The 72,089-nt window shown below is 35.8% G+C and overlaps 1 protein-coding gene across 1 annotated transcript; it reads right to left on the reverse strand.

The window, feature by feature from the left end:
* Positions 1 to 8,632: 8,632 nt before the first annotated feature.
* LOC133678848 (uncharacterized) lies at positions 8,633 to 46,344 on the reverse strand (the record flags this gene model as incomplete). The annotated part of the gene is made up of 5 exons (XM_062101361.1): positions 46,204 to 46,344; positions 45,708 to 46,141; positions 45,038 to 45,614; positions 9,992 to 10,285; positions 8,633 to 9,901 (listed from the first exon to the last, which is right to left on the reverse strand). Coding segments are annotated over exons 1-5 (2,715 nt in total), but the record flags the coding sequence as incomplete, so codon positions are not given.
* Positions 46,345 to 72,089: the final 25,745 nt, after the last annotated feature.

The following is a 72,089-nucleotide window of genomic DNA, read 5'->3' on the forward strand; positions in this document are numbered from 1 at the left end:
AATGCTAATTCGCTGCGGCTGACACAGTTTCGGCAGCGGATCAGAGTTTCGCTGCACAACACACAATTCGGCAGCGAATCACAATTTCGCTGCAGCCATCATGGTTTCGGCAGCGAATCAGAGTTTCGCTGCACAACACACAATTTGGCATCGAATGCTAGTTCGCTGTAGAAGACTCAGTTTCGACAGCGAATGCTAACTCGCTGCAGCTGACACAGTGTCGGTAGCGGATCAGAGTTTCGCTGCACAACACACAATTCGGCAGCGTTGCTAGTTCGCTGCAGAATACTCAGTTTCGGCAGCGAATCACAAATTCGCTGTAGCTGACACAGTTTCGGCAGCGAATCAGAGTTTCGCTACACAACACACAATTCGGTAGCGAATGCTAGTTCGCTGCAGAAGAGTCAGTTTCGGCAGCGAATGCTAACTCGCTGCAGCTGACACAGTTTCGGCAGCATGAACACACACACCACACATGCTTTAACAACCCAACATATACACTGTCACTAAGTTCCAGCAGAATACACACATTGAAACCATCAATTTCTGCACCTAATCTTTCAACAAAATCCCAGCAAAACACACACATTGAAAACCATCAATTTCAGCATATAATCTTTCAATAAATTCCAGCAGAACACACACATTAAAAACCATCAATTACACAATATAATCTTTCAATAAATTCCAGCAGAACACACACATCAAAAACCATCAATTTCAGCACATAATCCTTCAACAAATCCCACCAGAACACACACATGTATGTTGGCCAACCCCCTAGTTAAAGTCAGCCCTCTACCATGATTTGTTATTTCCATTTTATTCATATTTCTTTGTTAGATGTTCTGAAATTGGCTTCATTTCATTTCAGTTTCCTTGTTCTCCTAGTTAATTTCAGTTTCCTTCACAGTTAGCTTAGGTCTTAGGTCAATTTCTTTAGGGTTTTTCTTCTTCATTTCCGTTTTTTGGTCTTAAGGGGAAGAGGAAGGGAGTTTCATGACCCATACCTTTCGAATCTAACTAAGTTTGAGGAAGGTTTGGCACTATTCTTTCTCTTCTCCTGCTAGTTCTCCTCCTTCTTCTTCCTCTCACGTTTTCCAGCCCTCTTCTTCCTTTCCTCTAGGCAGCTGTCCAGTCTTCTCTCAAGGTCTCATCTTACCCTCACACGTTCACAAAGCACTCTATACTGGTTTGGTTTAGGTTTCTGTTGTGAAAGAGGAAGGGAAGAATGACATGCAGCTGCTATTCTGGGAAGAGGATGGATCATCCTCTCTCTCTCCTCCTTGTATTTATACTCCCCATGAAATGAGGTGGGTTGTTTGGGGGTTGGTTTAGATGTGTTCTTATCCTTGTTTTGGTTTATCTAAAACCGGTTTTACCCCTCCCTCCCAGCTCTTTAAGTTAATTAATTTAATTTTAATTTTTTTTTGAACAGTAACTGCGTCACTGCCGATGCAGGAATCGGCAGCGAAAACTGCGTCGCTGCCGATCATGAAATCGGCAGCAAAAACTAAGATCGGCAGCGAAAACTGCGTCGTCGCCGATCATGAAATCGGCAGCGAAAACTGAGATCGGCAGCGAAAACTGCATCGCTGCCGATCATGAAATCGGCAGCCAAAACTAAGATCGGCAGTGAAAACTGCGTCGCTGCCAAACATGAAATCGGCAGCGAAAACTGCATCATCAATTTATATATATATACCTATATTTTCTCTTGGGTGTTTACATAAAACCTTGATAAAAATGCACTTTTAAGTACTAATCAATGCATAATGAACATTCTAAGTAGAAACTTAAAAGACATAATAGAAAAGGAAGGGGTGTGCTCATTAAGCTACACCCTCTCATCAAAGTTATAATAAAGCTGCCTATTTTGATTGAAATATTTGCTCCTTTTTCTAGCTTTAGATCTATAGTTTTTCTCCTTCCAATCATGGACTCACAAGCTTTTCCCTCTGCCTCCTTCTTTCCACTTCTTATCAATACTTTATGGCATTTCTAGCAAAAGACTTTAGTGGTTTAATTTTCTCTAAGCTTTTTCCCTCCTTTTTTTTTTCATCAGCAACACCTTTCTTTTATAGGTAAGCCTTAAAACTAAGAGTTTACAAAACCATCATCGGTAAATGGTTTATGGGAGATTCTTCCTCAACCTTACCCCTAACCTCCCTAGAAAGGTGTATTATGTTTTTTCTGTTTTTTTTTTGTGAGGTTAAACCTATCATAACAAGGAACCCATGAAGTTTAAATAATCATGGTGGTTTTCTTCTTCAACCCTAACTAATTGAGTGAGCTATTTTGGCGAGATTATCATGATGAATGGGACATAAACGTTTCATAAATAGTCTTGAATCATGTAGAAGGGATGCATATAAGCCATTAGGAACAAACCTCATCTGATTACAAGGTCTAGAACTCCATATTATTCATTTATTGGAAGATTGGTCCCCAATCAACCTACATCTATCAACGTAGGAGAGGTTGACTAAGGATAAGATGTTGTCCACATCATTGAAGCAAATGGGATGTAAACGTTTGATGGGAGTAACTGATCCTTATAGAGGAAATGTTTCTCAATTAAGTGGTTGATGTTAGAGCCCTTAAGATGGTTAGAGATGCCACAATTATTCCCCTAAAGATGGCATCATGGTAAGCCTTTTCGACTAAAGTAAAAGACACAATGATCAAACTCCATGTCACTCATTTCTTCAATAAAGTATGAGTGGCACGTTGTTCATTTAAACCCTAAACATTAGGGTTTTTAAATAGGATTTTTGGGAAATCTCAGCGTATGCATCCTTAATTGACCCTGAAACTTCTAAATTTTAACAATGGCACCCTTGGGAATTATAGTTTAAATTCTTTAATTTGAGCGTCTTTTATAACTTAGTCCTTGATTTTCAAATCTAATTTTCTTCAATCAATTCCTTAAATAAGTCAATGAAACCTATTAGAAATTTAATTAACTCTTTAGACTTAATTAATTCTTACAATTTTGGTCATGTTTGGATTTTAACCTTAATTTTCTTTCTTTCTTCATCGCATCTTGTCAAATTATCTCAAATTTGGCTATTCTTTCGACGTTTTAGTCTATTGTAGCTTGAGGGCTTATCTCTTCATGTCCTGAAAGTTTTTTTGGATTTTAAATTTTTAAATTTTTTGAATTTTGGAATAAAAAAAATATGTATTATTTATATAAAAAGAATTTAGGGACCCAAAATTGGGTTATGAAAGTTGCCCCACTCATAACAATACTTATGATATAAAGTATTTTAAAGGACTTTAGAAAGTAAGTTTGTAAAGAAAAGGAAAATGGTGTTGGGTATTTGACTGTTAGCCCTTGGTTTGAGATCTGATACCTTACCCTTAGTCTTTCTTCGGGTGACATACCTTTGGTTTGTGATCAGATAACCTACCCGTGGCCTTTGTTCGGGCAACCCACTTGTGGTTCGTGTTGGGTAACTTACCTGTGTGTGAAAAACATTTAGGATTTTTCATGAATGGTTTGTGTTCGGGCAACCTACCCATGGTTTGTGATCGTGTAACCTACCCATGATCTCTATTCGAGCAACCTGCCTGTGGTTCGTGATGAGCAGCCTGCTTATTGTGTGAAAAATATCTAGGATTTTTCATAAATGATCTCTGTTTGGGTGACCTAACTATGGTTTGTGATCGGGTAACTTGTTCGTTGTGTGAAAAATATTTATAATTTTTCACGAATGGTCTTTGTTTGGGAGATTGCTTATGGTTCATGATCAGGTAACCTACCTATGGTTCATGATCCCGTAACCTGCCCATGGTCTATGTTTGGGCAATTTGCCCATGGTAAGTGATCGAGTAACCTACTTGTGGTCTCTATTTGGGAAACATGTACATGGTTTGTGATTCAGTAACCTATTTGTAGTTCATGATCAGGTAACCTGCCCATGGTCTTTGTTCGGGCAATTTGCCTGTGGTAAGTGATCGGGTAACTTACATGTTGTGTGAAAAATATCTAGTATTTTACACAAATAATCTTTGTTCAGGCGACCTACTCGTAGTTCGTGATCGGGTAACCTGTCAGTTGTGTGAAAAATATCTATGATTTTTCATAAATGGTCTTTGTTTGAGAGTCCTGTCTATGGTTCGTGATTGAGTAACCTGTAAGCTGTCTCTGTTCGGGCGACTTGCATGTGGTTCGTGAATGGGTAACCTCCTTCTTACTTGAAAAATTCTAGGATTTTTCACGAATAATGGCGTGTTAATTGTTGCGATGTCGCGGTCGCACAAATTAATTACCCTAGCTTCAAACACAACACACAAGATAGTATAGAGCAAGCAAGGGGTCGATCCCACGAGGAAGATTCAAGTCAGATTTTTATGCTAGATGATATGCAATTTGGGGGGGGGGGTTGGACGTTATCTAGGCTAAAGCAAAAGAAAACAGAAAACTATCAAACTAAATTTAATAAAATCAGAAAATTATCAAGAGAACAAACCTTGGTCACAAGCACACATCCACCTACAGAAATCAGAACTGATCATGGAAACGAAACATCAATTTATATTCTGAATATTTATCTCTTCTTAACATTGGTTAGTTAACGGATCCGCCGTATAACTAGCCCTAACCATCAAACAACCACAGTGTCCGCACTAGTAATTTAATTCAATGGCAGCCTTAAGAACTAGATAAGTTGATTAATCAAGAAAACATAACTGTCCGCAGTCTATGTTTGATTTGATTGAATGTTCTCCCTAAGATTAATAACGTAGATCCGCCACAATTATTAAACTCAGTTGCTTCACAAGTTCATATACCACAACTCCGGTTTTGATATCAAACTTAACAATAGATTGTCTACAATAATAACTTAGAGTCCGCTCTAGCAATTAAAATAAACAATCATAGGAAAAATAAGCATAGGAGAACAAACATATTCATCATATAAACTGAAAAGAAAAGGTAAAATAAATCTCACAGTTCTTGAAATCCGAAGGTTTCCGTGTCCTTGCAACCAAGAAAAAGTGTTTAGCCTTGCATGTTTGTTGAACAACTAATCAAAAAGAAGAAAGAATGCATAATTTAGGGTTTCTTAGAGGAAGGGGGCGTTTTTCTCTCCTTGGCTGGCTGCCCCCCTTCTCTTCTCTCATTCTTTTTATATCCTAGGAAACCCTAGGTCTCTATTTTACAAAATAGTCCTCCATTAAGTAGACTGTTTACATTTAAGTACTTCAATAACTATTTTCCTAAAAAGGAGAAATAGCCTTGCATGAAATATTCAAGCTTTGATTTAGAGGAGCTAAATTGCTGAAATAAAAACTTGGATATCGGTTTAAATGCTTCGGAATGTCATTTGGACTCGTTTCTTCACGAAACCTGTTTGCTGGCAGAATTCAGATGTCATCTTTGAAAAATCATATCTCCCTCATATGACATCGTTTTTGGCTGAAATTTTGAGCGTTTATATCAATTTGAGTCATGAATCCAACAAAATTGAGTTTGCATCAATTGGACTTCTGTAGCTCCAGATATTCAAGTTGGAATGGCCAAAGGTCAACACTGGCAGATTGCAAGATTTGACTTTGAAGGCTGCGATTTCCATGCTCTTCCTTATTTTATTTTCTTGCCTTAGATGTCCAGAAAGGTATGGATGTTACCTTTTTAATTCCACTAGAATCACTTCATTTCAACCTCTAGAGCTCACGCTCTGCACAAAACATCGACTGAAGGTCAAATCTGCCAATTATCTCCAATTTACTCCTTTTTGCATCTTTCATCCAAAAGTGCCTTCAAAACATAAAACAAAGAATATCAAGGCATTTTATATATAAAACATAGGCAAAACACTAGTTAAATGTGGGTGAAACTATTGAATAATATGGTTGCATCAAATACCCCCACACTTACCTCTTGCTCGTCCTCGAGAAAGGATAGGTAAAACCAAATTGAAGTTAAATTAAATGAAATCACTATGACTAATCTTCTAATCTCCCATCAATATCCAAGAATATATGCATTATAAACAAGAACACAATTAAGAAGGATAAAGAGTATAAATTTTCATGAATTTATTTACATGCAAACTTCAAAACTTAATTAATCGTCGGGATTTAAATGAAATCTATGCCATGCCAAAGTGATAGGTCCTCTCATTGATATACACTCCAACACTCACGTGTTTAGGGCTTATGTGTTTAAATCTCTCAAATTCAATCAATGAATATGTTCTACTATAAGCTTGCTCTTCAATCTCATCTCCATTAATAACATATTACAAACAATGCATGAATCAAAAGGTCTTATTTTCTGGTTGTAATGGGGCTAAGGTAAAGGTGAGGTAAAAGAGAGTAAAAGAAAAAGGTTCAAACCAAAGAAAGTAGAGCATTCTGAAAAATGATATTTCAAACAAGATATTCCATCGAAGCACATAAATTTTCCATCTTTAATCACCAATGCTTAACTTCTTTTGATTTCAAGCTTTTTCAATATAAATTCTTAAGAACATAAAGGAAAAATTTTTTCTTTTTCTTTTTCTTTTTTCTGTTTTTTTTTTTTTTTACCTTTGGCAACTTTGCCCATCTTTTCATCAAACATCACTTCTTCTTTCTTTTCACATAATTTCCAACCATAATTCCATGAAATATCACTAGTATATGCTCTACTAATCCTTGGCCAAGGGAAAAGGAAAACATATATAAAGTTAAGGCTTATACATGGATAAAGCAAAGAAAAGATAAACAAGCTCAAAAGGGGTTTACTAAGGATAATATGGCTTTTTGGCTCAAATGGATAAAATTCCTAATGCCTTTATCATCTTCATGTATGTATGTAATATGAATGTAATCTAAACAAGATATGAAGCAAGTTCTAAAGATACATATCATTGAAAGAAGGCACAATCAAAGAATATAATGTTGAAGGCTCAAAAGCTTGCATTGGTATAACACTATAAAGTTAAATGGCATATTCTCAAAGTCAATCCCTAAACCAATTAAACCTTAAAACTTGCATGCACACTCCTTCATTCGATTTATATCTTCATCTATCTCAACTAATTCTCATACATAATACTCATATTCTCAAAAACCAATGGGAGTTCAAAAGATCAAACATAATTTTTTTTTTATTTTGAAAAATAACAAAGAAAACCAAAATTAGAAAACCAACATTCTCCCAATACCCCCACACTTAAAACATAACATTGTCCTCAATGTTCAAATAAAAGAAAAGGAATATTGGAGTATGATAAAAATAAAGTAAAATGCGAAAAATAAAAGACAAGGGAAAAAGAAAGCAAATCTGTTTTTTTTTTTTTGTGCTGGATTGCCTCCCAGTAAGCGCTTTTGTTTTATGTCATTGGCTCGACATGTTGCATGCTTATTCTTCATAGATTGGTTCAGCTAACTCCGCAGAAGCGGTGAGTTCTGTCGTCCAACCTTCATAGAAAGGTTTCAAGCGATGCCCATTGACCTTGAGTACTTTGTTGGTTTCTAAACTTGTAATTTCAACTGCACCATAAGAAAAAACATTAGAAACAACAAATGGTCCAATCCAACGAGAGCGTAACTTTCCAGGAAAAAGTTTCAAACGCGAATGATAAAGAAGGACTTTGTCTCCAACATTAAACTCTTTTCTTGTAATCATTCGGTCATGGAGACTCTTAGTCTTTTCTTTATAAATCCTTGCATTCTCGTAAGCATCATTTCGAATCTCTTCCAACTCTTGCAATTGCAACTTTCTTGCAATCCCAGCAGCATCATAATCCATGTTACATTTTTTATTGGCCCAAAAAGCTTTGTGTTCAAGCTCCACCGGTAGATGACATGCTTTTCCATAAATCATCCTATAAGGTGACATTCCTATAGGTGATTTGTAAGCAGTCCGATAAGCCCAAAGTGCATCACCAAGTCGTAGACTCCAATCTCGCCGGTTAGGTTGCACTGTCTTCTCCAAAATGGACTTGATTTCTCGATTTGAAATTTCAGCTTGGCCATTCGTTTGAGGATGGTATGCTGTGGAAGTTCGATGAGTCACATGATATTTGCGTAACAATGCTTCCATTGAACGATTGCAAAAATGAGTGCCACGATCACTGATGATAGCTTTAGGGATTCCAAACCTGTCAACTATGTGAGTCCTGACAAAATCTAAAACAACCTTAGCATCGTTAGTTCGTGTGGCTTTCGCCTCAATCCATTTGGACACATAATCAACAGCAAGAAGGATATAAAGATTGCCAAAAGAAGAAGGAAATGGACCCATAAAATCAATACCCCAAACATCAAAAATTTCACTCACAAGAATATTTGTTAAAGGCATTTGATTCTTGTGAGTGATATTACCTGTTTTTTGGCATTTTTCACATGATTTGCAAAAATGATATGTATCCTTAAAAATAGAAGGCCAATAAAAACCACTTTCAAGTACCTTGTGGGCCGTTCTTTTTGCTCCAAAATGCCCACCACAAGAATGAGAATGACAAAAGGTAAGAATGGAATGAAATTCATCTTGTGGTACACATCTCCTAACTACTTGATCCACACAAAATTTCCACAGATAAGGAGTATCCCAAAAATAATATTTAGCATCAGCTCGTAACTTGTCTTTTTGGGATGTAGACAAACCTGGAGGGAATTCTTTGGTGACTAAATAGTTCACCAAATCAGCATACCATGGTCTTGTAGAGGAATGTAACACATACAACTGCTCATCGGGGAATGTCTCTCTTATTGTTTCGGTTTGTATATCCTCAGTCCTTAGTCGGCTCAAGTGATCAGCCACATGATTTTCGGCACCTTTTTTGTCTTTGATCTCAAGATCAAATTCTTGTAAAAGCAAGATCCACCTAATCAATCTTGGTTTGGACTCCTTTTTCTTCAAAAGATACCTTAAAGCTGCATGATCAGTAAAAACAATGACTTTTGTACCAAATAGATATGACCTAAATTTTTCAAGAGCAAACACCACTGCAAAAAGTTCCTTCTCAGTTGTATGGTAATTGCATTGTGCACCGTCCAACATGCGGGAAGCATAGGCGATAACATGCAAATTCTTCCCAATTCTTTGCCCAAGGATAGCCCCTACCGCATAGTCACTTGCATCACACATTATCTCAAAAGGCTCATCCCAATTTGGTGGTTGGATGATAGGGGCAGATGTGACACGCCTCTTAAGCTCATCATGGGCATCTTTACATGCTTGATCAAACACAAAATCCACTTCTTTGGCTAATAGTTTGCACAAGGGTGCTGTAATCTTTGAGAAATCTTTAATAAAGCGTCGATAGAAACCTGCATGGCCAAGAAAAGAACGAATTTCCCTCACGCAGGAGGGGTAAGGCAATGATGAAATAACGTCTATTTTAGCTTTATCAACCTCTAATCCACGTGAAGACACAACATGCCCAAGAACTATTCCTTGTTCTACCATAAAATAACACTTCTCATAGTTTAAGACAAGGTTAGTTTCAATGCACCTTTTCAAGATCAAAGATAAATTTTCTAGACATTTATCAAAAGAATCACCATACACTGTGAAATCATCCATGAAAACCTTAATTATTCTTTCAACATAGTCAGAAAAAATACTCATCATGCATCTTTGAAAAGTTGCAGGTGCATTACAGAGACCAAAGGGCATTCTCCTATATGCATATGTACCAAATGGACATGTAAATGTAGTCTTTTCTTGATCCTCAGGATTAATAACAATCTGATTGTATCCACTATATCCATCAAGAAAGCAATAAAAAGACTTACCTGCTAGGCGTTCAAGCATTTGATCCATGAATGGTAATGGAAAATGATCTTTGCGTGTAGCAAGATTTAGCTTTCTGTAATCAACACACATTCTCCATCCACTCGAGATGCGAGTAGGAATGAGCTCATCATTTTTGTTTTTCACCAACGTGATTCCGGTCTTTTTAGGCACCACATGGATTGGCGCAACCCATTTACTGTCCGTGATGGGATAAATGACTCCTGCATCTAACAGTTTTAAAATTTCAGCTTTCACTACCTCCATCATAGGCGGGTTCAACCTCCTTTGCATTTCCCTTGTTGGTTTCACATTGTCCTCCAATAGTATGTGATGCATACACATTGAGGGACTAATGCCCTTGATGTCAGCTAAAGTCCATCCAATGGCCGTCTTGTGATCACATAACAATTTCACAAGTTTTTCCTCTTGCGTATTTGTCAAACCTGATGCTATAATAACGGGAAGTGTATTGTTGTCGCCAATGAATACATACTTCAAATTATCGGGCAAAGGTTTCAATTCTAACTCGGGTGCCTGTAAAATAGATGGCAAAAGCTTTTTATGTGAGAGTACTAAATCAACAAAGACATTACCATGGGGAACAGTTTGCAATGATTGCAAAGCCAATGCTGATTCGTGCACGTTTTGGGGAACACATATGTGCCTCTCCATCTCTTCTATCTCGGTAAAATCATAGCCATAGCTCAAAGCTACGCTTAATCCATCCTCACAATCAAAATCAAAAACTTGCTGCACACACTTATCAACTTGGTCATAGCATGTGATAGAATAAACATTGCTATAAGGATATTTCATTGCATCATGAAAATTAAATTCAATCTTTTCATCTCCTACTTCCATAGACAAAGTATCCTTACCACAATCTATCCTTGTATTGGCAGTTTTCAAGAATGGTCTCCCAAACAATATAGGAGTGCTGTTTGATGAATCACAAGAATCATGTTCCATATCAAGAATATAAAAGTCGCATGGAATGACCAAACTATCAATCTTAACTAGGACATCTTCTATCACACCAAGTGGGTAAACAAAACTACGATCCGCAAGTTGTATTACAATGCTAGTTTTATTCAAAGGCTCAAGACTAAGAGAATCATAAACATGTTTGGGCATAACACTAATGGATGCACCTAAATCGCATAAAGCTCTTTTAAAACTAGCATTACCAATAACACATGGGATAGTAAACGCACCTGGGTCTTTTTGTTTCAAAGGCAGATTCTTTTGAACAACGGCAGATACAACTTCACCCATACTTACCGTTTCATGACCTTTCAGTTTGAAAGCTCTCTTAGTAGTACACAACTCCTTCAAGAATTTTGCATACTTGGGGCTATCAAGCAAAGGAATGTTGAGTTCTACTTTCTTGAAAACCTCTAAAATTTCTTTTTCTTTGTCCTCTTTCTTTGACCTAGAAGAACTCACAGGAAAGGGTGGAATTGTTTTAAAACTGGAAGTCATTGATTGAGGACTTACCTTTAGAGTGTTGGTCGTGGTTTCAATTTGTGAAGGAGAAGGATGTTTCTTTTTTGTACTCAATTCAGTTTCTATCTCTTCTTCTTCCTCCATCTCAATTTGTTTCGACCTTTCTCTTCAAGTTCTTTCCCACTTCGCAGCATGATCGCACTAACATTCTCTTTTGGATTCAATGCTTGGGAGGGCAATTTTCCATTCATTTGTGCTTCCAATTTCCCCACACTTGAAGCTACTTGCCCCATTTGCTTCTCCAAGTTGTGAATACTTGACCTTGTTTCCTGTTGAAAAGACATGACATTTTGTTGCAAGGTCACAGTGTTAGAAGCCAAAGTTTTCATCATCTCACGAAGATCATCACTGGATGACGACCCCATAACATTGGAGTTTGTGAATGAAGGGGGTTGTCTTGCTTGATAATTCTGTTGGGGCTGAAATCCATGGGGATGGAATTGTCGGCCTTGATTGCCTTGTTGAGGCTGGTTCCCATACCGTAGGTTGGGATGATCTCTCCATCCAGGATTGTATGTGTGGGAAAAAGGATCATACTTACGCTGAGGTTGTCCATTGAATGCTCCATCAACTGCATTAGCTTGTTCAATGTAATCTTCTTGCATTGTTGGGCACATATCTGAAGCATGTCCTTGTAAGGAGCATATGCTACAAACTTTCACCTGCTGTACATTGCCACAAGCCAAAGAACGCACAAGAGAAGTAAGATCATTAACTTTATTCTCAAGGTTAGAAATACTTATCTCATTTACTCGTTTATTTGCAAAGTCTCCACGAGTGCCAAACTGTTTCGAGTTGGCTGCCATGTTTGAGATCAATTGGCGTGCAGCCTCGGGTGTCTTATCTACCAATGCCCCTCCACTTGCAGCATCAATGATACTACGGTCAGTAGGCATCAATCCTTCATAGAAATATTGAATGAGCAGCTGATCGGGTATTTGATGATGAGGGCATTGAATTCACAGTTGCTCAAATCTTTCCCAATACTCGGAAAGTGTCTCTCCATGAGATTGTCGAATCCCACATATTTCTTTCCTTATGTTGGCAACTCGAGATGCTGGGAAATACTTCTCAAGGAAGATCTTCTTCATGCCATTCCACGTTCCAATTGAAGCTGGGAGAATGGAGAAAAGCCATACCTTTGCTGCCCCTTTTAAAGAGAAAGGGAAAGCTTTCAACTTAACCTGTTCTTCATCAACTCCATTCGGTTTCATGCCAACGCAAACCATATGGAATTCCTTGAGATGAGTATGAGGATCTTCTCCTGCAAGACCATTGAAAGTTGGTAGCAAATGTATAAAACCAGATTTGAGCTCAAAGTTTACATTATTGTCGATATTTATGCATAATGGCTGATTTTCCACGTTAGGAGCAGCAAGCTCCTTGAGTGTTTGTTGTCGTGCAACAGCCATGGTGTTAAGGCGAGCTTCCTTTCGTAACCTGCGTAAAGTTTTTTCTATTTCGAGATCCAAATGCACTTGAATTTGATTAGTAGAACGGGTTACTGGCATAAATCATCAAGAAAATTCAAAATAAACCAACCACACAAGAGATCGAAAACAATGCAAATTGTACGAAAATCCTACGGTAGAAAACAAAAACTGCCTAAAAACCCTAGAAAACAGCGGAATTTGGCCTCGATAGGGTGGGGCTAGTGCTTTACCACTAGTCCTATTTAGAACGTCGTTTCCCTTCAGGAAACAAATGGCCGATACCTAATTCCACCAAACAATCTGTTTTGAACAGTACCGCTGCCGTAATGAACAGTACCGCAGCAAACAAAAATTCTGTTTTTTTTTTTTTTTTTTCAGAAAAAGAAATAACAATCACAGCAAATAAAAATAATAGCACAAGAATCAACTAAAATTACTTCCCCGGCAACGGCGCCAAAATTTGTTGCGATGTCGCGGTCGCACAAATTAATTACCCTAGCTTCAAACACAACACACAAGATAGTATAGAGCAAGCAAGGGGTCGATCCCACGAGGAAGATTCAAGTCAGATTTTTATGCTAGATGATATGCAATTTGGGGGGGGGGGTTGGACGTTATCTAGGCTAAAGCAAAAGAAAACAGAAAACTATCAAACTAAATTTAATAAAATCAGAAAATTATCAAGAGAACAAACCTTGGTCACAAGCACACATCCACCTACAGAAATCAGAACTGATCATGGAAACGAAATATCAATTTATATTCTGAATATTTATCTCTTCTTAACATTGGTTAGTTAACGGATCCGCCGTATAACTAGCCCTAACCATCAAACAACCACAGTGTCCGCACTAGTAATTTAATTCAATGGCAGCCTTAAGAACTAGATAAGTTGATTAATCAAGAAAACATAACTGTCCGCAGTCTATGTTTGATTTGATTGAATGTTCTCCCTAAGATTAATAATGTAGATCCGCCACAATTATTAAACTCAGTTGCTTCACAAGTTCATATACCACAACTCCGGTTTTGATATCAAACTTAACAATAGATTGTCTACAATAATAACTTAGAGTCCGCTCTAGCAATTAAAATAAACAATCATAGGAAAAATAAGCATAGGAGAACAAACATATTCATCATATAAACTGAAAAGAAAAGGTAAAATAAATCTCACAGTTCTTGAAATCCGAAGGTTTCCGTGTCCTTGCAACCAAGAAAAAGTGTTTAGCCTTGCATGTTTGTTGAACAACTAATCAAAAAGAAGAAAGAATGCATAATTTAGGGTTTCTTAGAGGAAGGGGGCGTTTTTCTCTCCTTGGCTGGCTGCCCCCCTTCTCTTCTCTCATTCTTTTTATATCCTAGGAAACCCTAGGTCTCTATTTTACAAAATAGTCCTCCATTAAGTAGACTGTTTACATTTAAGTACTTCAATAACTATTTTCCTAAAAAGGAGAAATAGCCTTGCATGAAATCTTCAAGCTTTGATTTAGAGGAGCTAAATTGCTGAAATAAAAACTTGGATATCGGTTTAAATGCTTCGGAATGTTATTTGGACTCGTTTCTTCACGAAACCTGTTTGCTGGCAGAATTCAGATGTCATCTTTGAAAAATCATATCTCCCTTATATGACATCGTTTTTGGCTGAAATTTTGAGCGTTTATATAAATTTGAGTCATGAATCCAAAAAAATTGAGTTTGCATCAATTGGACTTCTGTAGCTCCAGATATTCAAGTTGGAATGGCCAAAGGTCAACACTGGCAGATTGCGAGATTTGACTTTGAAGGCTGCGATTTCCATGCTCTTCCTTATTTTATTTTCTTGCCTTAGATGTCCAGAAAGGTATGGATGTTACCTTTTTAATTCCACTGGAATCACTTCATTTCAACCTCTAGAGCTCACGCTCTGCACAAAACATCGACTGAAGGTCAAATCTGCCAATTATCTCCAATTTACTCCTTTTTGCATCTTTCATCCAAAAGTGCCTTCAAAACATAAAACAAAGAATATCAAGGCATTTTATATATAAAACATAGGCAAAACACTAGTTAAATGTGGGTGAAACTATTGAATAATATGGTTGCATCATTAATCTTCATATAATGAGCTTTAGCCTCCCTTCTTCTAAGATGATCCAACGTTTTATTTTCTTTGTCCGTGCACTTTTAGTTATATTTTATGGTTCACAATTTTTTTTTTGGTAAGTTGACGTATATATTAAAAGAAGAAGATATAAACATTATAAGGGGCAACAGAAACATACCCCATAAAACATACCCCATATTTACAATGATAACAGAAACATAAAACACTAGATGGCTACAGGCTAGCCACCGAACATAAAACTGAAACTTCACTAGATTCGTTAGGGAAACCAATACAACCAGCTAACTATCAAATTAAGAATCTATGTATTCACCCTCCAAGCTCTTTGGATTCTTTTGTTTTCATTTGTTGATAGGGCATTCCTCATCAAATCAAGCTTATCGCGAATGATACATTCGATTTGATTAAAGACCAAATTCGAAGTTCTAGACATTCCAGCAAAGATTCTTGCATTCTGTTCTTGCCATACATGATACACTGTAGCTGCGAAACTCAGTTTACGAGAAAAATTGGAGAAACTCTTGCCATGCCAAGTGACAGTGGCCCATCGAATCCATTCATCCTAGCCTTTTGTCATTCTTGGAATGTCGCATCTGTCACAAACATCCCACAAGATCGCTTTAGTATAGGAGTATTCAAAGAACAAGTGGTTGTGATCCTTATTGTTGCGGAGACAGAGTGAGCATCTATTGGGACCATGTATACCAAACCGATGAAGTTTATCTTGAGTTGTGAGTTTCTGTTGGACAGCCATCCATAGAAGAAACGAATGTCTTGGAACAACATTCTTGAACGACACAATGTCATGCCATTCAACCATATAACGATGAAGTCTTAGTTGCTCTCAAGCTACTTTGACCAAGAATCTGTGATTTGGTGAATCCAACCAAACTATCTCATCCTTTTGCCCTATCTTAGGATTAGAATTGGAAGGAATAGCTTCTATAATTTTATGGTTCACATTTGTTGAACCTTTCTGGCAACTTTTGAGGAAAATTCTTGAAAATATCTTCATGATGTTTATGTATGCATTTTACCTGATTTGAAAGATATGCCCCTTTTTTGTTAGTTTCTTTATTCCTATTGATTATTTTGGCTTCTAACTTATTTAAGCCAGCATGTAGGTCTTTGCATGATTTTCACTATGCCTTATTGATTTTCTTAGAGCTTACGACCTTATAGATTTGAGTAAATCATTCCATACTTCAAAACCAGTTGTCTAGAAGAGTTCAAAACAAAGTTGCCCTTGCCTTCTTAATTGTCGTGAGAAGAACTTTAGATTTTTTTGAAACTGTTCGTTGTTGTATCCTTTCAAATATGTTTTTGTCAGTGACTTAAGTAAATAATACTTTTCAAAAGCCCTTTTTATCTTATTGGTTTATTTTGAAATAAACCTTATCTATAATGGTCATCAAACTTTTGATCTTTTTCTAATTTTGAAAAATCAAATGATTTTGATGCGAGCTTAAAAAACATCTTTAAATTACACAATTCCTCAAGTTTTGAGGATGCCATTTGTAGATCCAAGTTGCTTGTTCGCTTGATTTGAAAAAAACTTCTTAAAGCACGTAATGGATTCATGGGCTTAAAAAGTGTGTCAAGGTTTTGTAGACTTACAATCACTACTTTTTTCTCAACTTATTGTGTCTTTGTTTCTTTTATATTGCTTTTTTTATTCACCCTTTTTTTATTGCTTTGGTGAGGAATCCTTATTTTATTTTGACATTTAATTGGTCATTATTTTTTTTCAATTGGATATGCGCCTCCAACATTTGGATTTCTCAGGCTCTTTGGAATTTTCAAAGCACACCTTATTTTTGAACTTTTTTGTGCCCCCTAGTGTGGTGTTGATCCTATTTAAGATTGAACTTACACTTTTGGAATTTTTATGCCCCTCCCAGTATAGGATGTGATTCTAGTCATGATTTTTTTATGAAGAAAAACTAATTTAAGCCAAATAAGGACTACAAGGGATATATTTTAGAATGTGAGTGGGTAACAAAGATGACATTTCTTTATTTCAAGCAGGAACAATTATAATCAATAAATTTTGTCATCCTTCAATTCTAATGGTTTGGAATTTTTGCAAAAAACTTCAAATTGATGACTAGTGAATCTTACTATACTATATGTGATTATACATACAACTAAAATGTAACTTAAGATATATGTTGTAGGTGATTTTTGTTGTCACCTCAAGGAACAAATGCCAAAATATTATTTTAAACAGACCATTTCTTTTTTAAAACAAAAGGCCATTTAAGAAAGAGGATTGTTTTCCAAAACATTTTGAGCCGGTGAGATCATGCAAGGTTGTAAGGAATGTTTATTTGAGAGAAGAGTACACACAAGGAGAATTCTTGGCCAAACCTTATTTTATTGATGAGATCAAATTACACAAAGTATTTGTTTATATAATCTGAATTCACGAGCCTAATTACATCTTCACCATCTATATTAGTTAAATCAATGCCCCTCTCGAGAATGCCTTTTTTTTTATCATCATACAAAGGCCTTTCTTAATTTGGCACCTATTTGTTATGATCCTCATTACGCAATGATAAAATCTTTGTTAACACTAGATCACCTAATCTGAATTCTCTTGGTTGAACTTTTCTATCATGGGTTTTCGCTATTCATTTTTTATACAGTTGGTGATGATAGATCGCTACTAGCCTATTTTCACTAATCATGTTTAACTGCTCGTATTTTATCTTTGCCCCTTCAGCTTCTTCTAAACCAAAACTCCATTAGTATTCTTAATGATAGGATTTCCACTTCTAGGGGCATAACCACTTTCAATCTGTATACCAACGAGTAGAGTGTAACACCAATTAATGTTCTTACTGCTATTTAGGAAGCCATTCATGTTAATCTTTATAAGTGACTACCATCTTTCGGGCAATCATCTTAATGTTTTTGTTGGCAGCCTCTATAAGTACATTCTTCTTTGGCCTATATAAAAATGGATTCGAGTGCTTGATCTTCTATTTAGCATATAATTTAGCAATTATTTTTCCATTAAAGTTATGAGCATTATCTATTACTATTCTTTCAGGCAGCCCATATCAGCAGATCAACTCTCTCTTAATAATTTTTTTGACAACCTTTTGAGTCACATATGTGTATGAACAAGCTTTGATCCATTTAGTAAAGTAATCAATTGTTACTAAGATGAATCTATGTTGTTGGCTTTTCGATTAATAAGCCCAATAACACCTATCGCCCATATTACAAATTTCCAAGGTGACATCATGTTGAATAGAGGAACCAGTGGTGCATTGATTTTATCTCCATATACCTGGCACTTATGACACTTCCACATATAATATATGCAATCTCTCTCCATAATGATAAAAACATACCCAGCTTTTTGTATATGTTTGGTCATCATGTGTTTGTTTGCGCGTGTAACACAAACTCTCTCTCACGTATTTCGTGCAATGCTATTTTTGTTTCCTTATGTATAAAACTTCCCCATCCATATTGATGCAAACCAAGTAGCTGGACATGCTGATTATACATGTGGGAATCGAGCTGAATTTGCACAAGACCCTTTGTCACTTCCTAGTGGCCTAATTACAAGACTTAGAGCGAAACATTTCAAGGAAGCAATAAATGGGCTAATCCAAGAGAATTGGGCTGATTCTAGAAAGATCGATGTACAATTTAAAGAAAAACGCTAGGATAAAAAATAAATCCAAACATGGCCTACCCTCGTTTAAGAGAGAGTATAAATACATTGGGAGAGAGAAAAATTAATTTTTCTTCTCCCTCATGGTTGGCTGAAACAACCATACCAGCTCTTACAAGTTCCACCAAAGAAATTCCTTGCTTGTCACCCATACAAGATACTTGAATGAGAGAAGAATAGAGGTAAGATGAAAATTCAAAAACATTAAACTAGTAAGAGAGAGGAAATCGGTTGGAACAGCAGCGAAGGAGGAAGGAAAAACAAGAAAAAAGGTGAAGAAAATCACAAAAACACTCCTCACATTCTATTTAATTTTGTGTGTTAAGTATAACCTTTACTCTTGCATTTGTTGTTTTGAATTTATTAGATGATATGGCAGGAAAAACCCAAATAAGGTAACCTTTACTCTTATATGTCATGATTGTGAAAGACTAAAAAAAGAGATTAGAAGGTTGAGATAAGAAGAGGATATTTTCGTATTCTATAACAAAAAAAAATTGATATGTATTGATATATGATGCGGATCAGCCCAACACCAAGCATAATCACGCCAACAACCCATTGGAGGTGCCAATTGGGCCAATCACAAGAGTTTTTTTTTTTTGGTAAGTTGATGTATGTATTAAAAGAAGAAGATACAAACATTATAAGGGGCATACCCCAGATTTACAATGAGAATAGAAACATCAAACAACAGATGGCTACATAGCCACCGAACAGAAAACTGAAACCTCACTAGATTCGTTAGGAAAACCAATACAACCAGCTAACTATCAAATTAACAATCTATGTTATTAACCCTCCAAGCTCTTTGGATCCTTTTGTTTTCATTTGTTGGTAGGATGTTCCTCATCAAATCAAGCTTATCGCAAGAGTTAAGGCAAAGAAGCTTAAAAAAGCATTGAATGAGCTTGTTCAAAATATATGGAGCAAAATGGACCTAGAGGGACTTGGGAAATTTAACGAGCATGAAGGACAACTTTTAATTCATTTATGATACGATCCAGGAAAGGTCAAATTCGGATTTTAATGTAAAATGTGCAATTATCCAGTTTTACAACAATAGTCATAATTCTCAATCCGACTGTTTTTTTTTTTAGTAAGTTGACGTATGTATTAAAAGAAGAAGATACAAACATTATAAGGGGCATACCCTAGATTTACAATGATAACAGAAACATAAAACAACAGATGGCTACAGGCTAGCCACCGACCATAAAACTGGAACCTCACTAGATTCGTTAGGGAAACCAATACAACCAGCTAACTAACAAATTAAGAATCTATGTTATTCACCCTCCAAGCTCGTTGGATCCTTTTGTTTTCATTTGTTGATACGACATTCCTCATCAAATCAAACTTATCACGAAGGATACATTCGATTTGATTAAAGACCAAATTCGAAGTTCTAGACATTCCAGCAAAGATCCTTGCATTCCGTTCTTGCCATACATGATACACTGTAGCTGTGAAACTCAGTTTACGAGAAAAATTGACGAAACTCTTGCCATGCCAAGAGACAGTGGCCCATCGAATCCATTCAACCCAGCCTTTTGTCATTCTTGGAATATCGTATCTGTCACAAACATCCCACCAGATCGCTTTAGTATAGGAGCATTCAAAGAACAAGTAGTTGTGATCCTCCTTGTGGCGGAGACAGAATAAGACTTAAAAAGTTAGCTTTTTATCTTTTAATTTATAAATTCTTATTAAAGAGTTTTTAATGTCATTTTCTCTCTAGTAGACTTCCAATCTAACTTTATCGCAATTTATTTATAAAAATTAACTTTTGAATCATGATTCAAATTAAAAGTTATTTTTCATAGGCCTATGAAATTTTAATCTCCTTTATTTAACGAATTCAACTTTATTAAAAGATGATTGAAAGTTCTTGTAGTTTGGTTGTTGACATACAAATTGCTTATGTTTATGTTGTATAATGCTGTGATAAAAAAATGAGTCATTTAATTTTGTTATTGTAAAATTAGATTAAGGAACTAGGTCATTAATATGTACATATACATATATACCAACATATATTTGATATCTCCTACCTATCATATGTATTTCGGAAATGATTTTTTATAGACAGCTCATTTATTTCTATCATAAAAGACTTTTCACTAGTCAAATAAGTTAGTTGTTCAAAATGACATTATCCAATGTAACAAAAAAGAAAAAAAAAACTTTAATTAGTTCCAAGTTTCAACGAACATGAGACATGGAAATCACACAGAGTGACTTCCGGAACCAGATTATTTTGATGCGGTACAATATTTTTTATAGACGCCAATGCATGCAGCTAGCAACGACACAATAATATTTATTCTGAACTGTAAATTGTCTAATTGCTTCGAGGCAACCGCTCATTATAAGTATAAAATAAGAACTTGTTTGTGTGCACGATCAATACATATTGTATCGTTTGTTTGTGTTTGACTGTTTGTATAGAAAGAGATCAAGGAATATACAAAAAAAAAAAAAAAACTAGACGCTGAAATGATTCTGACGAGTTCATTCATGCATCAACCTGTCGGCTGCATTTCAGTCCCCAAATGATAATAACAAGACTTATTGATTTATTTTTTTCTTTTAAAATAACATAATTTAAAAAAAAATAGTACATTTCATGATTATATTTAAAGTTATCACAATTTGATATTTCAAAAATAATTATTGAATGAATGATACAAATTATAATGAAAAGAGAAAAAAAAATCTTGTAAATATATTGAAATTCTGATTATAATATCACTAATATTATAAAAAAATTAACAAAATAAATACAATAATATAAAAAAAGATTATCAACAATGATTAGAATATATTATACTTTTTATACAAAGATATACAAAAAAAATATATCAAAAATACATTGAAACTCCGAATACTATAACTTACCAAAAAAAAAGAAACTCCGAATACTATACTAATATTATTAACAAGAAGAATTCAATAACAAGAAAAAGTAACCAACGCTGACCCCTGGAGTTATATTATGTCGTTTGTTTGTGTTTGTGTATACGTATGTGTAAGAAACAGAGGCAGATAGAGGAAAATACAAAAAAAAACTAGACGCTGAAATGATTCTGATTTTAGTCCCACTTGGCCACATGAAAACAGGTGATGGGGTCGTCGTTTTGCTCTTGTTCATACAAGCCCAGTACTTACGTTATTGGAAGATGGAAGCCCCTCAAAATATCTCGTGGTCTCATCTAGCCGATTTTATATAACTATGAACAGATACGTCCCCAATTACCCCTTTCTAGCTAGCACACCAAAGTCATGTCACTCTTATCCACCACTAATCTATTTCTTAACTTAAAAATCCCAAATTTCAACCGATCACAACACCAATAATTTATTAGTTAGTCAATCGTTGATTTTCTGTAATTATGTAATCATATACGATCATGGGTTTGTCCATTTTCTCTTAGGCCCCACCAAGAATGGGATTGGCCCTATCCTAGCTGTCTATGAACACCGTATCTATAATCATAGTTTTAAAACTTGACCTAGTCCAGCAGGTCAATCGAGATCCAGCTGACCTGTGGTTGGAACCGGACCGAGTTTATAAAAAAATAAAGTTTGTTAAAAACTTGGCTAACCTGACGAGTTGATCCCGAAAAAGCCGGTAAAAAACTCGGTTGCAACCTGTTGACTATTTTTTATTTTTTCCAAAACGATATCGTTTTGATTTATAAAAAAAATTGAGGTTGACCCGAGTGACCCGGTCAAAACCTGGTGACCCGGGCTTTGGACCAGGTCGGCTACCAAATCGGGTTTAAATTGTTTATGATCCCAAATATCTTATTAACATGCAATTATTAGCTTGGTTTATGGGATAACTCTTATTAACATGCTTCTTTGATCAAATGTGGTATATAATTAATAACAGTAAAGTTTAATTTTATTTTTTATATATAAAAACTGGCATAAGCAAAGAATGTTTTTTGAAAAATAACACGAATAGAGAAAAACTACTTGTTGTATTAGTGATTTTTCAAAAAACCGATAATAACACAAAAAAAAATTACTTATTGAATCAATGATTTTTTAAAAAGGACCATGGTCCTATTAGTGATTTTTAAAATCACTAGTTCGACCAATAATTTTTACTTGTACATAAACCCTTTAAATTTTGTGAATTTTTTTTATTGTTTGTGTCAAGTTTAATGTATTAAGGTTTGTTTGAAATCAAGGTAAACACTATACATTAGTCTTTATTTTATGAATATAGTTGTTAATTCATGATTATTTTAGTTTTGATTTGATTATTGGTTGTATTGAGTTTAATATATTTGAGTTTGTTTGAATTGAGATGAATTGATATAATTATGAATGATTTCATGCGATTGATGTTATAATTAACATCAATTAGAAGGAAATTAAATCAAATAGGTGTTATGTTGAATTTTGATATTAATTACTATAATTGAGAATTTTGTCCAATTAATTAAAATGAATTTTTTTTATTTTACATAATATGTTTTATAAAGTTCTAATATTATGTCATTAGGTTTTGCATTTGAGGTTTAGTTAGGGTTTAGATTTAAGGTTAGTGTTTAAAATTTATATTTGGGATTTAGGGTTTAATTAAAATGAATTGCTTCCATGCATAATTTTGTTGATTAGACTTGTATTTTGTTGGAAAATTGCTTGTCCAACCAGTGGTTTCTAAGAAAACCTTGATGAGACCAAAAAATTTTCAACAAAATATTGGTGAGACCAATGAATTTTTTAAAAATCACTGGTCTTGCTAACGGTTTATAGCCATTATTCAATTTTTTATATTTTTTAAAATATTTTTTTAACTATGTTACTTTGAAAAAACACTTTTAACAAAAAGGTGCATATTATTATATGGATAAAAATCCCTAATTATATTATAAGTATAAAATGAGATGTTTCTCATTTAATTTGAGTTAATGGTTATAACATTGATATTATATTCATAGTTGGCATTCTTGATTCGAAAACTGACCCAATAAATTTAGGTTATTAAGTCATCTAGTCAACATTTAGGTCATCACAACATCAATGATATTGTTTTGTTCCCTAACTATATAATAAGAATAAAATGAGATATTTCTCTTTTAATTTGAGTTAATGGTTATAGCATTGATATTACATTTATAGTTGGCATACTTGATTCGAAAACTGACCCAATAAATTTAGGTCATTAAGTCATCTGGTCAACATTCAGGTCATCACAACATCAATGATATTGTTTTGTTTTCTTTCTTGGTGTTGACCTAATTAAGTTTAGTTAGGTTAACCAGACCATTTAAAACTAGTCGGATCAAACATATTTAGTTGGGTCAATATTTTATCTGGTCTAGTTAGAAACATGACATAGATCATATTTTTATTGTCAAGTTTTTCAAGGTCAACTTGTTAAATTAGGTTGGGTTTTACAACTAAGATAAAATTAATTAGATACATGAAACTTCTTCCCGACCAAACAAAACTACTTAAACATGATTTTCCCATTTAAGGTCGTTCCCAAATCAGATTATTATTTTATGTACAAAGAGGCAAATAAAGCAGTATAAAGAACCAAACTTAGCAAGGAAATTTGTAATGAATATTACTTTTTTTTTTGTGTACCCAATGCAACATTAAATAATTTCAACAAAAGCATTCCTATAAATGTTTTGAACTCTATATACATAATTTGTAGGTAGTCAATTATCAGAATTTAAGTTTACTATAGAAAGATGGTAACATAGTGGTGGGCGCACATGTATAAGAAATTTGATGGGGTTGGATGGTGCAAAGATGTCCCATCAATTCATGAAGCCAATAAATAAAATCCTCTTTTTGATTTTTTTTCCCCTTAAAATCATAAAGAAAAAATATAGTTCTCATATTTTCCATTAAAAAAGAAGAACGTCATCATTGTTTTTTATAACATAAATCAGTTGAAGAAGTAATTTGAGTTAAAGAATAAAAAAGATGAAATAATAAAGTGGACTTAATAATCATTTTCATATTAAAACAAAGTCTAGTCTTGATGAAAATAAAAATAAACTTTGTTATAGGTTGAATCAAGTGAATTACTAAGTTTGAATTAAGAAAAGAAAGAATATAGAATAGATGACTTGTAAAAGAAACAAATTAAGGCAAGTAAATTTAAGCAATTTTAATTGTGCATCCTCAAAATAAAGAGTAACGAAGATAGTGAGTAGTTAACAAGATATTATCCATAGCATTTTATATTTAAATCGAGGTTAGAGTAAGAATAACAACAATAACTCAACAAAAATCAATAATAATAGTTGTTTTGTAATTGAATTAAGTTTTCAGGATCTTCAAAACCTGTTTACCAGTAAATTGTAATCTTATAGATGATAATTAATAAACATATAACTTGTACGCAAATAGCATGTAGGTTGATAATTTCTAGATCATAATAATTAGACTTACAATTTTCATTATCAAAAAACCCAAAAAATACCAAAAATTATATCAAGGAATTCCCATGCATGTTTGTAATCCACAATAGAAGAACCATCAAATGAATGTAAGTTCTTTGATCTTGAGTTATTAAATTATATTTTGCAATCAAAATATTAAAGTTATTTGATTATATTTCTGCATATAAAAAGGTCATATAATTTTAAATTTTGTATTTGTGAGATGTTGTTACAAGTTTGGAAGTACAAGTGTGGGATTGTAGAAATAGTGTATGAGTTCATGTCAACATCAAATTTAACATTTAGGTTTGAAATTCAAAGTCCTCTTAGTTGAAACAAACATAAAAAAACCTAAAAAAACACTTGTTAACAATGTTATCATTTGATTCAATCAATTATGTTGTTAATATTAATTGTTACTCTTTATGTATATTTCATAAAAATAATAATGTTAAATTCTCTTAAAAATGCATGGTTATCCATGAATTATTTCCAATTTGTAGAGTTGTATGACAATTGAGGTATTTGTATACTTGACACAAAGGTAATTGTTGATAGACCTTTTACTTATAGCAATATCAATGACTAACTTTGTAACATCCTAAAAAAAAAACAAATACTTGTATACTTAATGTCTTATGAAATATTATAATTTTTAGAGTGAGATTTTTTTATACATATACATTCTACTGAGAAATCTTAAATTGAGAAGTCTCTCAAAATTTCGACAGAGTCTTCCCTATATTAGAAGATCTCAAGTTATCAACTAGAGCCAGTAAACACATTAATATTCAACCAATCCTCATCTTATTCATTGTCCAATCACCCTGAACTTAATCACACCACAACTCAAACACATCATATGATGCAAACCTCGTGATCACATGGTCACGCAACCCACAATCAAAATTGAAATTTGATCCCGGAAAACAAAGATAACTTGTACCTAGGCACCAGCACTATTGAAAACAAAACCCCCACCTAAAGAATATTGATTATCCTACTAACACACAACAAGTGCGACAAAAGAAGTTTATTATTCTGAAAATTGTGTAACCCTTAATGTGTGGTTATGCCTTAATTTACACTGACTCTAGACTTCAAGAAACCCTAATGGACCCCCCTAAGTGGACTTATATGAAACCCACTTACAATTTACCCAAATAAGTAATAATAACCCAAAGACTAAGAAGAAAATAATAAAAATATGAAAATTACCATCTTAATTTTGCTAGAATCAGATTTGTCACCCTTAAGAAGCCCCAAATAAACTAGGAGAAATCTGACTTGGAAAATTTATGTTGTTGCCCCCTTTGATGTTCTTGATTAGCTTGGATTTTTTTGTTTAACTTGGACAAATAAGAAAACAAATTTCCTTCTTTGTTTTAGATTTAATTACTTTCCTTTCTAGGTTAGGAAAAATATTAAATAATCCTCCCCTCTTTAGAAACAAGATCTAACCAATTTCCTTATTTAATTAGGAGAATAAGTTGCTGACTTTCTATCCTTGTAGCATTATGAAAAAAACAAGCCTACCAAGTCAGAATTGAAAGGTCTCTTGAAGTATCAAGAAGAGGCCATAGTAAATCTTATCCATGTGCAAGAGGGGCCCAATACAACCTTATTTAGGCCATGAGATGAGGACAGCAAAGGAAACAAAAGAATCCTACTACAACTTGGAAACATTGTGTCACACTCCTATCAGACCTATTTCAGCTTCCATGATCAAATCTCAATTTTGATTGTGGGTTGCGTGACCATGTGATCACAAGGTTTGCAACATTTGGTATCAGAGCTTGGCTCCATTAATCAGGTTATATCCTTTTGAAATTTTCATTCTTGTTGATTCCGCAAAAATTCCTTAGTATCCAATTTCTTCTTCTCCTTGATTTTGCGGCATATAAAAGAACAAATTGTTATTTCATTCTGGTACTGTTCAAAATATATCAGTAGCATAAAAAAAAATAGAAAAGGAAAAAAAATCGTTGAAAAAGATGTTTGTTGGTTTCCGCTCTAGAAAACTAAACAATGAAAAATTGGATCAAATCAACTCGGAATTAGCTCACATTTAATACTCTGATTACTGGGGTTTTAATCGCACCAGATTTTAATTTTGGCATTAATTGGATATCGTTTGCTTTGGTTTTCAATTTTAAGTCTAATCAAGTCTGATTGGTTTATAACGTTTATTATAAATTTCTCAAACTTTATATTGTGTCTATTTGGGTTGATATCACACTATATCTGCAATTTTAGCTCAATTGGACATCATTTACTTTAGGTTCTAGATTCAGACATAACTCGTCGTAAACGAGTATATTTTGCATCAACTTCTGAAATTCACTATCTTTCTGTTGTTTTTGTTTCTTGCAGTATATTTTCAACATATCCAACATATTTGGGTGTTATTTCATTATTTTTCATAATTAGATTCTGTTTTTATTCGAGTATTCAGTTTCGTTCATATTTCGGATAGATTCGCTTGCTACTCGGGAGACTATTATTGTAGTTTTGTTTTGCATATTTTCTGGTTTTATTGCTTCTTGAGTCATATATATATATATATATATATATATATATATATATATATATATATATATATATATATATATATATATATTTGGATTGTGCTGCTAAGGTCGTTCTATTTGGTGTTGGATTTAGTTTTGCAAGAACCGCAAGAAGTTGAGACGAGAGGTGTGAACGTGTGAGGATATCAAACACGAGCGGCGTGAGGATATTTTTTTTACCACTAACCAATTTTTGCAAGTTAGTCATGTGAGATCAAAACAACACACCACCCCATCTCGAGGGAGAACTTAAGTTCCAAATACAAGCCATGACGCAGATGATGAAGAGGGTGATTTTTTTGTGATGGGGAACGTGTGTGATAGACTTGATAGGGTGGAGAAACGTGGTAACGAGGCTGGTACAAGCACCCAAGACGTGAGGAAGGTTGGGGCAAACAGTGGCAGTAGGGCCGAAAGGCCAATGTGGGCTGATTATGAGGATTTTGAGGAGGATGTTGATGATATTGGTGATGGTGGTTTTGAGGACGAGACCATAGGCCATCGGGAAGGTTTTCAGCAGCCTAGAAACCGAAGGTATTTTAGAAATAGAACTAGAGGCCAATTCGGTCAAAGGGGAAATTTCTGTAGTGTTGGGGGACATGGTGATTTGGATGTTATGAAATTGAAAATACCTTCCTTTCAAAGTAAAAATGATCCCGAGGCATAGTTGGAGTAGGAGAAAAAGGTGGATTGAATTTTTGATTGCCATAACTATTCAAAAGCGAAGAAAGTAAAATTGATAGTCATCGTATTCACGGATTACACACTGATTTGGTGGGATCAAAATGTAATTAGTAGGAGGAATGGAGAGAGGTCAGTAGTGTCATGGGAGGAGATGAAAGAGTTGATGAAAAAGCGATTTGTGCCTAACTACTATTGTAGAGATTTGTATATGAAATTGTAGGGTTCTAATCAGCATGAGGTGGTGTATTGTTTTGATTTGACATGATAGTACCTGCAAAAATTAGTTAGTGGTTAAAAAAAATATCCTTATACGCTCATACCTCTCGTGTCACCTTCTTGCGGTTCTTGTAAAATTGAAACCAACACCAAATAAAACCAACTTAGCAGCGCAATCCAAATATGTATATATGACTCAAGAAGCAATAAAAACCAGAAAAACAAGCAAAATAAAACTGCGATGATAGTCTCGCGACTAGCAAGCGAATCTATCGGATATATGAACAAAATTGAAGAATTGAATAAAAACAGAATCTGATGTGAATCTCGTGATCACACAACCCACAATCAAGATTGACATCTGATCCAGAAAGCTGAAATAGGTCTGATAGGAGTGTGACACATTGAAAACCTGTCCCAAAGCACCAACACTATTGGAATGAGTAGAATGACGTCACGAACTAAAATCTTCGATAAGTCAGATTCAGTTCGTTTAAGAACTGAAGAATGCAAGAATCATTCTCACACGTTAAAACTGAAAAATTCAGAAGTAATAATCATCAAAGTTGCTGAAGTTTAGGTTACATGTGTTTAAATACTTCTTAAAAGTAACCCTAATTGATCTACCCTTGTGGACTAAACTAAACCCCATACAAAACTGACCCAAAAACCCTAAACTAAAAAGCCCATAACCTGATCCAAACAAGCCTTGGATCCCAGGTCAAAACAAAGTTTTAATTAAGTCCAAACATGAAAGAAAATAATAAAAATAACTAATGTGTCATTAAATACCACTAGCCCTTCTTTCTTTGTGTAGCTAGAATGAATAAGGAATCCTTATAAGAAAAGGATTCTAAAACATTAATGAATCCTTGCCACACTTAGAGATTATATTTGCAAAGATCCTTGTGGAACTAAGAAATTCCCAAAACCAGCTGCCACATCCTTGTAGGAAAAGAATCCTAACCAAATAGGAAATCCACAAGTTAAATGGAACTAAATAACAAAATTCATATAACCTCTGTTGACCAGTATTGTGGTGCCTTCTTAAACTCTAGTTGACCTGAATTTTAACCCATAGTAGGACAACATGTCTGGAGAGTCCACATAAAATTTTAGCTCGATTCAACAGTCGGATTGAGAATTATAACTGTTGCCGTAAACCTGGACTATTGCGCTTTTTACGCCAAAATCCGAATTTGACCTTACTTGGGTCGTATCACAACGCTGAACCGTATCAGAATTGAAATATGCAAAATGATGAAACAACACCCAAATATGTTGGATACGTTGAAAATATACTGCAAGAAGAAACAAAAACAACAGAAAGATAGCGAATTTTAGAAGTTGATGCAAAATATACCCGTTTACGACGAGTTATGTCTAAATCTAGAACCTAAAGCAAATGATGTCCAATTGAGCTAAACTTTATATATAGTGCAATATCAACCCAAATAGACATAATATAAAGTTTGAGCAATTTATGATAAGGTTTGATATACTAACGCAAAAACATTATGAATCAAACCTGAAATTGAAAACCAAACCCAGTAATATCCAATTAACCTCAATATTAATACGTGGTGTGATTAGGACCTCAATAATTATAGTCTCAAAGTTGAGCTAATTTCGAGTTGATTTGATCTAATTTTCCATTGTTTAGTTTTCTGCGGCAAAAACCAATAAAAATCTTTTTGAATGTTTTTTTATTTTTTTTTATGCTGCTGATATATTTTGGACATTAATATAATAAAATAACAATCGAATCTAGTGAGGTTTCAGTTTTATGGTCGGTGGCTAGCTTGTAGCCATCTATTGTTTTATGTTTCTGTTACCATTATAAATCTAGGGTATGCCCCTTATAATGTTTGTATCTTCTTCTTTTAATACATACGTCAACTTTCCAAAAAAAAATAACAAAAAAAAATTATTTTGTTTCTTGATATGCTGCAAAATCAAGAAGAAGAAGAAATCGGACATTAAGGAATTTTTCCAGAAACAATAAGAAACAAAAATTTCAAAAGGATATAACCTGATTAATGGAGCCAAGCTCTGATACCAAATGATGTGCACCTCATGATCATGTGGTCACGGCCAAGTAAATCAGGTTTGATAGGAGTGTGACACAAAGATAACTTGTATCTAGGCACCACCACTATTAGAAATGAAAAACCTTCATGCAACGAATATTGATTCGTGAATGAGAAGTATAAGGATGATTGCACGAAGTTAGTTGTTCTTCGATAAGTCGTTTTTCAGTTCTTTATAGAATTGGAAAGGGAGAGTATCTCACCAACTCGCACACAAAGTGCGGCAAATAAGAAGTTTTATTAATTTGAATTGTGTAACTGACATGTCTGGTTATACCTTAATTTATACTAACTCTAGACTTAAATAAACCCTAATGGACCTCCCTTAGATGGACTTATATGAGGCCCACTTACCATTGACTCAAATAAGTAATAATAACCCAAAGACTAGCAAGAAAATAATGAAAATCCAAAAATTACTATCCTAAATATGATAGAATCATATTTTTCACCATTAAGAAGTTCCAAATAGACTAGGAAATCTTATCTGAAGGTAGAATTAATTTTGAAGTCTTTTTTCCTTATTATAGCTAGGATAAATAAGGAATCCTCGTAAGAAAAGGATTTTAAAACATTTATGAATCCTTGCCACACTTGGAAACTATGTTGCTTCCCTTAAAGATCTGTGTAGAACTATAAGGATGACGGAAACCAACACTATTGGAAACGAAAACCCCCACCTAACAAATATTGATTAGCGAACTAGAAGTATAAGGATGATGCCATGAAGACAGTTGTTCTTCGATAAGTCGTTTTTCAGTTCTTTAGAGAACCATGGAAGAGAGATTATCTCACCAACACACACACACACACACACACACACACACAAAGTGCGGCAAATAAGAAGTTTTATTAATCTGAATTGTCTAAATTTTATGTCTGGTTATGCCTTTATTTATACTAACTCTAGACTTAAATAAACCGTAATGGACCCCCCTTAGGTGGACTTATATTAAGTCTACTTACAATTGACCCAAATAAGTAATAATAACCAAAAGACAAAGAAGAAAATAATAAAAATTCAAAAATTACCATCCTAAATATGCTAGAATCAGATTTGTCACCACTTAGAAGTCCCAAATAGACTAGGAAATCTAATATGAACGTAGAATTTATTCTGAAGTCTTCTTTCCTTTCTGTAGCTAGGATGAATAGGAATCCTTGTAAGAAAAGAATTCTGAAATAATTATGAATCCATGCTACACTTGGAAACTATGTTGCGCCCATTAAAGATCTTTGTAGAATTAGTAGATTTCCAAAATAAACTGCCACATCCTTTTAGGAAAAGAATCCTAGCCAAATAGGAAGTCCACAAGTCAAAAGGAAGTAAATAACAAAATTTATACAGCCTCTGTTGACCGGTATTGAGATGCCTTCCCGAAATCTGATTGACTTGAAATTTTAACTCAAGGTAGGACAACATGTCAGGAGACTTCATGTAACATTTCAGCGTGATCCAACAATAGGATTGAGAATTATGACTATTGATATAAAATTGGATAGTTGCACATTTTAAGTCAAAATCCGAATTTGACATTTCCTAGATCGTATCACTCTAGCTCCTTATAGTGGTGTTGCTCATCAACATTGGCAATGTCCCGATTCAACCCATTAAGAAATCTAGCCATGATGGCTTCTCTATCCTCAACAACATTGGCCGCAATCATTGTCATCTCCATCTCTTTGTGTTATTCATCTACTGTCTTATAACCTTGATTCAGACCTTGGAGCTTCAGATATAAGTCTTTGTAATAGTGGTTTGACACAAATAGTCTCCTCATTAAGACTTTCATCTCCCCCCCAAATCTGAACGGGTTGCTCCCCATTCCTCCTCCAAATCAATTTGCTACCACCAAATGAATGTATACTCCATAAACTCAATTATCACCAATTTCACCTTCTTTTGTTCAGAATAGCTATGGCAATAAAAAATGCAGTCTACCTTTTTCTTCCACTCCACATAAGCCTCTAGATCATTTTTAACTTGAAAGTTAGGAGGAATTTTCAATTTAATGGTGTCAAAGTCCCCATCCATATGTTCATAATTCCCCATGCCATGGAAATTCACATTCCTCACATGTTTGGTCTAGACTTGATTCCTTGGCCAGTTGATGCAAAATCATAGTCATCTTCACCCGCATCTGTATTTTCATCAACAAACTATTCAAAATCAGATCTGACATTCCGTACGACCATAAGGATCGTATTTCCTCGGCGATCAGCCCTACTATTCTGCTGCTTTATCGAATTCACCTCATCTTTCAGATCCTTGTACATCCTAGACAACAGCTCAAGTTGCTGGCCTATGGCTTGCAATTCAAAAGCTACGTCAGCGTTTTATGTCGTTGATTTATTGTTTTCAGACATTCTTTGAATCTGTAAAATTTGGTTAGTAGCACGAAATATATCCTCGCACCGCTCATATACATCCTAGACAACAACTCGAGTTGCTGGCCTATGGCTTGCAATTCAAAAGCTACGTCAGCATTTTATGTAGTTGATTTATTGTTTTCAGACATTCTTTGAATCTGTAAAATTTGGTTAGTAGCACGAAATATATCCTTGCACCGCTCGTATATCACACAAAAACAAATCAAGGCTTTTCACTATAATAAGCTCACTATGCCTTTTACCTCACAACTTGCTTTCTTTTGCTTCTTTGGGAACTGAAATAAAAAAAATCAAAGTCAGTAGCCTTCGCAGCGCACTCTAATTATAATTTTCAGACTCAAGAATCAATAAATATACTGAAAACAAAACTATGATTATGATTTCACGAGTACCAATGCAAATTTGTAAGAAATGTGGACGAAACGAAGACATAAAATAAAACAGAAACGAGTATTAGTTAAAACAATTTCTTGATTCCTAGATAACCCAAATATAATAGAAACAAAAATATTTCGACAAAACCGTAAGGATCACATTTTGAAACTTGACGCAAATCTAACCTGTTACGCAATTTTTAGGTAACAGAATTGAAACCCAGACCAAACAATCTTGAAATGACCTAAAATTCAAAAATTAGTATATCAAACTTTATTTACTTGGATTTCCAGGAATCGATGTCTTTGTGTGACCACGTGATCAGGAGGTTCGCGTCACTCGTGATCATGTTGTCACGCAACCCATAATCAAGATTAAGATCTAATCCTGGAAAGTCGAAATATGTCTGATAGAAGTGTGACACAGTGAAAACCTGCCCCAAGGCACCAACACTATTGGAATGAAGTAGAATGACGCCTCAAAGTCAGGTAATATTTGATAAGTCAGATTTAATTCGTTCAAGAACTAAAGAATGCAAGAATCACTCTCACGTTAAAACTGAAAATTTCATAAGTAATATTCATCAAAAGCTGCCGGAATTTTGGTTACAAGAGTTTAAATAGTTCTTGAAAAATTAACCCTAATGGACCCCTTATGTGGACTTATACGAGGTCCACTCAAAACTAGCCCAAAACCCTTAACTAAAAAGTCCATAACTTAATCCAAACAAGCCTTGGGTCCTAGCTGAAAACAAAGTATTAATTAAGCCCAAACAAGCCTTAAGTTGTAGCTAACATTAAATCCATGTTCTGCCATGAGAAGAAGAGAAGTAAAATTTTACAGAATTGATTCAAGGTTTATTTATAGCCTTTCATGCATCCCATTAATCTTAGAAACAAAAGGAAAAGGAAGCCACCCATGTTGTTTCCAAGTTGTTGTAGGATTCTTTTATTTCCTTTGTTGTCCTCACCTCATGGTCCAAAATAAGGTTGTGTTGGACCCCTCTTGCACACGGATAAGATGTACTATAGGCTCCTCTTGATACTCCAATAGACCTTTCAATTCTAACATGGTTGAAACCTTCAAAACCAATGCATTCAATGCCTTTGTCTTGGACCAAGTCATTGAACCCTTTGGAACATGTAATTGGTCCACATTAGTTAGCATTACCGATTGAGGAGTCTTTGGTTATAAGGCACACTTTAGGTTCAGGAAGATGAAATTAATCAACAACTGGAAAACATTTTCCATTCGCATTGCTACGTACAAAGCTAGTGTAATTTAATTGTAGATAGTGAAAGTTGTGTTAATGTTTGTAGTACCACCATTGTTAGTAAACTGAATTTGTGTACTGTTAAGCATGCTAAACTATATAGATTGCAATAGTTGAATGATAGCGGTGAAGTGAAAGTGACTAAACAAGTTGTGGTTCGATTTTTTATTGGGAAATATGTTGATGAAGGTCTGTGCGATGTGGTACCGATGCAAGGAAGTCACATCTAGTTGGGGAGACCATGGCAATATGATAAGGCAATTCATGAGGGGGTTAAAAATAGGTATAACATTGTAAAAGATGGTAAAACCATCACTCTTGTTCCTCTTACACCCAAACAGGTTTAATGAACTGAATTTGGACTTATTGAAGATTAATTGGTTTCGTGGCATCATTTTACTTCATTCTAATAGTGTTGGTAGGAGTAGGTTTCCATTGTGTCACACTCCTATCAGACTTATTTCGGCTTCCGAGATCATATTTCAATCTTGATTGTGCATAGGGTGACCACGTATCACAAGGTTCACGTCATTTGTATAAGGTCCACTTACAATTAAACCCAAATATAACCTAAAATATAAAGAAATAAAAATAATACAAAGCCTGGTATTATTTTAGTATATAACAAAGAAAATAAAAACTAAACAATCTGATTTCCCTAGTTTATAAATTGTTATAGTTGAATAACCCTTCCTTACATTCATAGGAGTAGTTGCCACTACTATAAGTCCTGATTTCCTACCCCTTTAGTTCTTTGTTTATGACCTGATTTCCTACCCCTTTAGTTCTTTGTTTAGCTTAGATTTCTTTGAAAAAAACTTGGACAAATAATAAAGCCAATTATCCCCTTTAGTGCTGATTTAATTACTTTCCTTGCTTGTTTAGGAGAATAAATTGTTGACTTTCTATCCTTGTAATATTAGGACAAACATGCCTAACAAGGCTGTTATGGAGCCAGACACATCACCCCCTTGATTCACACGAATTGGGCTCTTCTTAGACTTGGATTAGATGAGTAAAAGGTTGTCTTTCATGCTCCTTTGGCATCCCAAGCTCTTCTAGATCCATCTTGGTCCATATGTTCTAAACAAGCCCATTCAATGCCTCTTTAAGCTTCATTTCCAAAGCTCAATTGGCCCATTTGGCACCTCTAACGAGTCTTTGACATGATAAGGTTTGGCGTTGGGGTGATCCTCACCCTCTCTCTTTAAAAGGATTCAACTTTGAATCATAACTTACATCAAACAAAGTAAGATTAGAAACATTAAAAGGTAGCACTATACTCACCTGGCAAATCAACATTATAAGCATTGTTATTTATCCTCTCAAGGATTTGAAATGACCCATCTCCTCGTGGATGCAATTTGGATTTTCTATGGACTAGAAATCTCTCCTTGCATATGCACCTAAACCCAATCACTAGGTTGAAAGACAACATGTTTTCCCCCTTTATTGGATTTAGTTGTTGATTAGTACTTAAAATTGCATTTTTATCAAGGTTTTATATCATCATTTTGCACTTGAAGTATCAATAACTCCTTAACTAAAGCATGTTTTATAATAACATCTCTAATAATATAAGATACCTTCAATTTATGGTAAATGTTCATCTTAAATACAGGCATATCACATAAATGAAAGAATTGATTGATGAGTTGAAGTACTGAAATTGAAAGGACAAAGACATGGCCAAACTTAGAAAAGAGATGTTGGTGCATTCCAAACTGGAACATTGTTCAGTAATCGGGTCATATATGGAGCTGTAGATCTCGAATTTAGGTTTACTTTGTATGGATAGAAAGGTAAGACATAGGCCTACAATTTTCATGAGGAGCCCAAGATTTAACAAGGCTGTTTTCAAGTCCAAATTGTAGCAACAACGAAGAAGTCCGAATCTGTCCCACAGCCAAGATATTGTTCAGTGTTCAGCCCATATCTCGAGAATTTCCTAGAACTTTCATGATTGAAGTCTGTTCAAATTATGACGTTATCAATGACGTTTTTTTTTTTTTTGGTAAGTTGACGTATGTATTAAAAGAAGAAGATACAAACATTATAAGGGGCATACCCCAGATTTACAATGATAACAGAAACATAAAACAACAGATGGCTACAAGCTAGCCACCGACCATAACACTGAAACCTCACTGGATTCGTTAGGGAAACCAATACAACCAGCTAACTAACAAATTAAGAATCTATGGTATTCACCCTCCAAGCTCGTTGGATCCTTTTGTTTTCATTTGTTGGTGCGACATTCCTCATCAAATCAAGCTTATCACGAATGATACATTCGATTTGATTAAAGACCAAATTCGAAGTTCTAGACATTCCAGCAAAGATCCTTGCATTCCGTTCTTGCCATACATGATACAAAACTCAGTTTACGAGAAAAATTGACGAAACTTTTGCCATGCCAAGAGACAGTGGCCCATCGAATCCATTCATCCCAGCCTTTTGTCATTCTTGGAATGTCGCATCTGTCACAAACATCCCACCAGATCGCTTTAGTATAGGAGCATTCAAAGAACAAGTGGTTGTGATCCTCATTGTTGCGGAGACAGAGCGAGCATCTATTGGGACCATGTATACCAAACCGATGAAGTTTATCTTGAGTTGTGAGTTTCTGTTGGACAGCCATCCATAGAAGAAATGAATGTCTTGGAACAGCATTCTTGAACCACACAATGTCATGCCATTCAACCATCTGACGATGACGTCTTAGTTGTTCCCAAGCTACTTTGATCGAGAATCTGTGATTTGGTGAATCCAACCAAACTATCTCATCCTTTTGCCCCATTTTAGGATTAGAATTGGAAGGAATAGCTTCTATAATGGGGTGCCAGCCAATAGCTTGGGTGGTAGGAGTTTTCCATTCTGAGTTATGAATTAGCACATTCACCTTCGCGTTCTTGGCCATACCTGAATCATAGATGAATCTTCCCCCGTAAGAATCCGCGAGTGGGCTGTGAGGATGCCAATTGTCAAACCATAGAGAGGTTGTCATTCCATCTCCTATGATGTACTTCATCTTCGGCCATGCTAAGGATCTCAGCTTTAGAATCTTTCCCCAAGCCCAAGAGCAATTCTGTGGTGTCTTGATTGTCCAGAAATTCCTACCTCGCAACAGATTGGATCTGATCCAAGTAGACCATATTGAGCCATCTGAGTCATTGCACAGGTTCCAAATGTGTTTCAACAAAGCAATCTTGTTCCATTCTGTTATCCGTTTGTTATCCGTTTTATTCCTAGCCCCCCCTCCTTTTTTGGAAGACATACCTGATCCCAAGCCACTTTAGCCCCAGTAGTTCTCATATCTGAACCTGACCAAAGAAAGGATTTCATAATTTGCTCCACATTTTTAATTACTTGCCCAGGTAAGAGAAAGAGAGATGCCCAATAGACTTGTATGGAAAATAAGACTGAATTAATCAGTTGTACCCGTCCTGCATACGAGAGTGTTCGACAAGTCCAATGTCGAACTTTAGAGGTGATTCGATCCACGAGGCCCTTACAATAAACATCCTTTAGTCTGGATGAGAGAAGAGGTACTCCCAAATATTTCATAGGGAGCTCCCCTTCTCTAAACCCAAGAATATGAATAATTTGCTCCTTCTCAGCATTTAACACACCGCTCAAGAAGATGTCACTTTTGTTTGGATTTGGATACAGACCTGATAGGTCTTGAAACTTTGTGAGCACCGTTCTGATCATACGAATTGACTTTACATCCCCGTTGCTAAAAATCATCAAGTCGTCAGCAAAACAAAGATGAGAAATTTTGTCCTTCTTGCATCTCCAGTGGAACTTGAATTCTTGGTTGGCACTCATCTTGCAGAATAGCCCCGAAAGGATTTCCATACATAGGACAAACAAATATGGCGACAATGGATCCCCTTGTCTCAGCCCTCTTCCCCCTTGAAAGTAACCTGCAAGCTCACCATTGACGTTGATAGAGAATTGACATGATGTAACACAAACCATGATCCAATCAATGACTGTTCTAGGGAATCCCATTTTTATTAACATGGCGTCAACGAAATCCCACCGCACCGAGTCATAAGCCTTCATCAGATCAACTTTCATAGCACAACGAGCAGGTCCCGTAGATTTATGATAGCCTTTCATTAGTTCCTGAGACAAAAGAATGTTATCACTGATTCGCCGTCCTGAGATAAAAGCAGTCTGATATGGACCAACTAAGGATGGCAAAACAACTTTGATTCTCCCAGCTAGAATCTTAGCGATGCATTTGTACACTGTATTGCAGCAAGATATAGGACGAAAATCAGTCAACCTTGTAGGATTAGCAACTTTAGGAATAAGAGAAATGGATGTAGCATTCATTTCTTTAAGCATTCTACGAGTCTGAAAGAAGGATCTAACAGCGTTGATTACATCTTCCCCAACTATGTGCCACATTCTTTTGAAGAAACCTGCGTTAAAGCCATCCGGACCAGGGGCTTTGTTGTTCTTCAAACTAAACATAGCATGCTTAATCTCCTCCCTTGTTACATCTTGTGCGAGTAGATGCTGTTGCGTTGAAGACAGTTTCAAGTTAATTGCCGAGTCCATCACTTCCTCGTTCAGAACCCTAGGCATCTGATCCACTCCTAACACACGATGGAAGTATGCAATTACTTCTGATTTGACTGCCTCGTGTCCTTCGACAACCTCTCCATCCTCCCTTGTAAGTGATAGAAGCTTATTTCTATTCTGTCTTCCATTTACTGATTTGTGAAAGTAGCTAGTATTCTGATCCCCCAAGCTAAGCCATTGTATCCTTGCCTTCTGTTTGAAAAAACTCTCTTCAGCCCTGACGGTAGAAGCGTATAGACGAACAGCATCCCTTTCTCGCATGCGCAAAATTGGATTCTCATGCGCTGTATGCAGAGCCTGTTGAGCCTTATCCATTTCGTTTTTTGCATCTTTAACTCTATCTGAAATGTTAGAGAAGTGAGCCATATTGAAAAGTTTCAATTCCTGCTTTAGCTTTCTTAATTTGCAACACAGCTGATACATTGGACAACCCCCCGAATTCTGATCCCATACCTTCTTCATCAAGGGCATGAACTCGTCATGATCCATCCACATATCGAAGAATCTGAATGGTTTCTTTATGTTCTGATCATTGCCAATCAATGACGTTTTTGGCAGACAAGAAGATAAGAATTGTCACCAAGTCAAGATGTGGCCACCCATTCATCAATTAGTCAACAAATCAATCTGAATTTTGGCCTATAAAAGGAGGCATTTGCCATGTATTTAGGCATCTTGGTGTTGAGATCAAGATCATGCTCTTGCTTTCTCTCTTTGTATTTTTAATGTTTAAGTGTTGCTTTCATTAATATCTAGTTTATGCCTTTCATTTCCTTTTCTTTACTTAGTTAACTTATTTCTCATTTATGTTCTTATCTTGTTTATTTATGTTTCTTTCTTTCATTATGTTTAACTAAGTTAATTATGTCAAGGTGAAAAGGGTACACTAATGGTGTAAGAATAAGTATAATATAAACTTAACATGGACCTTAATGTTGGATACTAACATGCTTTATATTTGTTATCTTGTTCACTTTTAATACTTTGCTTATTAAATGGTTAATCTAGATTTATGTTGTATAACACTTGGTACAACAAATACCTGGCACTTTCATAGCCCATACTGTATGGTATGACCGACACCTGAGCTATGAAAGGAACTTGATTTGTTGTTAACATAAGTTATAATCATGAATGCTTGACAACATTTACAAGTATTAGCATTATTCGAATAAGATAACTAATGTAATCATGTTAACAATTTATAATCTGATTGGAACCTCCTTGTGTGTGGTTTCCAATTGAATAATAAGAGTTTATACTATACTTGTTTGAAATACCATTAGTGGATCCTCTAACCTTGACATTTGTTGTTATCATTGTTTAATCCTTACGTTAATCTTTCATCTCAAAGTTCTCATCAACTTCTTCTTCTTCTTCTTCTATATTATTATCATTATTAATAGTATTATTGGTATTACTATTACTATTACTATTACTATTATTAGTATCACTACTAGTATTATTATTGTTGTTGTTGTTGTTGTTACTATTGTTGTTGTATTATTGTTGCTTATAATTTATACAAGTAACCTCCCTGTGGTTCGACCCTAGTCTTGCCGGGTTATTTATTACTTCGATACTCCTACACTTGGGAAAAAACATCAATCTTTTGATCGTGTTAGTTGCGTACTCACGATTCCTCTTCTCAATCTATTGAAAATGGACTTATAATATGTCTTGTTGAGAATAAATTTTTAAAAGGCTTATTCAAAGAACATATCAACGATGATAATGGATTTCAAATCCATCAAGAAGTCTAAGAAAAAAACAAAGTCAAGACTTCGATTAAGTATTCATTTTGAGATGTAAAATTTATATCTTGATAACACAATTAAAATGAACTTTTTTTTTTTGTAAGTTGATGTATGTATTAAAAGAAGAAGATACAAACATTATAAGGGGCATACCCCAGATTTACAATGATAACAGAAAATAAAACAACAGATGGCTACAGGCTAGCCACCGACCATAAAACTGAAACCTCACTACATTCGTTAGGGAAACCAATATAACCAGCTAACTAACAATTAAGAATCTATGGTATTCACCCTCAAAGCTCGTTGGATCCTTTTGTTTTCATTTGTTGGTACGACATTCCTCATCAAATCAAGCTTATCACGAATGATACATTTGATTTGATTAAAGACCAAATTTGAAGTTCTAGACATTCCAGCAAAGATCCTTGCATTCCGTTCTTGCCATACATGAATACACTGTAGCTGCAAAACTCAGTTTACGAGAAAAATTGACGAAACTCTTGTCATGCCAAGAGATAGTGGCCCATCGAATCCATTCATCCCAGCCTTTTGTCATTCTTGGAGTGTCGCATCTGTCACAAACATCCCACCATATCGCTTTAGTATAGGAGCATTCAAAGAACAAGTGGTTGTGATCCTTATTGTGTTTATTTGAATTAATTTTTATTATTTATTAATATTAGTGATACACCTAATTCAACCTCCTTTTAGGTGTTATAGTTGCCTTAATTATAGAATAACAATTGATATCGAAGATCATATACCTCTATAATGATTATGCTTATTGGAAAGCTACAATGATATCTTCAATCCATTGATTATGATTTGTGGCTATCCATAACGAATGGATCTTATAAACCTATTAAAGTTGAAGATGGTATTGAGATTCCTAAAGCCAGAAGTGAATAAAATGATAATGATAAAAAAGTTGCTTTCTATGTATGCTAATGTTATGAAGACTCTATATTGTGCATTGATTAGAAGTGAATTCAATAGAATTATACCATATGAAAATGCTAGAGACATATGGCATGCTTTAGAACTAACTTATAAAGGAACTAACCAAGTTAAAGAATCTAAAATCGATATGCTAATTTATCAATATGAATTGTTTAAAATGCTTTCTAGTGAATCCATAACTAATATGTTTACTAGAATGACTTTAATAATTAATAGTTTGGATGTTTTTGGTAGGACTTATACTAAAGCTAAAATTGCATGAAAATTCTTACGTCACAACCAAAGACTTGAGAAGCAAAGGTGATGACAAATCGAGAAGCCAAGGGATCTCACCAAACTTCCAGTGGAGGAGCTTATTGGTTCTTTAATGATGCTTGAGATTACCATGAAGAAGCAATAAAAAGAATAAAATTTGCATTCAAAATCTTTCACCATGTATGATGAAGACATTAAGGAGAACATTTCTCTAATTATCAAGCAATTTTGAAACTTCCTAAAAAAGAAATAAATGAATAAAAGATTCTCAAACTTCAACAAAGATTAAAACAAGGAAGAATCAAGCAAAGATGTCCTTAGATGTTACAAGTGCAACAAAACTAGACACGTCAAGTAGATTGTCCAATTTTTCAAAACAAGAAGAAGAATCTTCATCACTATAAAGCAATGAAAGAAACATGAAGTGATAATTCAGACTTTAGGTCAAGTGATGAAGAAGAGCATATAGCAAACATGTGCTTCATGGCAATTGAAAGTGAAAATGAGGTACAATCTTTGGATGATGAATCTGAACCTACTTATATGAATTACATGATGCACTTGAATCTTTATATGATGAATTCAAGAAGTTATGTTTAAAATATATAATATTGAAAAAGAACTATGCATGTTTACTTGTTGAAAAAGTCTCATTGAACTTATCAATCTCTTTTGATGATTGTTAATCATTTGATAAATAGTTGATTCTTTAATCACTATGTTACTTGTTATTCATTTCTTCCTTCTAACAAAGAGAAACCAAAATTAGAAATTTAATCTCATGTAGAGACAAGTAATAACCTCACAAAAAATGTAAGGATAGAAATAAAAGAAAGCAATAAATTGCTATAAATAAGACAAATCTATAAATCATAAAAAGCTAGTAAAGAAATTATATATATTAGGTTAACTATATCATTTGGAGTTTCTAGATGACCTATTTATAACATTATAGAGATCAAATTTTAGAAAAACTATAAATCCTAATCCTGTAGAAACTATCTATCATAAATAAAGATTATATGATCTAAATCCTAGTACAATTTGAACTTCTTATTTGCATGTATCCTCCGGAAAATTATAAGTTGTAGACCTCTTAAATATATGCAAAAGTCACCAATATTATTCTACTAGTAGACTTTAGTTCTGAATAGAACTTGATTGTTGATCGATAATTTGAATCATGGTTGATTCTAGTTATTTTCACTGATTTATAAAATGAACTATTGTTTATAATCAAACAATGACTTTCTTCACTAATATATAAAGTGAACAACTACTATTATTAATCAAACGATACATGCTTATTTATTTTTATCTTAATAGTAACATAGCACGAGTCTTGGAAACACAAGATCAACATGCTGATAATATGACTTCACATATCTAATCTCCCAAGTGCATATTATACTACTACTATTATTAATCAAACGATACATGTTTATTTATTTTTATCTTAATAGTAACATAGCACTAGTCTTGGAAACACAAGATCAAAATTCTGATAATATGACTTGCCATATCTAATCTCCCAAGTGCACATTATACTACTACGAAGGGTAAAGTAAGAGTAAACAATCTTAATCTACTAGGTGCACACCAAGTTTCCACTGAAGGTATTATAACAATAGTAATTGAACTTAATCTACTAACCACATCTCATGTTGTTGAGGAGGAAACTATTGGAAGAGTTAATAAACCTAATTATATAGGTGCTCATCAAGATGATGGTGAGAGAAACGTAGAAATAATGAATGAAAACTTAATAATATTGGTTCTTGTAAAGTATAATTAACTCATGGTTATTCAATAACTCTAATTTAAAACTAAATAATTTTAAGTGTGATGCGGATCCGTCCAACACCAATCGTAATAATGCCAACGACCCATTGGAGGTGCCAATTGGGCCAATCACAAGAGCTAGGGCAAAGAAGCTCAAAGAAGCATTGAATGGCTTGTTCAGAACTTATGGAGCAAGATGGATCTAGAGGGGCTTAGGACATTTAAGGAGCATGATGGACAGCCTTTAATTCATCTAGTTCAAGTCCAAGAAGAGCCCAATTCGTGTGGAACAAGGGGTTGATATGTCTGGCCCAATACCAGCCTTGTTAGGCTTTTTTTTTCCTAATGCTACAAGGAAAAAAAGTCAACAATTTATTCTTCTAATTAAGTAAGGAAGTTGGCCATATCTTATTCCTAAAGAGGGAAAAACTATTTAATGCTTTTCCTTACATAGAAAGGAAATTATTAAATCAGCAACAAAGGAGGAAATTTGTTTTCTTATTTGTCCAAATTAAACAAGGAAATCAAAGCTAATCAAGGACATCAAAGGAAAGGGGGCGGCAACACAAATTTTTCAAATTAGATTTTTCCTAATTTATGTAGGACTTTTTAAGGGTGACAAATCTGATTCTAGCATATTTAGGATGGTAATTTTTGGATTTTTATTATTTTTATTATTTTCTTCTTAGTTTTTGGGTTATTATTACTTATTTCGGTCAATTGTAAGTGGGCTTCATATAAGTTCACGTAAAGGGGGTCCATTAGGGTTTCTTTAAGTCTAGGGTCAGTATAAATAAAGGCATAACCAAACATGTAAGGTTACGCAATTTTCGGATCAATAAACTTCTTTGCTGCACTTGTTGTGTGTTGGTGGGATAATCTCCCTTTCTTGGTTCTATAAAGAACTGAAAACAACTTATCGAAGAACAACTGGCTTCATGGCGTCATCCTTATACTTCTCATTCGCGAATCAATATTCGTTGGGTGGGGGTCTTCGTTTCCAATAGTGCTGGTGTCTAGGTATAAGTTATCTTTGTGTCACACTCCTATCAAACTTGATATACTTGGCTTTCCGAGAATTGGTATCTTTGCGTATGACGTGCCGTGACTGATTCGAAAATCAGCGCAACGTCACACAAAACCTCGTCATGATAGGTTTTAATGGAAAAAGGTACACGAACTTGCTTTGTCACCCGAATTTCCCCATTCTCATTCAGCCATCGCAAACTATACGGCCTGAGATGTGGAAGGGTAGTTAAACCCAATTTCTCCACCAAGGTTGTTGACCCAACATTTGTGCAACTTCGATTATCAATGATCATCCCACACACCTTATCTCGAATCTGACATCGAGTATGAAAGATGTTCTTGCGTTGCTCATCACTAACGTCAATTTGTGCATTCAGAACCCGTTGCATAACCAAAAAATCTCCCTTCACTGGTTCGAAATCCTCTTCTTGTTCAGCCACTTGTACCTCATCTTCATCTTCACTTTTAACCTCATCTCCACTAATCAGATCTCCATGATCCCCATGCAAAATCATCACCCTTTTATTTGGACATTCCGAAGCAATGTGCCCATGTCCTAAGCACTTGAAACACTTGATGTCCCAAGACCTCCTAGGATGTTCAGGTTCTGTCACCTTCTCCTTTCCCTTCAAAGAATTGGAACTGGTATTCCCCTTTCTAAACTCCACCTTCTCAGCTCGTTTAGGTGTGCTCCATGTTTGTTTAGGTGTAGAAACAGCCCTTGTTGTGCTTGACGTAGTTACACCAATTCGAACACCTCCTCATTTCTGCTGCCTCTCTACTCGAGTTGCAAGCTTTATAACTTCCTCAAGGAAGATGTACGACTGTAATTCAACAACATTAGTTATATCCTTCATCAACCCTCCAAGAAATCTAGCTATTGTTTGCTCTTGGGGTTCCATCAATTCACATCGAATCAGCAGCAACCCAAACTCTTTCACATACTCTTCCACGCTCAAAGATCCTTGTCGCAAATTCTGAAGCCTGATGTATAGCTCCTTTTTATAGTAATCAAGAACATATCTCTTCTTCATCACTCTTTTCATAGTTGCCCACGTTCTAATCTCCTCTTCTCCATCCCTTCTCCTCTGAATCTTTAAGTTTTCCCACCATAAATGAGCATAATCCGTAAAGTCAAGTGCTGCCACCTTGCACTTCCTTTCTTCAGAATATTCATACCATTCAAACACCTTTTCAACCTTCTGGATCCACTCCAAGTATTCCTCGGGCGAACTACTTCCCCTAAACGGTGGAATCTTAAGTTTGAGACCACCATTAGAAGGATTATAATTCTGCCTTCTTGGTCTGCCCTTATGGCCTCATCATCCCCATTTGGATATTCGTCAGCTTCTATAAAATCATTTCGTGGCATCCTAAGTGCTTGCCTCTGTTGGGGTTGCAAATTATTTCTTTGCATCATTTGCATAAGGGTATTCAACTGTTCACGAATTCCAGTCATTTCATCCCGACTCTCAGCATGAGATCATTGTAAGCACATAACCTATGCCTGTTCCAAACTTAACCCTCTTAGCAAATCTTCTTTATCCCCAGCCATAATTAAGTTTATCAACCTTAATTCCAGCAAGCCTCTCTTATGTTTTTGGCTCCTGCATTAGATCGCAACTGATGCTCTGATACCAGATGATGTGCCGTGACTGATTAGAAAATCGGCAACAACGAATCTGACAAAAATAGATGAAGGATGGGTCTGGTTGGTTGTCTTTCTTTTGGTGTTTAGGCTGGATTATAGTGTTTTTTAAGGTAAATAAAATGGAGGATAGACTAGAATGATACTTTGATAAGTCGATTTGGACGCTACAAAGATCAATTTAGGATTTCGATGCCACACTCTTTGTGATTGAAGAGTGATAAGTCAGGTAGAGTTCATCACAAAATTAATTTGGAAGAACAACTCTTAATTCTCTGAATTAAGTTTCAAATCTTGGCCAAAAGTTGTTTATTACATATTTTGATACTATATTTATAATTGGAACATCCCTCCAAAGTTAGGAAAAATTCAACATGACAGAAGTCAAGCCCAAAAAAACAGACTTTGACAAACTAACCTAGACAAATTAACTAGCACATGTTTTTTGATCTTTGTAACATATACAGACCAAATTTAAAACAACCATATCTTCTTACACAAAAAGTCCAATGCAATCATGATAGGACAATCTAGAAAGAACACGTTCTGAACTTGAAATCCACATAGATTAGTCTTGTTTTCACATGCAATGGATGACTTCAAATTTGGGTTCAAATTCATTTACTTATCTGACCATAAACAGCATCAATTCCTTCACTTATTTTTATATCAATCCAAATTCAAGTAGCCTAGCATCAAAAGAACCATTAAGGGCTTTTCCCATCTCCAAGTTCCAATTGTAGGCAAATAAACATCCTTGAACCAATTTCAAATTGATTGTTAATTTTTAACTCCGACGCAACTTCAATCATTCCAATTTGACTCGTCAAGGCCTTTCGTAGTTGTTTCGCTCTCGCTCTTGTTATTGGACCATCTGAATCCTCTTGCATATTAGATTTAGCTTTACAAGATGGATTATAATTCCCATTATGCACATTAGCGTGTGGGTTGCGTGACCATGTGATCACGAGGTTCGCATCATTTAGTATCAGAGCTTGGTTCCATTAATCAGGTTATATCCTTCTGAAATTTTTGTTTCTTGTTGATTCCGCAAAAAAATTCCTTAGTGTCCAATTTCTTCTTCTCCTTGAATTTGTGGCATATAAAAAAAATTGCTATTTCATTCTATTATTGTTCAAAATATATCAGTAGCATCAAAAATAAAAATAAAAGTGCAAAGAGAAAAGCAAAAAAAAAGTTGTTCAAAAAAGATGTTTATTGGATTCCGCCGCAGAAAACTAAACAAGAGAAAAGTGGATCAAATCAACTTGGAATTAGGTCAAATTTGATACTATAATTATTGGGGTCCTATTCGCACAACATATCAAATTTAGGGTCAATTGGATATCATTTGATTTGGGTTTCAAATTCGGGTCTAATCAGGTCTGATTCATAACGTTTTTGCGTCAGTATATCAAACCTTATCATAAATTGCTCAAACTTTATATTCTATCTATTTGGGTTGATAGCGCACTATATCTGAAAGTTTAACTCAATTGGACATCATTTACTTTAGGTTACAGATTCCGACTAAACTTTTAAAATTCGGATTCTTTCTGTTGTTTTCATTTCTTGCAGTTTATTTTCATCATATCCAACATATCTGGGTGTTGTTTCATTATTTTTTATATTTTGTTTCTATTTTTTATTCGAGTCTTCAGTTTCGTTCATATTTCAGATAGACTTTCTTACTACTCGTGAGACTATCATAGCAGTTTTGTTTTGCTTGTTTTATAGTTTTTATTGCTTCTTGAGTCATATATATATTTGGATTGCGCTGCCAAGTTGGTTCTATTTGGTGTCGATTTCAGTTTCGCAAGAGCCGCAAGAAGGTGAGACGAGAGTTGTGAGCGTGTGAGGATATTAAGAGTGTTTGAAAGAAACACGCTCGACTTGAGGATAAGTGTTTTACTAATAACCAATTTTTGCAGGTACTATCATGTCAGATCAAAACAACACACCACCCCATCCCGAGGGAGAACTTACGTTCCAAATGCAAGCCAAGACGCAGATGATGGAGAGGATGAATTTTGTGATGGGAAATGTGTGTGACAGACTTGATAGGGTGGAGAAACGTGGTAACGAGGCTGGTACAAGCACCCAAAATATGAGGAAGCTTGGGGCTGAACTGAAAGCAAACAATGGTAGTAGGGCCGAAAGGCCAAGGTGGGCTGATTATGAGGATTTTGGGGAGGCCGTTGATGATATTGGTGATGGTGGTTTTGAGGATGAGGTCATAGGCCATCGGGAAGGTTTTCGGCAGCCTAGAAACCGAAGGGATTATGGGAATAGAACTAGGGGCCAATTCGGCCAAAGGGAAAATTTCCATAGTGTTGGGGGACATGCTGATTTAGATGGTGATTTGGATGCTATCAAACTGAAAATACCTTCTTTTCAAGGTAAAAACGATCCCGGGGCATATTTGGAGTGGGAGAAAAAGGTGGATTGGATTTTCAAGGTCATTGAATTCACGGATTATGCACTGATTTGGTGGGATCAGAATGTTGTTAGTAGAAGGAGGAGTGGAAAGACGCCGGTAGCATCGTGGGAGGAGATGAAAGTGTTGATGAGAAGGCGATTTGTGCCTAACTATTCGGAAGTGAAGAAAGTGAAATTAGAGATTTGTATCTGAAATTGCAGGGTTTGAATCAGGGTTCTAGGTCCGTGGATGAGTATTTCAAGGAGACGGAGATTGCGATGATTCGGGCCATCGTGATTGAAGACCGGGAAGCTAATATGGCTAGATTTCTAAATGGGCTGAATAGGGACATTGAGAATGTTGTAGAATTACAACATTGTGTGGAATTGGAAGACATGGTCCATATGCCAACGAAGGTGGAGAGGTAAATAAAGAGAAGGGACAATACACGTTTTCAGACCAATTCGGCTTCATCTTCCTCAACATGGAGGCCGAATTTGAAGAGATAGGGGGCTGTCCAACCAAAGCCTTATGCAAAGGCCAAACCACCTAAGGCCAGAAATGATACTCATACAGATGGGAAATGTAAATCTGAATCTCAACCTACTCGTGAGAGTTATGCTCATAGAGATATTAAATGCTTTAAGTGTTTACGGAAGGGGCACATTGCATCTCAGTGTCCAAACTGAAGAGTTATGCTTACAAGAGACAATAGGGAGGTTGAATCTGAAAGTGAAGAGATGCCACCTTTGGTGGATTATAGTGATGAGGAGATTGCATATCCTGTTGAGGGAGAGGCCTTGGTTATAAGGCGTGCGCTGAACATGCAAATCAAAGAAGATGTAGATCAGCAACAGGAAAATATATTTCACACTTGATGTCACATCCAAAACAAGGTATGTAGCATGATAATTGATGGAGGTAGTTGTGCTAACGTTCTTAGTGATATCCTTGTGAAGAAATTGAATCTGAGTTGTATTAAGCATCCTAGGCCTTATAGATTGCAATGGTTGAATGAATGTGGTGAAATGAGGGTTACTAAGCAGGTTTTGATTGCGTTTGCTATTGGGAAGTATTCTGATGAGATTTTGTGTGATGTAGTCCCAATGCATGTCACTTACTTTTGGGGCGTCCATGGCAGTTTGATCGGAAAGCGATTCATGATGGGTTTAGAAATAGGTTCACTATTGTAAAGGATGGTAAAACCATCACTCTTGTACCTTTTTCTCCAAAACAAGTGTATGATGATCAAATAAAATTAAAAAAAGAATGTGAGGATGGGAAGAGTCAAAATTCACGTGAGAGAAAACCATCAGATTCGGCTAAACCATTAATTAAACCGGTTGAGAGTGGAGGTAAAAACAGAGGAGTGAAGAAAGTAAGCTCGTGTGATGATAGTAGTGTGGAAAAATTAAAAAAAGAACCTAATTTTTATGCAAAAGGATCCCAAATCAGATCTGCATTTTTCACTAATAAGGCAATGATCTTACTTGTGTATAAGGAGGCTTATTTTAACACTAACGATCTTGATTCTGCTATTCCTAGTGTGGCTGTTTCTTTGATGCAGGAGTTTAATGATGCGTCAGGTATTGGTATAGAAGCTGTGTTAATGCAGGATAGGAGGCCCATTGCGTATTTCAGCGAAAAACTTAATGGGGCAGCCTTGAATTACCCTACATATGACAAGGAGCTCTATGCCTTGGTAAGAACTTTAGAGACGTGGCAACATTACCTGTGGCCCAAGGAGTTTGTGATACATTCTGATCATGAATCATTGAAGCACTTGAAAGGGCAAGATAAGTTGAGTAGGAGACATGCCAAATGGGTTGAATTTATTGAAACCTTTCCGTATGTGATCAAGTATAAGCAAGGGAAAGAAAACATTGTGGCTGATGCACTTTCACGCAGGTATGTTCTTTTATCTACTTTGGATGCTAGATTTCTAGGATTTGAACACATAAAAGAATTGTACAAGGATGATAGTGATTTGGCAAATGTTTACGATGCTTGCGAAACTTTGGCTTTTGGAAAGTTTTATAGACTTGATGGATATTTGTTTAAAGAGAATCGTTTGTGTGTTCCATTAAGTTCTATGCGTGAATTGCTTGTACGTGAAGCACATGGAGGCGGGTTGATGGGGCATTTTGGTGTTGTTAAGACTTTGGATGTGTTGCATGAGCATTTTTATTGGCCTAAAATAAAAAAAGATGTGCAACGCATATGTGATAAATGCATAACGTGTAGAAAAGCAAAGTCTAGGACTCAACCACATGGCTTGTATACCCCTTTGCCTGTACCGAAAGAACCATGGGTAGACATTTCAATGGACTTCGTCTTAGGTTTACCTAGGTCAAAACGGGGTAGGGATTTCATCTTTGTAGTTGTTGATAGCTTTTCAAAGATGGCACACTTCATTCCATGTCATAAAACTGATGATGCAACTAACATTGCTGATTTGTTCTTTAGGGAGATAGTACGGCTTCACGGGGTCCCTAAGAGCATTGTTTCTGATAGAGATGTTAAGTTCCTTAGCTATTTTTGGAAGGTGTTATGGGGAAAATTGGGTACTAAACTGTTGTTTTCAACTACTTGTCACCCCCAAACAGATGGACAAACCGAAGTAGTTAATAGGACCTTAACACAACTTCTGTGTGCTGTCATTCAAAAGAACTTAAAGAATTGGGAAGATTGTTTGCCATTTATAGAGTTTGCATATAATCGTAGTGTGCACTCTACTACTGAATTTTCACCATTTGAAATTGTGTGTGGATTTAACCCTTTAACTCCCATGGATTTGATTCCTTTGCCAATTGATGAAAGGGTTAGTCTGGATGGTAATCGTAAAGCACAGGTGGTGAAAACACTTCATGAGAGTGTGCGGCAACAGATTGAAAAGAGGAATCGTGTGTATGCGACCAAAGCTAATAAGGGGCGCAAACATGTTGTCTTTCAGCCTGCGATTGGGTTTGGGTGCATATGCGCAAGGAGAGATTTCTAGCCCATAGGAAATCAAAGCTACAACCACGAGGAGATGGGCCATTTCAGATCCTTGAGAGGATCAATGACAATGCTTATAAAGTTGATTTGCCAGGTGAGTATGGTGTTAGTGCTACCTTTAATGTTTCTGATCTTACTCTGTTTGATGTAGGTGATGATTCAAGGTCGAATCCTTTTGAAGAGAGAGGAGATGATGCGGATCAGCCCAACACCAAGCGTAATCATGCCAACGACCCATTGGAGGTGCCAATTGGGCCAATCATAAGAGTTAGGGCAAAGAAGCTTAAAGAAGCATTGAATGGGCTTGTTCAGAACTTATGGAGCAAGATGGATCTAGAGGGGCTTGGGACATTTAAGGAGCATGATGGACAGCCTTTAATGCATCTAGTTCAGGTCCAAGAAGAGCCCAATTCCTTTGGAACAAGGGGTTGATATGTCCGACCCAATACTAGCCTTGTTAGGCTTTTTTTTTTCCTAATGCTACAAGGATAAAAAGTCAGCAATTGATTCTCCTAATTAAGTAAGGAAGTTGGCCATATCTTATTCCTAAAGAGAGGAGGACTATTTAATGCTTTTCCTAACATAGAAAGGAAAGTAATTAAATCAGCAACAAAGGAGGAAATTTGTTTTCTTATTTGTCAAAGTTAAATAAGGAAATCCAAGCTAATCAAGTTAAATAGATTTGTCCTAGTTTATTTGGGACTTCTTAAGGGTGACAAATCTGATTCTAGCATATTTAGCATGATAATTTTCGTAATTTTATTATTTTTATTATTTTCTTTTTAGTTTTTGGGTTATTATTACTTATTTGAGTCAATTGTAAGTGGGCTTCATATAAGTCCACTTAAGGGGGTCCATTAAGGTTTCTTTAAGTCTAGACTCAGTATAAATGAAGGCATAACCAAACATGTAAGGTTACGCAATTTTCATATCAATAAACTTTTTTTTTGCACTTGTTGCGTGTTGGTGGGATAATCTCCCTTTCTTGGTTCTCTAAAAAACTGAAAACGACTTATCAAATAGCACACCAACAAAAATATCAATGACAGATTTTCATTAGGAATTTTGTTTGTTCAATTTCTTATAAAGCTTGTATTTAAAGTGTTTTACAACTTTTTTCTAAAGAATTTTATTGTATTAATTTATGATTTGTATGTTAGGTTTTGTTTGGGATTTGGTGTAAATTAATTTTATTTTATATTTGATTAAATTAAGTTTGATTTTGTAACTTAAGTGTGTTATAATTAAAGAAATGATGGGTTATTTAATGAATAACAATTACATTTTGTTAATTTTATTGTTTTGTTGGAAATTTGAGGAAAATTAGGGGAAGTGATTTTTTTATGAAATTGAAAATAATTAAAATATATTAATATAGCTCATATTTTGATGTAAAACGATAATTACTTATTGGATTGTGAATTTATTTTTTTATATATAAAAAGGTGATTATTCAATTGATAGTTTTATTATTAATAAATATTTTTATCAATATTCAATATAGGTTTCATAAGTATTAAATGATTATTCTTGGATGTATCAACGTTCTTCCAAAAGGTTGTATAGGCAATATTATCTTAATGGAGTCGAGGGTTTTATTAATTTGATACTTTCTAATTCAAAGAGTATTAGTAAAGGTGAAATTACGTGTCCATGTGTGAAGTATAAGAATAAAAAGTTCCAATATAAAGATATTGTGACTGTTGAGAAATACTTATGTTGGGTTGCATATGAAGAAACCATATGTTCCTTATGAAACCTTGCTAGAGAGGATAGTTAGCTAAACTTCTAGTTAGCAACATATATGAGTTTGTGGATGATAATAGTAATCCTTATAGAAGAATGATGATGGATGCGATGAGAATGAATTAGGATTATTTAGGTGAAGGTTCACGTAACATCCCTTTAGATAGAAAAAACAAATGTAAATGCAGCCATGTTTTTTAATATAACCATATTATTCGATAATTTTAACCACATTTACCTAGTATTTTGTTCATGTTTTATATATAAAATGCCTTGATAATCTTTGTTTTATGTTTTAAAGGCACTTTAGGATGTAAGATTCAAAAACGAGTGTATTGGAGATAAAGTCTTCTTTTCTTTTTGTAGTTAGGATTAATAAGGAATCCTTGTAAGAAAAGGATTCTGAAATAATTATGAATCTTTGCTACACTTGGAAACTATGTTGCAGCCCATTAAAGATCTTTGGAGAATTAGGAGATTCCCAAATAAGCTACCACATCCTTTTAGGAAAAGAATCCTAGCCAAATAGGAAGTCCACAAGTCAAAAGGAAGTAAATAACAAAATTCATACAACCTCTGTTGACCCGTGTTTCGATACCTTTACAAACTTCGATTGACCTGAACTTTTAAACCAAGGTAGGAAAATATGTCAGAAGGCTCCATATAAAATTGTAGCCCGATCCAACGGTCGGATTGAGAATTATGACTCTTGCTGTAAAACTGGATAGTTGCACTTTTTACGTCAAAATCCGAATTTGACCTTTCCTGAATCGTATCATTCCCTCTCACTTCAAGATGATTTGTTCTCGAATCACCAACAAGTTGAATGGACAATTTCTTATCTTTATTTTGAAGCCTTTGGAGTTCTTTTCTTGCCAACAATCGTCGCCAACAACTTTGGATGAAAGTAGCAGCTGTTCTATTTTGTATATAATCATTGCAGCCTTTTCTCTCCTCTCTTGCTGAAGCTTGCTGGGCATTGATTTAACACATCAAGTTCTTGCTTCATCTCCCCTAGAATACGCGATAGACTCTTGGATTCTGTTTTTAGAACACTAATCTCTTTATTTCGCTCCCTTTGATACCATCCCTCCTTTTGAATTTGCCTTTTCTTTTGCCATAGCGCCTCATCAAAATACATGAAATCACTTCAGTTTCTAGGCTGCTGAAAACATTCTCTTGCCTATGGTCTCATCCTTAAAACCACCAGCACCAATATCATCAATGTCCTCCTCATAATCAGCCCACCTTGGCCTTTTAGCCCCACTGCCATTGTTTAATTTCGGTTCAGCCCCAACCTTTCTCACATCTTGGGTACATGTTCCAGCCATGTTTCCTTGTTTTCCCACCTTCTCAAGCCTATCACACACGTTCCCCATCATGAAATTCATGCTTTCCATCATCTTCGTCATGGCTTGCATTTGGAATTATAGTTCTACATCGGGAGGGGGTGGTGTGTTGTTTTGAATTGACATGATGATACCTGCAAAAATTGGTTAGTGGAAAAAAAATCCTCACATCGCTCGTGTTTCGCTCAAACATTCTCAATATCCTCACAATCTAACACCTCTCGTCTCACCTTCTTGTTGTTCTTGCGAAACTGAAACCAACACCAAATAAAAATCAACTTGGCAGTGCAATCCAAATATATATGACTCAAGAAACAATAAAAACCAAAAAACAATCAAAATAAAACAGCAATGATAGTCTCGCGAGTAGCAAACGAGTTTATCCGAAATATGAACGAAACTGAAGACTCAAATAAAAAATAGAAACAAAATATGAAAAACAATGAAACAACACCCATATATGAATCTGGATTTTAAAAGTTGACGCAAAACAGATTCGTTTACGACGAGTTAAGTCGGAATCTGGAATCTAAAGTAAATGATGTCCAATTGAGTTAAAATTTAAGATATTGTGTGATATCAACCCAAATAGACAGAATATAAAATTTGATCAATTTACGACAAGGTTTGATATACTGGCACAAAATTCGTTGTGAATCAAACCTGATTAGGCCTAAATTTGAAACCCAAATCAAATGATATCCAATTGACCCCAAAATTAATATGTGGTGCTATTAGAGTCCCAGTAATAACAGAATCAAATTTGAGCTCATTCCAAGTTGATTTGATCAAATTTTCCTTTGTTTAGTTTTCTGCGGTAGAAACAAATCAATGCCTTTTTGAATGACTTTTTTTTTTCTCTTTTTTTTTATGCCACTGATATATTTTAGTCAGGAACCAAATGAAATAAGTATTTTTTTTTCTGATATGCTGCAAAAATCAAGAGAAGAAGAAATTAGAGACTAAGAAATTTTTGCGGAAACAACAGGAAACGAAAATTTTCAGAAGGATATAACCTGATTAATGGTGCCAAGCTCTGATACCAAATGATACGAATCTCATGATTACGTGGTTACACAACCCACAATCAAGATTGAGAATTGATCCTGGAAAGCCGAAATAGGTTTGATAGGAGTGTGACACAATGGAAACCTGCCCCAAGGCACCAACACTATTGGATTGAGTAGAATGACGCCACAAAGTCAGTTAATCTTCGATAAGTGAAATTCAGTTCGTTCAAGAACTGAAGAATGCAAGAATCACTCTCACACATTAAAACTGAAAAAAATTCAGAAGTAATTATCATCCAAAGCTGCCGAAATTTTGGCTTACATGAGTTTAAATAGTTCTTGAAAAGTTAACCCTAGTGGACCACTTATGTGGGCTTAAATGAGGTCTACTTAAAACTGACCCAAAACCCTAAACTGAAAAGCCCATAACTTAATCCAAACAAGCCTTGGATTTTAACTGAAAACAAAGTATTAATTAAGCCCAAACAAGCCTTGGGTTGTAGCTAACAAAATAAAACAAAGCCTATAATATTAAATCCATGTTCTGTCATGAGAAGAAGAGAAGGAAGTAAAATATAGACTGATTCAAGGCTTATTTATAACCTTCCATGCAGCCTCTTAATCCTAGAAATCAAAGGAAAAGGTAGCCATCCATGTTGTTTCCAAGTTGTAGTAGGATTCTTTTGTTTCCTTTGCTGTCCTCACCTCATGGCCCAAATAAGGTTATGTTGGACCCCTCTTGCACATGGATAAGATGTACTGGGGTCTCCTCTTGATACTCTTATGGACTTTTCAATTATGACTTGGTTGAAACATTCAAAACCAATGCATTCAATGCCTCTTTCAATGCCTTTGTCTTGGACCGAGTCATTGGACCATTTGGAACATGTAATGGGTCCTTGCTGGTGTTTTTGGGCTGGTCCACATCATCCCCTCTCTCCTCGAAAGGATTCGACCTCGAATCAAAATCTGTGTCAAACAACATAAGATCAGCAACATTAAAGGTAACACTAACACCATACTCACCTAGAAGGTCAATTTTGTATGCGTTGTCATTGATTCTCTCTAAAACCTGAAATGGACCAACACCACGAGGCTGTAATTTTGATTTCCTTTGGTTAGGAAACCGTTCCTTACGCATGTGCACCCAAACCCAATCACCGGGTTGGAAAACAACTACTTTACGTCCATTATTTGTTTTAGAAGCGTAAAGTCTATTCTTTTTCTCTATTTGCAGTCGAACTCCCTCATGGAGTTGTCTCACCATCTTTGCCTTCTTTTCACCATCTAAACATACTTTTTCTTCAAAAGGCAAAGGAATTAAGTCCACAAGAGTCAGTGGATTAAAACCATAAACAATTTCAAATGGAGAAAAACCAGCGGTCGAATGCACAGTTCTATTATAAGCAAACTCAACAAAAGGCAAACATTCTTCCCAACTCTTTAAATTCTTTTGAATTATAGCACGCAAAAGCTTGGATAATGTTCTATTCACTACCTCAGTTTGTCCATCTATTTGAGGATGACATGTTGTTGAAAATAAGAGTTTAGTTCTCAACTTTCCCCATAAGGTCTTCCAAATGTAGCTAAGGAACTTAACATCATGATCTGACACTATACTCTTAGGAATGCCATGCAAACATACAGTCTCCCTAAAAAACATGTCTGTGATATGAGATACATCATCCGTTTTATTGCATGCAATGAAATGCGCCATTTTAGAAAACCTATCAACCACAACAAAAATAGAGTCTGTACCTTTCTTTGACCTAGGTAAACTTAAAATAAAGTCCATAGAGATATCTACCCAAGGTTCAGTAGACACAGGTAATGGTGTATATAGCCCATGTGGTTGTACTCTGGATTTTGCCTTTCTACAAGCAATGCACTGTTCACAAATTCGTTGCACATCTCTTTTCATCTTTGGCCAATAAAAATGCTCATGCAATACATCCAAGGTTTTCGCAACCCCAAAGTGACCCATTAAACCACCCCCATGTGCTTCACGAACAAGCAATTCACGCAAAGAACTAGCAGAAACACACAATCTATTCTCTTTAAACAAATAACCATCCATCAAATAAAACTTACCAAAAGTTGAATGTCCACATGCATTATAAATCTCGGCAAAGTCAGAATCATTATCATACAATTCCTTCACATATTCAAAGCCTAGCAATCTAGTATTCATTGTCTGTAAAAAAACATACCTGCGCGAAAGTGCATTAGTTACGATGTTCTCTTTGCCTTGCTTATACTTGATTACGTAAGGAAAAGTTTTAATGAATTCAACCCATTTTGCATGCCTCCTATTCAATTTATCTTGTCCTTTCAGATGTTTTAAGGACTCATGATCCGAAAGGATTACGAACTCTTTTGGCCATAAGTAATGCTGCCATGTCTCAAATGCTCTTACCAATGCATAGAGTTCTTTGTCTTAAGTGGGGATAGTTCAAGGTCGCTCCACTTAACTTCTCACTAAAATATGCAATAGGTCTCCGATCCTGCATCAAAGCAACACTTATTTCCATTCCAGATGCATCACATTCTATTTCAAATGCTTTCGTAAAGTCAGGTAAAGCCAAAACAGGTGCAGAACATAATTTGATACGGATCAGCCCAACACCAAGCGTAATCATGCCAACGACCCATTGGAGGTGCCAATTGGGCCAATCACAAGAGCTAGGGCAAAGAAGCTTAAAGAAGCATTGAATGGGCTTGTTCAGAACATATGGAGCAAAATGGACCCAGATGGGCTTGAGACATTTAAGGAGCATGAAGAGCAGCCTTTAATCCATCTAGTTCAGGTCCAAGAAGAGCCCAATTTGTGTGGAACATGGGGTTGATGTGTCCGACCCAATACCAGCCTTGTTAGGCTTGTTTTCCTAATGCTACAAGGATAAAAAGTCAGCAATTGATTCTCCTAATTAAGGAAGGAAGTTGGCCATATTTTATTCCTAAAGAGACGAGGACTATTTAATGCTTTTCCTAACTTAAGAAGGAAAGTAATTAAATCAGCAACAAAGGAGGAAATTTGTTTTCTTATTTGTGAAAGTTAAACAGGGAAATCCAAGCTAATCAAGGACATCAAGGGGGGGCAGCAACACAAATTTTCCAAATCAGATTTGTCCTAGCTTTAAGTGTTTACGGAAGGGGCACATTGCATCTCAGTGTCCAAACCGAAGAGTTGTGCTTACAGGAGACAATGGGGAGGTTGAATCTGAAAGTGACAAATCTGAAAGTGAAGAGATGCCACCTTTGGTGGATTGTAGTGATGAGGAGATTGCATATCCTGTTGAGGGGGAGGCCTTGGTTATAAGGCGTGCGCTGAACATGCAAATCAAAGAAGATGATGTAGATCAGCAACGAGAAAATATATTTCACACTCGATGTCACATCCAAAAGAAGGTATGTAGCATGATAATTGATGGAGGTAGTTGTGCTAATGTTGCTAGTGATACTCTTGTGAAGAGATTGAATCTGAGTTGTGTTAAGCATCCGAGGCCTTATAGATTGCAATGGTTGAATGAATGTGGTGAAGTGAGGGTTACTAAGCAGGTTGTGATTGCGTTTGCTATTGGAAAGTATTCCGATGAGATTTTGTGTGATGTAGTCCCAATGCATGCTAGTCACTTACTTTTGGGGCGTCCATGGTAGTTTGATCGGAAAGCGATTCATGATGGGTTTAGAAATAGGTTCACTATTGTAAAGGAAGGTAAAACCATCACTCTTGTACCTCTTTCTCCAAAACAAGTGTATGATGATCAAATGAAATTAAAAAAGGAATGTGAGGATGGGAAGAGTGAAAATTCACGTGAGGACAATGGTGAGAGAAAACCATCAGATTCGGCTAAACCTAAATCATTAATTAAACCGGTTGAGAGTGGAGGTAAAAACCGAGGAGTGAAGAAAGTAAGCTTGTGTGATGATAATACTGTGGAAAAATTAAAGAAACAACCCAATTTTTATGCAAAGGGATCTCAAATCAGATCTGCATTTTTCACTAATAAGCCAATGATCTTACTTGTGTATAAGGAGGCTTATTTTAACACTAACGATCTTGATTATGCTATTCCTAGTGTGGCTGTTTCTTTGATGCAGGAGTTTGATGATGGATTACCACCATTAAGGGGGATTGAACATCAAATTGATCTTGTGCCCGGAGCTTCAATTCCTAACCGTCCAGCCTAGAAGCAACCCCGAGGAGACGAAGGAGCTTCAAAGACAAGTAGATGAGTTGATGATGAAGGGGTACATTCGTGAGAGTATGAGTCCTTGTGTTGTGTCAGTGCTACTTGTGCCTAAAAAGGATGGTACATGGAGGATGTGTGTCGATTGTCGTGCCGTCAATAACATAACGGTAAAGTATCGACATCCTATTCCTAGGCTTGATGACATGTTAGATGAGTTACATGGATCATGTATTTTCTCTAAGATTGACTTAAAAAGTGGGTGGCATAAAATCAGGATGAAAGAGGGTGATGAGTGGAAAACTGCATTTAAGACTAAGCATAGTTTGTATGAATGGTTAGTCATGCCGTTTGGACTTACAAATGCACCTAGCACGTTTATGCGTTTAATGAATATTGCGTACGTTTATAGGTAAGTTTGTTGTTGTGTATTTTGATGACAATTTCATCTATAGCAAGAACTTAAATGAGCATCTTGATCATTTGCGTAGTGAGCAATTATATGCTAATCTTAAGAAGTGTACCTTTTGCATGGAAAAAATTGTGTTTCTTGGCTATGTCGTAACTGCGCAGGGTATCGAGATGGACGAGGAGAAAGTTAAGCCATCCGGGATTGGCCTACACCAAAATCGGTAAGTGAGGTAAGGAGTTTTCATGGACTTGCTAGTTTTTATAGAAGGTTTGTGAAGGATTTTAGTACTATTGCTGCACCTTTAACTGAAATTGTGAAAAAATCTATTGGATTCAAATGGAATGATGAACAGGATGAGGCTTTTAATTTGTTGAAATATAAACTTTGTTCGGCACCTGTTTTAGCTTTGCCAGACTTTACGAGAGCTTTTGAAGTTGAATGTGATGCGTCAGGTATTGGTATAGGAGCTGTGTTCATGCAGGATAGGAGACCCATTGCGTATTTCAGCGAAAAACTTAATGGGGCAGCCTTGAATTACCCTACATATGACAAGGAGCTCTATGCCTTGGTAAGAACTTTAGAGACGTGGCAACATTACCTGTGGCCCAAGGAGTTTGTGATACATTCTGATCATGAATCATTGAAGCACTTGAAAGGGCAAGGTAAGTTGAGTAGGAGACATGCCAAATGAGTTGAATTTATTGAAACCTTTCCGTATGTGATCAAGTATAAGCAAGGGAAAGAAAACATTGTGGCTGATGCACTTTCGCGCAGGTATGTTCTCTTATCTACTTTGGGTGCTAGATTTCTAGGATTTGAACACATAAAAGAATTGTACAAGGATGATAGTGATTTTGCAAATTTTTATGATGCTTGCGAAACTTTGGCTTTTGGAAAGTTTTATAGACTTGATGGATATTTGTTTAAAGAGAATCGTTTGTGTGTTCCATTAAGTTCTATGCGTGAATTGCTTGTACGTGAAGCACATGGAGGCGGGTTGATGGGGTATTTTGGTGTTGTTAAGACTTTGGATGTGTTGCATGAGCATTTTTATTGGCCTAAAATAAAAAAAGATGTGCAACGCATATGTGATAAATGCATAACGTGTAGAAAAGCAAAGTCTAGGACTCAACCACATGGCTTGTATACCCCTTTGCCTGTACCGAAAGAACCATGGGTAGACATTTCAATGGACTTCGTCTTCGGTTTACCTAGGTCAAAACAGGGTAGGGATTCCATCTTTGTAGTTGTTGATAGCTTTTCAAAGATGGCACACTTCATTCCATGTCATAAAACTGATGATGCAACTAACATTGCAGATTTGTTCTTTAGGGAGATAGTACGGCTTCACGGGGTCCCTAAGAGCATTGTTTCTGATAGAGATGTTAAGTTCCTTAGCTATTTTTGGAAGGTGTTATGGGGAAAATTGGGTACTAAACTGTTGTTTTCAACTACTTGTCACCCCCAAACAGATGGACAAACCAAAGTAGTTAATAGGACCTTAACACAACTTCTGCGTGCTGTCATTCAAAAGAACTTAAAGAATTGGGAAGATTGTTTGCCATTTATAGAGTTTGCATATAATCGTAGTGTGCACTCTACTACTGAATTTTCACCATTTGAAATTGTGTATGGATTTAACCCTTTAACTCCCATGGATTTGATTCCTTTAATCAAATCGAATGTATCATTCATGATAAGCTTGATTTGATGAGGAATGTCACACCAACAAATGAAAACAAAAGGATCCAACGAGCTTGGAGGGTGAATACCATAGATTCTTAATTTGTTAGTTAGCTGGTTGTATTGGTTTCCCTAACGATTCCAGTGAGGTTTCAGTGTTATGGTCGGTGGCTAGCTTGTAGCTATCTGTTGTTTTATGTTTCTGTTATCATTGTAAATCTGGGGTATGCCCCTTATAATGTTTGTATCTTCTTCTTTTAATACATACGTCAACTTACCAAAAAAAAAGATGGTAATCGTAAAGCACAGGTGGTGAAAACACTTCATGAGAGTGTGCGGCAACAGATTGAAAAGAGGAATCGTGTGTATGCGACCAAAGCCAATAAGGGGCGCAAACATGTTGTCTTTCAGCCTGGCGATTGGGTTTGGGTGCATATGCGCAATGAGAGATTTTCGGCCCATAGGAAATCAAAGCTACAACCACGAGGAGATGGGCCATTTCAGATCCTTGAGAGGATCAATGACAATGCTTATAAAGTTGATTTGCCAGGTGAGTATGGCGTTAGTGCTACCTTTAATGTTTCTGATCTTACTCTATTTGATGTAGGTGATGATTCGAGGTCGAATCCTTTTGAAGAGCGAGGGGATGATACGGATCAGCCCAACACCAAGCGTAATCATGCCAACGACCCATTGGAGGTGCCAATTGGGCCAATCACAAGAGCTAGGGCAAAGAAGCTTAAAGAAGCATTGAATGGGCTTGTTCAGAACATATGGAGCAAAATGGACCTAGATGGACTTGAGACATTTAAGGAGCATGAAGGGCAGCCTTTAATCCATCTAGTTCAGGTCCAAGAGGAGCCCAATTCGTGTGGAACATGGGGTTGATGTGTCCGGCCCAATACGAGCCTTGTTAGGCTTGTTTTCCTAATGCTACAAGGATAAAAAGTCAGCAATTGATTCTCCTAATTAAGTAAGGAAGTTGGCCATATTTTATTCCTAAAGAGAGGAGGACTATTTAATGCTTTTCCTAACTTAGGAAGGAAAGTAATTAAATCAGCAACAAAGGAGGAAATTTCTTTTCTTATTTGTGAAAGTTAAATAGGTAAATCCAAGCTAATCAAGGACATCAAGGGGGGGCAGCAACACAAATTTTCCAAATCAGATTTGTCCTAGTTTATTTGGGACTTCTTAAGGGTGACAAATCTGATTCTAGCATATTTAGCATGATAATTTTCGGAATTTTATTATTTTATTATTTTCTTCTTAGTTTTTTGGGTTATTATTACTTATTTGGGTCAATTGTAAGTGGGCTTCATATAAGTCCACCTAAGGAGGGTCCATTAGGGTTTTCTTAAGTCTAGAGTCAGTATAAATAAAGGCATAACCAAACATGTAAGGTCACGCAATTTTCAGATCAATAAACTTCTTTGCTGCACTTATTGTGTGTTGGTGGGATAATCTCCCTTCCTTGGTTCTCTAAAGAACTGAAAACGACTTATCGAAGAACAAATGTCTTCGTGGCGTCATCCTTATACTTCTCGTTCGCGAATCAATATTCGTTGGGTGGGGGTCTCCGTTTTCAATAGTGCTGGTGCCTAGATACAAGTTATCTTTGTGTCACACTCCTATCAAACCTGATTTACTTGGCTTTCCAGGAATTGGTGTCTTTGCGCGTGGGTTGCGTGACCACGTGATCACGAGGTTCGCATCATAATTTATCTTTTTAAAAGAACAAAAGCCAATTCTTGTTCCTCCACCCATTTAAACCCAACTGACTTTTTAACAACTTCATTCAAGGGTGCAGCTATTGTACTGAAATCTTTTTTTTTGGTAAGTTGACGTATGTATTAAAAGAAGAAGATACAAACATTATAAGGAGCATACCCCTGATTTACAATGATAACAGAAACATAAAACAACAGATGGCTACAGGCTAGCCACCGACCATAAAACTGAAACCTCACTAGATTCGTTAGGGAAACCAATACAACCAGCTAACTAACAAATTAAGAATCTATGTTATTCACCCTCCAAGCTCGTTGGATCCTTTTGTTTTCATTTGTTGGTACGACATTCCTCATCAAATCAAGCTTATGACAAATGATACATTCGATTTGATTAAAGACCAAATTCGAAGTTCTAGACATTCCAGCAAAATCCTTGCATTCCGTTCTTGCCATACATGATACACTGTAACTGCGAAACTCAGTTTACGAGAAAAACTATTGTACTGAAATCTATCACAAAACGCCTATAAAAACTAGCTAACCCATGAAAACTCCTTACCTCACTTACCGATTTGGGTGTAGGCCAATCTCGGATCGCCTTAACTTTCTCCTCATCCATCTCGATACCTTGTGCAGTTACAACATAGCCAAGAAACACAATTTTCTCCATGCAAAAGGCACACTTTTTAAGATTAGCATACAATTTCTCACTACTCAACACACTAAGTACATTGCGCAAATGATCAAAATGCTCAGTTAAGTTCTTGCTATAGATCAGAATGTCATCAAAATACACAACCACAAACTTACCTATGAATGCACGCAACACATGATTCATTAAACGCATAAACGTACTAGGTGCATTTGTAAGTCCAAACAGCATTACTAACCATTCATACAAACTATGCTTAGTCTTAAATGTTGTTTTCCACTCATCACCTTCTTTCATTCTAATTTAATGGTACCCACTTTTCAAGTCGATTTTAGAGAAAATACAGGATCCATGTAACTCATCTAACATGTCATCAAGCCTAGGAATGTGGTGTCTATACTTTACTGTTTTTTTTTTTTTTTTTTTGGTAAGTTGACTTATGTATTAAAAGAAGAAGATACAAACATTATAAGGGGCATACCCCAGATTTACAATGATAACAGAAACATAAAACAACAGATAGCTACAAGCTAGCCACCGACCATAACACTGAAACCTCACTGGAATCGTTAGGGAAACCAATACAACCAGCTAACTAACAAATTAAGAATCTATGGTATTCACCCTCCAAGCTCGTTGGATCCTTTTGTTTTCATTTGTTGGTGCGACATTCCTCATCAAATCAAGCTTATCACGAATGATACATTCGATTTGATTAAAGACCAAATTCGAAGTTCTAGACATTCCAGCAAAGATCCTTGCATTCCGTTCTTGCCATACATGATACACTGTAGCTGCAAAACTCAGTTTACGAGAAAAATTGACAAAACTCTTGCCATGCCAAGAGACAGTGGCCCATCGAATCCATTCATCCCATCCTTTTGTCATTCTTGGAATGTCGCATCTGTCACAAACATCCCACCAGATCGCTTTAGTATAGGAGCATTCAAAGAACAAGTGGTTGTGATCCTCATTGTTGCGGACACAGAGCGAGCATCTATTGGGACCATGTATACCAAACCGATGAAGTTTATCTTGAGTTGTGAGTTTCTGTTGGACAGCCATCCATAGAAGAAATGAATGTCTTGGAACAGCATTCTTGAACCACACAATGTCATGCCATTCAACCATCTGACGATGACGTCTTAGTTGTTCCCAAGCTACTTTGATCGAGAATCTGTGATTTGGTGAATCCAACCAAACTATCTCATCCTTTTGCCCCATTTTAGGATTAGAATTGGAAGGAATAGCTTCTATAATGGGGTGCCAGCCAATAGCTTGGGTGGTAGGAGTTTTCCATTCTGAGTTATGAATTAGCACATTCACCTTCGCGTTCTTGGCCATACCTGAATCATAGATGAATCTTTCCCCGTAAGAATCCGCGAGTGGGCTGTGAGGATGCCAATTGTCAAACCATAGAGAGGTTGTCATTCCATCTCCTATGATGTACTTCATCTTCAGCCATGCTAAGGATCTCAGCTTTAGAATCTTTCCCCAAGCCCAAGAGCAATTCTGTGGTGTCTTGATTGTCCAGAAATTCCTACCTCGCAACAGATTGGATCTGATCCAAGTAGACCATATTGAGCCATCTGAGTCATTGCACAGGTTCCAAATGTGTTTCAACAAAGCAATCTTGTTCCATTCTGTTATCCGTTTTATTCCTAGCCCCCCCTCCTTTTTTGGAAGACATACCTGATCCCAAGCCACTTTAGCCCCAGTAGTTCTCATATCTGAACCTGACCAAAGAAAGGATTTCATAATTTGCTCCACATTTTTAATTACTTGCCCAGGTAAGAGAAAGAGAGATGCCCAATAGACTTGTATGGAAAATAAGACTGAATTAATCAGTTGTACCCGTCCTGCATACGAGAGTGTTCGACAAGTCCAATGTCGAACTTTAGAGGTGATTCGATCCACGAGGCCCTTACAATAAACAGTCTTTAGTCTGGATGAGAGAAGAGGTACTCCCAAATATTTCATAGGGAGCTCCCCCTCTCTAAACCCAAGAATATGAATAATTTGCTCCTTCTCAGCATTTAACACACCGCTCAAGAAGATGTCACTTTTGTTTGGATTTGGATACAGACCTGATAGGTCTTGAAACTTTGTGAGCACCGTTCTGATCATACGAATTGACTTTACATCCCCGTTGCTAAAAATCATCAAGTCGTCAGCAAAACAAAGATGAGAAATTTTGTCCTTCTTGCATCTCCAGTGGAACTTGAATTCTTGGTTGGCACTCATCTTGCAGAATAGCCCCGAAAGGATTTCCATACATAGGACAAACAAATATGGCGACAATGGATCCCCTTGTCTCAGCCCTCTTCCCCCTTGAAAGTAACCTGCAAGCTCACCATTGACGTTGATAGAGAATTGACATGATGTAACACAAACCATGATCCAATCAATGACTGTTCTAGGGAATCCCATTTTTATTAACATGGCGTCAACGAAATCCCACCGCACCGAGTCATAAGCCTTCATCAGATCAACTTTCATAGCACAACGAGCAGGTCCCGTAGATTTATGATAGCCTTTCATTAGTTCCTGAGACAAAAGAATGTTATCACTGATTCGCCGTCCTGAGATAAAAGCAGTTTGATATGGACCAACTAAGGATGGCAAAACAACTTTGATTCTCCCAGCTAGAATCTTAGCGATGCATTTGTACACTGTATTGCAGCAAGATATAGGACGAAAATCAGTCAACCTTGTAGGATTAGCAACTTTAGGAATAAGAGAAATGGATGTAGCATTCATTTCTTTAAGCATTCTACGAGTCTGAAAGAAGTATCTAACAGCGTTGATTACATCTTCCCCAACTATGTGCCACATTCTTTTGAAGAAACCTGCGTTAAAGCCATCCGGACCAGGGGCTTTGTTGTTCTTCAAACTAAACATAGCATGCTTAATCTCCTCCCTTGTTACATCTTGTGCGAGTAGATGTTGTTGCGTTGAAGACAGTTTCAAGTTAATTGCCGAGTCCATCACTTCCTCGTTCAGAACCCTAGGCATCTGATCCACTCCTAACACACGATGGAAGTATGCAATTACTTCTGATTTGACTGCCTCGTGTCCTTCGACAACCTCTCCATCCTCCCTTGTAAGTGATAGAAGCTTATTTCTATTCTGTCTTCCATTTACTGATTTGTGAAAGTAGCTAGTATTCTGATCCCCCAAGCTAAGCCATTGTATCCTTGCCTTCTGTTTGAAAAAACTCTCTTCAGCCCTGACGGTAGAAGCGTATAGACGAACAGCATCCCTTTCTCGCATGCGCAAAATTGGATTCTCATGCGCTGTATGCAGAGCCTGTTGAGCCTTATCCATTTCGTTTTTTGCATCTTTAACTCTATCTGAAATGTTAGAGAAGTGAGCCAAATTGAAAAGTTTCAATTCCTGCTTTAGCTTTCTTAATTTGCAACACAGCTGATACATTGGACAACCCCCCGAATTCTGATCCCATACCTTCTTCACCAAGGGCATGAACTCGTCATGATCCATCCACATATCGAAGAATCTGAATGGTTTCTTTATGTTCTGATCATTGCCAATCAACACACATCCTCCATGTTCCATCCTTCTTAGGCACAAGTAGCACGGGTACAGCACAAGGGCTCATACTATCATGAATGTAGCTCTTTTCCATCAGCTCATCAACTTGCCTTTGAAGCTCCTTCGTCTCTTCGGGATTGCTTCTATAGGCTGGTCGGTTAGGAATTGAAGCTCTGCGTACGAAATCAATCTGATGCTCTGATACCAAATGATGTGAACCTCGTGATCACGTGGTCACGCAACCCCCACGCAAAGACATGAATTCCCGGAAAGCCAAGTAAATCAGGTTTGATAAGAGTGTGACACAAAGATAACTTGTACCTAGTCACCAGCACTATTGGAAACGGAGACCCTCACCCAACGAATATTGATGCGCGAACGAGAAGTATAAGGAATGACGCCACGAAGACAGTTGTTGATAAGTCGGTTTTCAGTTCTTTAGAGAACCATGGAAGAGAGATTATCTCACCAACACTCACACACACAAAGTGCGGCAAACAAGAAGTTTTACTAATCTCAATTGTCTAACCTTACATGTCTGCTTTTGCCCTTATTTATAGTGACTCCAAACTAAAATAAACCCTAATGGACCCCTTATGTGGACTTATATGATGCCCACTTACAATTAAATCCAAATAATATAAATAAACCCTAAGAAAAAAATAATAGTAACAATAAGAAATCCGAAATTAATATCCTAAATATGCTAGCATCAGATTTGTCACCATTAAGAAGTCCCAAATAGACTAGGAAATCTGATCTGAAGGTAGAATTTATTCTAAAGTCTTCTTTCCTTTTTGTAGTTAGGAATATAAGGAATCCTTGTAAGAAAAGGATTCTAAAATAATTATGAATCCTTACCACACTTGGAAACTATGTTGCAGTCCATTAAAGATCTTTGGAGAATTAGGAGATTTCCAAATAAGCTGCCATATCCTTTTAGGAAAAGAATCCTAGCCAAATAGATGCGACATTCCAAGAATGACAAAAGGCTGGGATGAATGGGTTCGATGGGCCACTGGCTCTTGGCATGGCAAGAGTTTCGTTAATTTTTCTCGTAAACTGAGTTTCGCAGCTACAGTGTATCATGTATGGCAAGAACGGAATGCAAGGATCTTTGCTGGAATGTCTGGAACTTCGAATTTGGTCTTTAATCAAATCGAATGTATCATTCGTGATAAGCTTGATTTGATGAGGAATGTCGCACCAACAAATGAAAACAAAAGGATCCAACGAGCTTGGAGGGTGAATACCATAGATTCTTAATTTGTTAGTAAGCTGGTTGTATTGGTTTCCCTAACGAATCTAGTGAGGTTTCAGTTTTATGGTCGGTGGCTAGCCTGTAGCCATATGTTGTTTTATGTCTCTGTTATCATTGTAAATCTGGGGTATGCCCCTTATAATGTTTGTATCTTCTTATTTTAATACATACGTCAACTTACCAAAAAAAAAAATCCTAGCCAAATAGGAAGTCCACAAGTCAAAAGGAAGTAAATAACAAAATTCGTACAGCCTCTGTTGACCCGTGTTTTGATACCTTTCCGAACTCTAATTGACCTGAAATTTTAAACCAAGGTAAGAAAACATGTCAGAAGACTCCACGTAAAATTGCAGCCCGATCCAACGGTCAGATTGAGAATTATGACTCTTGCTGTAAAATTGGATAGTTGCACTTTTTTCGTTAAAATCCGAATTTGACCTTTCCTGGATCGTATCACTAATGATACTAATGAGATTCATTAGTATCGGCAATTATCTTCTGGAGAATGGGAGAGAAAGTATTGATTAGTTATCCTGAAAAAATTGATTCATAAGGATATGGTGTTCGAAACCATTGAGTTGTTTTGAGATTTCTAAGATAAAAATATTCTCGGCAAATGGGTTAGGATATGAGATGTATATTGGTAATAGATGAAAAATGTATGTTGTAAAAAAGGTTTATACCTAATTTTTATGTGTCAAAAGAAATGCCATTAAAATTATTACATGTTGTTGTTATTATTTGTTACTACCTTTTATAATTATATGTATATGTTAATTTCTATTTTCAGGTGCATCGGGGTCACGTCAAGAGCGATTTTAGTTTAGTTACCTTGAAATTTAAAATTAAAAAATTTGAATGTATGACTTTAATCTATTGCTTATAATTGAAAGTACATATTTAACCGTGCATGTTTATAATTGAAATCAAATCCTACACTTGAATTACACTATATGATACTATTATGCAAGATATACTTGATATGATTATATTATGTAACAATTGAATTGTATGTTATTAAATAAGATATGTTGTGTGATGATGATGAGTTGGGCTAGGATCTAGGTTGATTGGATCGGGTTGTCAAATGAAATTGGAAGTGTAATATGTTTTTGTCGATAGCTTGCGACCTCCAGGTATAGGGAAGACACCGCTGAAATTTCAATAGAAATTTTAGTGAAACTTGTATATAATTTTTTTTGGAAATTTCTATTTACTTGTTATGTGTTTTCCTAGAAATTGGACTGTTACAAAGGTTGATAAAGCTAAAATAAATGTTATTTCATCATTGCCTTACCCCTCGTGTGTGAGAGAGGTTTGTTCTTTTTTTGGCCATGCAGGTTTCTATCGATGTTTTATCAAATATTTCTAAACAGTACAGTACCTTTATGCAAATTAATAGCCAAAGAAGTAGATTTTGTGTTTGATCAAGCGTGTAAACATATAATGAAATTAAAAAGCGTGTCACATCTGCCCCTATCATGCAACCACCAAATTAAGATGAAACTTTTGAGATAATGTGCAATGCGAGTGACTACGCAGTAGGGGATGTACTTAGGAAAATAATAGGGAAGAATTTGCATGTTTTCACATATGCTTCTCACATGTTGAACGAAGTGCAATGCAATTACCATACAATTACCATAGAAAATGAACTTTTTACAGTAGTGTTTACTTTAGAAAAATTGAGGTCCTATTTACTTGGTACAAAAGTTGTTGTTTTTACTGACCATGCAACTTTTAGGTATCTTTTGAAGAAAAATGAATCCAAACCAAGATTGATTAGATGAATCTTGCTTTTATAAAAATTTGATTTTGAGATCAAAGACAAAAAAAAGGTGTCAAAAATCATGCAGGTAATCACTTGAGTCGATTGCAAACCAAGGATGTACAAACCATAAAAGTAAGAGAGATATTCTCCGACAAACGAAGTTGTATGTGTTACATTCCTTTACAAAATCATGGTATGCTGATTTGGTGAATTATTTAGTCACTAAAGAATTCTGTTCAGGTTTATCTAAATTCCAAAATAAGTATTATTTTTGGAACACATTTTATCTATGGAAATTTTGCGCGAATCAAGTAGTTTGAATATGTGTACCATAAGATGAATTTCACTCAATTCTCACCTTTTATCATTCTCATTATTGTTGTGGGTATTTTAGAGCAAAGGGAACAATCCACCAGGTAAGTGAATGGTCTCTAGTGGCCTTTTATTTTTAAAGATGCATATAACTTTTGCAAATCAAGTGAAAAAAACAAATAAAAAAAATAAGCAATTTCTTTTTTTTTTCCTTGATAAGTTGATGTATATATTAAGAGAAGAAGATACAAAAATTATAAGGGGCATACCCCAGATTTACAATGTGAACAAAAACATAAAACAACAGATGGCGACAGGCTAGCCACCGAACAGACAATAGATACCAACTAGATTCGTTAGGGAAACTAAAACAACCAGCTGAGTATCAAATTTGGAATCTATGTTATTGACCCTCCAAGCTCTTTGGATCCTTTTGTTTTCATCTCTTGGTAGAACATTCCTCATCAAAACA

Source organism: Populus nigra, chromosome 18 (assembly GCF_951802175.1).
Source record: "Populus nigra chromosome 18, ddPopNigr1.1, whole genome shotgun sequence".
Taxonomy (NCBI): domain Eukaryota; kingdom Viridiplantae; phylum Streptophyta; class Magnoliopsida; order Malpighiales; family Salicaceae; genus Populus; species Populus nigra.